The sequence below is a fragment of the Lycium ferocissimum genome, chromosome 6, assembly GCF_029784015.1.
Source record: "Lycium ferocissimum isolate CSIRO_LF1 chromosome 6, AGI_CSIRO_Lferr_CH_V1, whole genome shotgun sequence".
In the NCBI taxonomy this organism is placed as follows: domain Eukaryota; kingdom Viridiplantae; phylum Streptophyta; class Magnoliopsida; order Solanales; family Solanaceae; genus Lycium; species Lycium ferocissimum.
Window position 1 is genome coordinate 63,193,650 of NC_081347.1, and position 71,787 is coordinate 63,265,436.

The 71,787-nt window shown below is 39.2% G+C and overlaps 5 protein-coding genes and 2 non-coding genes across 7 annotated transcripts; 4 read left to right on the plus strand and 3 right to left on the minus strand.

Moving 5' to 3' along the window:
* Window positions 1–1,963: 1,963 nt before the first annotated feature.
* LOC132061515 (protein PELPK1-like) lies at window positions 1,964–4,716 on the minus strand. The gene is made up of 3 exons (XM_059454314.1): window positions 4,474–4,716; window positions 4,304–4,362; window positions 1,964–2,270 (listed from the first exon to the last, which is right to left on the minus strand). The coding sequence occupies exons 1-3, from the start codon at window positions 4,714–4,716 to the stop codon at window positions 1,964–1,966; spliced, it is 609 nt and encodes a 202-aa protein (XP_059310297.1).
* Window positions 4,717–8,541: 3,825 nt separating this feature from the next.
* On the minus strand, window positions 8,542–10,961 carry LOC132059990 (uncharacterized protein At4g22758-like). Its single transcript, XM_059452832.1, has 2 exons — window positions 10,086–10,961; window positions 8,542–8,975 (listed from the first exon to the last, which is right to left on the minus strand). The coding sequence occupies exons 1-2, from the start codon at window positions 10,315–10,317 to the stop codon at window positions 8,797–8,799; spliced, it is 411 nt and encodes a 136-aa protein (XP_059308815.1). The 5' UTR covers window positions 10,318–10,961; the 3' UTR covers window positions 8,542–8,796.
* A 25,624-nt stretch (window positions 10,962–36,585) lies between these two features.
* On the plus strand, window positions 36,586–36,691 carry LOC132061712 (small nucleolar RNA R71). Its single transcript, XR_009416132.1, has one exon. It is a non-coding gene; the product is annotated as a small nucleolar RNA R71 (small nucleolar RNA).
* An 871-nt stretch (window positions 36,692–37,562) lies between these two features.
* On the plus strand, window positions 37,563–38,291 carry LOC132061516 (uncharacterized). Its single transcript, XM_059454316.1, has 2 exons — window positions 37,563–37,631; window positions 37,743–38,291. Exons 1-2 carry the CDS (start codon window positions 37,563–37,565, stop codon window positions 38,289–38,291), a joined length of 618 nt encoding a protein of 205 aa, XP_059310299.1.
* A 10,214-nt stretch (window positions 38,292–48,505) lies between these two features.
* On the minus strand, window positions 48,506–48,611 carry LOC132061701 (small nucleolar RNA R71). The gene has a single exon (XR_009416123.1). It is a non-coding gene; the product is annotated as a small nucleolar RNA R71 (small nucleolar RNA).
* Window positions 48,612–48,741: 130 nt separating this feature from the next.
* On the plus strand, window positions 48,742–50,061 carry LOC132061517 (uncharacterized). The gene is made up of 4 exons (XM_059454317.1): window positions 48,742–48,915; window positions 49,037–49,242; window positions 49,510–49,652; window positions 49,724–50,061. The coding sequence occupies exons 1-4, from the start codon at window positions 48,742–48,744 to the stop codon at window positions 50,059–50,061; spliced, it is 861 nt and encodes a 286-aa protein (XP_059310300.1).
* A 2,334-nt stretch (window positions 50,062–52,395) lies between these two features.
* LOC132061518 (uncharacterized) lies at window positions 52,396–57,363 on the plus strand. The gene is made up of 4 exons (XM_059454318.1): window positions 52,396–52,467; window positions 56,094–56,411; window positions 56,735–56,791; window positions 57,349–57,363. Exons 1-4 carry the CDS (start codon window positions 52,396–52,398, stop codon window positions 57,361–57,363), a joined length of 462 nt encoding a protein of 153 aa, XP_059310301.1.
* The last annotated feature ends 14,424 nt before the right edge of the window (window positions 57,364–71,787 follow it).

Here is a 71,787-nt window from a genome sequence, read left to right on the forward strand (position 1 = left end):
ATATTCTATGATTTTTAATATTATTATTATCGTTAATAGTGTATGCTTTCGGTCATAGTATATCTTTCCAACAATCAAATACTAAAAAAGATTTTCCAAATATTTTGCAGAAAAAAACTTTTTCCATGAAAAATTACTTTTGTCATACCAAACATAATAAAAGTTACAGTTTTCCTTACTAATTCTCATATTCTCCACTGTGTCAGCTCTTCTTTTGAGATTTTAAAAGAAAACTCTATTCAGGAAGGGTAGACAATCCAATATTCATGAGCATTAATCAGATATTTTTTGGAGAAAATGAAAAACGAGGAAAAGAAATAAATAAGATAAAGATATTATTTTGTAAATGTTTAAATCTGTCATAAGGAATTGGGCAGTTGAACTAGGAGTAACATCTCTTGTATTTTTTTATTTTAATGATTACAAATGGACAAGAAAAGATTATAAAGTATGTAATTGAAGCAATAGTTCCTCAAAAGAAATCAATCCGTCGGAAAGTGATCGAAGGAAATCTGTTAGAGTTGTATAGTTCCTGTACTGTTGTATCATCTTGTGAACACCGGTGGATTACATGGACACTTGAGTACGAAAAGAAAACCGAAGACACACCAGAGCCCCTCATTCCCTTGGGTTTTCTCCTTGACGTGACCAAGAATCTAGATGGTGACCTTCTCAAGAAAGAAGATCTATGTGTTCTATATATATGTGTGTGTGTACGTACCCATACTGATATCTGTGTGTGTTTGTGTGACAAATAATTGGCAATATTGGCTAGTTCTTGCTGCCGTATGAAATAAATAATGTTGCGTTTGAAGAATGTATTTTTTATGCCAATGTCCTTCTATGGATGTATTTCCAAAGGCCAGTATACGTAAGATATTATGTATTTTATTACAATAATCACCCCCTTGTGTTTTATTTTAAAGCTTTAAGTTATGTTTTGAGACCTTGTATTATTCACAATAGCATTTGGGACTTATGTTAGCATGATTTGAGTTGGAAACTGAGGGCCTCGGGTGAGGTTCGTCACCATTTCCGAACTCTGTAAAATTGATGATTTTTGCTAGTGCATGTGTTCATCGCAATTGCAATCCATGTAGCGCATCGCGATGAAAGAGGCTGGAAGATCTGAGCTATTAACTCTAGTACTACCCAATCACGCAGGTTAATTTACAGTTAATCTCTTAGTGATGTGTTTCGCTTTAGAAAGTTCATTAAATATTATATCATCACTTTTAGGCCTTATTATTTATGTATGCATATCATACGTCTCTTCTGCAGCATGTGTGTCTCTTTGGTGCTTCCGGTTTGATGATTGTAAAATTTGAAAATAGAATCTTAGGCTGCATATATAGTAACACTCCAGCAATTGCTTCCTGTCAAATTTATTCCTTTTCATTTCCTTTTAACTTTTAGTACTGTAGTGAATGCGACTAACGAATGTGACTGGATTTTTGTGTGATATAGCGACTGGAACATAATCTCCGCCATAGTTTGCATGTCGCTGATCAAAGGTTCAGACATAGCACACTGTCAAATTGAATGAGTAGTGGAAGAACAATGAGGGTATTTTTGAGCTACTTGGCTAATTGGAGGGTATTTTTAAGCTAGTTGACTAACAACGAGGACATTTTTAGCCAAAAATGAAACGGAGGGTAAATTTGGCCTATTTTGAATAGTTCAGGGGTAAATTTGGCCTATTTTGAATACTTCAGGGGTAATTTTAGCCCTTTTCTGTTCTTTTTTATAAGACTTAAGTGTATATGTAATGCCACTAGAAACACAAAAATAGTGAACTGATGAGTGAACACTCACATAAATATTTCTTCCAAAAGGAAAGCTGCAAATGACTCTAGTACAACGTAATTAAAAACTTAAAATAAAAGCATGATCACATGACACAAAGAAGTAATATTCAACACTGCTGCTTCCATGAGGAAACAGGATGTCGTTCGCTTCAAACTCAAGGCTTCTGAGGCATTTGAGGGATTTTAGGCTTAGTCAAAGTTGGTAGCTCAAGCTTAGGAATGGAAGGAATCTCGAGTTTTGGCAACGTTGGTAGTACAGGCTTTGGAAATGTTGGCAACTCCGGCTTTGGTATTTCTGGAAACTCGGGCTTCGGCAGAATTGGCAGCTCGGGTTTTGGAATTTCGGGGAATTCAGGCTTAGGCAAAGTTGGGATTTCCGGAAGATGTGGCAATTCAGGCTTAGGAGGCTCGGGCATAGTTACTTCAAGAAGATGGCGTGCTTCTGCTTGAATTGTGTAGCAGCTTGTTAACGACAAAATGACAAGTAATTACAAGAAGAAAGAGGGGCTGTGGTGAGAAGCCATTGTTGAAGGTGATAAATGCTTTGAGACTGGTATCTTATGCTTTGGTTGATTTTGCTTTAGGCTTCACTTTGAACAAGTTTATATAGATATGTGGATGTGAAATTATAGGAAGGAGCATTAAGCTTTGGTTGTGGTTGGGAGGAAAAAATGTCTGTTAGTTCATCTTCTCAACAATAACCTCCTAATTAATCTAACATGTACAAACTCTCCATGAATTACAGCCATTACATATTTTATGTTGATCTTCCTACAAGCTTGTCATAACATAACAAAGGTCTTCTAGTAGGTAATCTAATGAGAATATTTGCCTTCTGGGTCGAGCTTGTCGCACCGGGCTTGCCTAGTGCGAGTTATCTCTCCTTTGTGGTTTGCAAGCTATTGCACAGGAGCTGGATTTACCCTGTGCGCACTCGAAGGGTAGCGGCTGCGGGTTCCCATGTCATTAAAAAAAAAAAAAAAAATCTAATGAGAACTCTCCAAATTTCTTTTATAAGTTTGTAACAGCGCTTCAAGATGGCAAGTTATCTGTTTCAGCTCCTAGTTTAATGACTTAATCCTAAGTGTTGTGTGTTTAATCTAGTTATAAAAACAAGAGCACCTCCATTCTACTGTTATGATTTTTGAAGAGAGATGCTAGCAACAAGGTAGAAAATATGAATAAAAAACTCTCATAAATTTTATTAATTATAAGTCTTTATATAGACACATAAATAGAATAGTAGACTCCTCCTACAATAAAAATATTACTCTTACTAAAACTAAAAAGTTGAATATCATACTAAATCAACTATTAGACTTCTCCTACAACTAAACAACTAATTATTCTAGAGAACTGTAGCAGTAACAGATGCAAAATCCAACATCTACTTGCTTATTTACATGCATAAAGTCAAATCTTCTTCACGCTCCATCTGGATTCTCAAGAGAAAAAGTTTTTCAAAGAAAATGAATCAACTTGCCTCTGTATACATGCTTGATGGTATTCTGGCCTAGTAATTGAGCTATTTTACGAAACATCCATACATATGCCCCAGCATAGTGGTAACATTGGCCATTCCCAGCACTCGGGGCTAAGAACTGCAGGCAACCTACTGTTGATGTCCTACTAGTAGTGTAAAAAGGTCCTCTTTAAACTCCAGGATTAGAATCAACATTCAATTATTTGACGATATCTGATACTGAACGTAAAATCTAGCTTTCGTTTGTTTTCTACACTATGCTTCCGAATTTAGTCCATTCCTGATATTCTTTGTGTGTGAGTGCGCGTGTATTGATGCACTCACAGCTTTTCTCCCCAAAATGAATGTTATTTTGAGTTTGAGAACAAACGCTTATAGTCTAATGGTATCAGCAGAAATCTCACATAAAATAGGTGTGGGTTCGATTCCCGTTACCCTCTTCCCCTTCCCCTTCCATAGTTGAAATTCCGTAATGTAAAAAGTTCAAGGAAAATTGTTGAGTTTGAGATAATCAGATTTTCTTTTGCAAACAATAAGACCTTGCCAGAGTGACAAAATATATAAAGTGACAAGATACTTGAAATTTTATCTTGTAATACTCTTGAAAGAAAGTGAGAAACTATGATTTAGAAACGTAACTTGTGTTCAATTCCACTTATGTAAGCAAGTCTGTAATGAAATTGATAATATTTCATTGGATAAAATCTCATCAATGTAACAGTAGATTGCTTATAACTTGTAAGTTCATTGCTGCACCTCACCCGATAAATGATACTATATTCATCAGCTCATGAAATATCGCACATTCACAGTCTTGGTAGATTATGAGAACGACAAATTTAGCTCTATCTGTCGGAATGTAAGCTAAAAGGAAGAGGTGAAAAGTATGAAAATAGGGGGGGGGGGGGGGGGGATCACCATACATAAAAATCCATCTCAATTATATTAGTAATAATTTTTAGAGTACAAAGATAACAAAAACTGTCGGCGTAATGACACTGGAAACAAATACGAGTAGTGAACTGACAACAGAACAATCACACAAATATTTCTTCTGAACTGAGGCTGCAACTGATGACAGAAAAATCACATAACTAACAAGAAATGTGTAAAATTTCAAGAATGCTGCTCCAATGAAGAAAAGAGAATTTATGTGCCTCGCGCTCAAGGCTTTTTAGGCACTTGAGGGATTTCTGGCTTTGGCAAAGTTGGCAGTTCAGGCTTAGGAATGGCAGGAATCTCGAGTTTTGGCAATGTTGGCAGTTCAGGCTTTGGCAATGTTGGCAACTCCGGCTTTGGAATTTCTGGCAATACGGGCTTTGGCAAAGTTGGCAGCTCGGGTTTTGGAATTTCAGGGAGTTCAGGTTTAGATAAAGTTGGGATTTCCGGTAGATGTGGCAATTCAGGCTTAGGAAGCTCAGGCATTTTTACTTCAAGAAGATGTCGTGCTTCTGCTTGAGTTACATAGTAGCCCGTTAACGACAAAGTAATAAGTAATAACAAGAAAAAAGAGGGGTTGTGGTGATAAGCCATTGTTGAAGTGAAAAATTCTTGACGACTAGTTAGTAAGTTTAATGCGTTGATTGATTATGCTTTAGGCTTCACTTTGAACAAGTTTATATAGATATGTGGATGTGGAAAATAGGAATTGGAAGATTAAGCTTTGGTTGTGATTGGTAGGAAAAATTGCATGTTAGGTCATCTTATCAACAATAACATCCTAATTTAATTTAACACAAACTTTTCGTGTATAACATGTATACATAGTTTATGTTAATGTTGCTACATGGTCTTTTAGTTGGCAATCTAAAGTTCTAAACAGATCTCACCTTTCTTTATATTTGTAGCAATTCAAAGTGGTAGGTAACCATTTTCAATAATATGCAAACTTCATGAACTGTAAGATTTAGTAGTTTAACCAAAAGTGTTTTCAATTTTCCATCTGAGGGCTTAATCCAATGCTTTAATAACAGGTTTGAGGTTTTAGTTTATAGGTTTAAGTGTTTAATTTTAGAATACAAGACACAAAATACATCCATAACTGAATCACAGATAGTGATGATTACGGTAATTTAATGATCTACAATTTTTTGAGGCTTAAACTGCAATCGGAGGACATAAAGTTACAAATTTGTTGTCTATTAACTAGATAGAACAAAAGAAGAAAAAGGGAACAAAACTGTAATAAGATTCTTCTTTTCTCTTGGTAGACTCTGGTTTAGCAGTATGTTAAATCAGAAAATAGGTGAAAAAGATTTGTATAACCAGTGGCATAGCTAAGCATATTGAAAGGGGTTAAATTAAATCTCCTTTGTCGGAAATTATATTGCACAAATAGGGAAAATATAAATTGTCGAACCCTTTCGCTATAAATTGATGAGTCCTATTGATACACTAAATAAGTTTTAAGTGTAGTGGTAAACGTTGATTCAACAATTTAATATATACCACTATACTGCGCAAATAGGGTCAATATAAGGGAAGTTTTAAGTGTAGTGGTAAAAGTGATTCCATTAGATTGTAGGTTCGAATTTCAAGTCTGACGTTCCTGCACTTTTTTGAATCCCCTTATTAGAATTCTTGATTCTATCAGAAATTATTAGCCTAGTTTGATAAGATAGCAGGTGCTGACAAAGCCAATACCAAGTAAATAAATAAACAAAGGCCAAACCCATCGACAGGCACATGTGGTCGTCCACTTCTTTCATTTGAGCACCTAAAGTGACCCTTGTTCCATTTAAACACTTTTCAGGGTCATTCCTATTCCACTTAGACACTTTTTGCAATGCGTTATCGGAGCGAAACTAACACCAAAGGGGGCGCCACCTCATTGCACATCCAACCAGCCCAAAAGCCCCAATTTTTAATGGTCAAAACTCCACGAATTTACAAATTAGTGAATTTACAATTAAAATGAGTTGACACAATTTAATTGACTTGACACAATTTAAATGAGCTGGCACAATTTAATTGGCCACTTAATTCACGTAGGAGACGACTGGTGTTGGTTTTGCTCCAATAACGGTGCAAAAAGTGTCTAAGTGGAATAGGAATGACCCACCTGAAGTATCTAAATGGAACAAGGGCCACTTTAGGTGCTCAAGTGAAAGAAGTGGACGACTACAGGTGTGTATCGATGGGTTTGGCCATAAACAAATGAATAAAGTTGGTAAATCAGACCAACTATTCTTCATCCAAATAGGACAAGACTTATTGACATTTTCACTAACTGAAAGGGATCTATTCCTTAGCATTACTTACCAAGAACTACCAAACTGCTTGCAGTGTTTCACGTTCCACGTGTATGCCAATCTGTTGTTACTCTCGTCAGTTATGCAACTTCGGCTGATTTTAAGGTATAAGTCACAGTATATTCTAGGTACAGACATTCTTACGAAGGGCATGTTGTCATGAGTTTGGATCCAGAGTGCAACATGTAGGTTCACATGAACCTAGTAATTTTTGCTCAAATTCTGTATATATATTAAAATATTTGTGTATCCACTAATTATTTATAAATATTTAAATGTGATCTCAATTCTCATTGTATATCAACTGTAGATCAATATAGAAAGGGATAACTACGTATATACATCTTAAGGAGAAATATTTACGAAACGTGACGATAGTTTTATATTTATAAAACATAACATTACAAACCCTATACAAAACATGCTTTTTAAAAAATAAAAAAATTAAATTTTTTTTTTATTTTAACAAAAAATTAAATATTTTTTTATTTTAAAAAAAAATTAAATATTTTTTTATTTTAAAAAAAAATTATATATTTTTTTCGCTCAAAATTTTATGTATGAAATGTGTATATCTCGCTCAAGGCTTAAAAAATTCGCTCAAAATTTAGTGTATGAAAACGGTATGAAAAATGTATGAAATGTGTATATCTCATTCAAGGCTTTAAAAATCCGCTCAAAATTGTATGTATGAAAACAGTATAAACTTTGTATCTCGCTCAAGTCTTAAAATTTCGCTCACATTTTTGTGTCTAACGTTCATGTTAGATTTCTGTAAAATTAATACAATTACAACAACATTGTATACAACTTTGATACAACATTCAAGACTTAAAATAATCGCTCAAGTTTTTGTGTATAAAATGTGTATATCTTACTCAAGGCTTAAAAAGTTCGCTCAAATTTTATATATGAAGAATGTATGAAGTGTGTATATCTCGATCAAGGCTTAAACATTACACTCAAAATTTTATGCATGAGAATGGTATAAAATGTGTATATCTCGCTCAAGACTTAGAACTTCATTCACATTTTTCGTATAAAATGTTCATATTAGGTTTCTGGAAAATTAATACAAATACAACAACATTGTAACAACTTTCATACAATATTCACGGCTTAAAGTTTTCGCTCACAATTTTGTGTATGAAAATTATATTAAAAATTTCGCTCATACATACACATTTCATACAAATTTTCATACACAAAAATTTGAGGTAATTTTTTAAGCCTTTGAGCAAAAAATAAAATAATTTTTTTTTAAAAAAAATATAAAATTATTTTTAAAAAAAATATTTTTTTAAATAATATATTTTCTGAAAAAAAAAACAAAAAATATATGAAAATCCGTCATGTTTCGTAATATATCGTTATGTTTTGTAAATAAGGAAAACTATCGTCACCTTTCGTAAATATTTCTCCTTAACATGTATATATATGTAGTTTTCCCATATAAACCATAAACTTCAAATCATGGATCCGCCTCAGTTATCATGTGACTAAGAATGTGGATTGTGAGTTAGCCCTTTTTGTGCCATTAGACTAAAACAAAATAGCAGTGCTTGGGTTTGGGTTTTGCATTGGCTCCTATCAGCATATTAACAGCCAGAAGGTAAATTACATGAGAAGGAATGAGACATAATGCCTTATCTCCTCAAAAATTATTATGTGAATAGGAGTGAGCATGCCGACCCCTTTACATCATAGTTTTCCTATTAAACTTGTGTTTGCATGTGAACAAAAGCTCTAAAATTAATCTCACAAAAACACACTCCAAAACGGTAGATTCTTCATCAAATGATAACAGATTTGCTTTGGTTTCTCTAAATCTAAAAAGATGGAATTTGTTGAAAGTCTATAGAAAGGAATATATGCTTGCTTGATTTTGACTTTGCTACAAGTAAACAAAATGAGGAAGGAACCTTTGTCAGTAAGCAAGAGAAGGAGAAGCATAAGCTCTTCAAATTCATTACTACTACGTTTTAAGGAAAGCAGGACAGTTAGTAACAATCATTCATTATAACCTGAATATAATAAGCAGACTTGAAATTGACTCAAAGGACTCTCTAACATGGTTTGCTTTGTTCAAACAACTAAATCAACAAACTAAAATCTAAATAACTGATAAAGGCTTAATTTGCAATTAGGAAAATACCCAAGGATCCACATAACAGAGTAGGAAAACATAGTCATATGGAAAAAAGAATAGAACCAAACACCAACAAGAACTATAGATTACTTTGCGTCGACTCTTTCAGTAAGAAACTATCTTGCGACTGAGTGATTTATTGAACCATGATCTCCAACTCCCAGCTCCCTTCCGAGCCAGTGCTGCTTGTTTCCCATCAAGAATTGGATCCTCAGCCTGTGGCTTCTTGACCAGCACAAAGTTACGAACACCAAGCGATCCAATTGTCTCCCATGGACTCAGAACTGCAATGACAACACAAACATGAGCAAAACACACATCAACATAAAATGAAAAGGTGTAAAAGCCTACCAAAATCCTTTTAAGATATAATACAAACAAGCAGTAACAGCCGCAAGCTCACAACCAACATAAGTCCACAATGTCACATACACATGAAGAGCATTCTAGACAACAAGCATCAATACAAAGACAGATGCTTGGCAGAGAGATACAGGTGTAAAGACAAATACTAGAGAGCTAAGATAAATTTAGGGATGGCAATGAGGCTGGACTTCGGCCGGGGGGTTGAAGCCTTAGTTGGCAGGAGGGGAACTTTTCCATTTTTCAAGTTAGAGCCAGTGGCGGATGCACAGCCAACCGAGGGTGTTCACCCGAACACCCTCGGCAAAAAATTGATGTATATATAGGGTAAATTTTCTGTATTTATGTGCATATATTAACTTTCGAACACCCTCGGCAAAAAATTACAGTGTATATTTAGCTTTCTTTTTTTTCCGAACACCCTGGATGAAAATCCTGGATCCGCCCCTGGTTAGAGCTGAGTAGGGGAAGAGAGGGTTTTTTCACCTTTTTATTTTACTTTTTTGGCTTCCAATGTCTCTGTTTATTTCCTTTCTATTCTCAGTCTTTTTATTCATATACATGATTAAATTCAAATAAATTAAACATTTAAATCGAAAATATATATAATTGATCAGTGACATCACAAAAAGAATAAGACAGATGAAAATAGAATTGAAAACGATGAAAGGTAAACAAAAAAAACAATAACATGGCAATAAAAGAAAATTTAACCTAAAGGCCAGGATGGAACGTAAAGGGACAAGATTGGATGGGAGTAAATCTGGGGAAAGAGTGAAACATTCTGACAGATAAAGCTTTAATATCATAACAAATACTATCTGCTAAGCCAAATCAAAATACATTTCCCAAAATGCAACTAATCACCGAACCAAGCAATTCAAGAAAATACCCCTTACACATATCAACATTATAAAAATCAATTACTAACACATGCAACCAAATCTAAACCACAGATAAAACTTTCAACTACAAAACAGAATTTCAAGGCAAAATGCAATATTAATTACGCGTAAATAATAATACAATACCTTCTGTTGCAACCGTCGGGCAATATAGCACGAAATTATTAAAATTTGATCCAAGAACAGGAAGCCTCCCTTCACGAGCATAATTCTTCAATGCAGTATCAATAACATTACCCACAAGTTCCTTTTCATTAACAACAAAACGAATAGGCCCGGCACTCCCAACAACCGTTATACTTATCAACAACCGGTTTCCCTTCCCGGGTTGAATCTTCTTCGTCTTGTATAGCAACATCTTATCAAAAAATTCACTTTCCAATACAAAAAAAAAAAAAAAAAAAAAAAATTACAAAAAATATATATGGGATTTAAAATTAAAGGTAACGGCCTACGCGCCAAAAAACAGTCTCAGGTAGACAGTTTCTATGGGAGGTAGGCCTATCCGGGTCGGGTCGGGTCGGGTCAAGGGGATTACGGGTCAAGGCCAAGGCAGCGATAATACCAGATTTCTTTGCAAGAACCAAAGGAAAAGGAATTAGAGGAAATTGAGATTATTATCTCCTTTAATGGAGATGATAAAGGGGTGATCATCAACAAATTCTTGAAAATTTCCACCATTAACAATTAGGATTTTCAAGAAAGATCACAAAAAATGAAATTAGGATTTTCAAGAAAGATTACAAAATATGAAATTATGTAACAAAAGAGATGAAAAAATTGGAAAATGTGGTGAAGAATGAGAGAATTTATAAGAAAGTTTGCTCTTTTAGGGTTAGGGTTTGCCAAATTTGGGGATTTTTCTATTTATGAAGAGAGAGGTGATTTTTTCGGATCTTTTACCGTATGACCCGGGTGTTTTAACCACTTGTCCTTGTTTTTCTCTTTCCAAGTAATTTTGTTGTCATTTAATTTTTTTTTTTTTAAGGGGGATAGTAGATATAAAAAGGGAAATTAAGGAAGGAAAAAATGACTGTCCCTCTAGTAAAACTGAATTTTAATAGAGTTATATAAGACAAGAATAGAAGTCAAAATTCAAAGAACATTGTATGTTTATTCCAAGTAAATTCAAAGAACATTGTATGTTTATTCCAAGTAATTTTTGTCGGTAATATTTTTTTAAGGGGGACAGTAGATATAATAAGGGGAATTATAGAACTGTCCCTCTAATAAAAATGAATTCTAATAGTTATTTAAAGACTCTTGAAAGAAAGAATAGAACTCAAAATTCAATGAAAACTGTATGTTTATTGGGAAGGAGGAATAAACGAATCACTTTGATAAATCACATGGTTAAATAAATAAAAAAACAACTATTTTGAAAAAACCCTCTATTTATAGTAGGACCAAGAAACATAAGTAGTTCTTAATTCACGATTATGAGAAATTTGAGTGGGTTAGTTTTAAACTAATAAAATAACAACCATGAAAATGAACGAAGAAATCATTGAATTTTCCTAATCATGCACCCATTTCATGTTTCCACTATTTGCGGATCGCTTTAAAATCAAGCAAACGGAGAAGTAACGTGAAATAAAATATTCCAATAAGTATACAGTAAGGGCGAAAAATAAAATTATTTTTCGACATTTATTATCTTTTTCTAAATATAACATAAATAAATGTCAAAAAACAAAATTATTTTTCGATATTTATTATCTTTTTTTAAACATAACATAAATAAAGATTGAAATAAATTTTACAAACGAGCATAAAGAGGAGTATTTATACTACAATGTTTCCTATTTTAAGTCTTTGAACTTTTATTTTGGAAATATAAAAGTTCTTTACACCAGATTTAGTGATTTACAGTTAAAATTATTTAATTGAGGGGCTATTTGTACTTTAGGAAACGGTAGAAAGGAAGTAGGACACAATATTTTATAAAAGAATTTAAAACAAATTTTAGAAAAGAAAAAGAAATTAGTGGAGAAATCAATAGCACATTGAATACTTGATGATACTCATGATATATTATACCTTTTAGGTAGAGTGATCGAAGCACCAAATTCAAAAAAAGAGGTATAGCGTACAGTATTAAGAAGTTAATTTCCATATTTTTCAGTAGCAATTGGCTTAAAGAATTTCATTTTTTATTTCCAATTCGGTATTTGTAGTGGGATTCGGATTAATTTGGATTCGCCGCACAATACTAATTAAACAAGGAAGTGCTCCTAATAAAAAAAAAAATCCTTATTCAGACTCGAATTTATAATCTTTAATTAAGAGTGGAGGAATACAATATTAACAGTAGTAATTGGGCACAAGAGTGCAGATCAACTATTATCGAAAAGTTTTCTAAGAGCAAAATTTAGCATGGAAGAGATTAAGGAAATAATTGCCACCCAATCAGGGGCGGCTCAAGCACATTAGGGGCCTAAAGCCATAATATAATGGGAGGACTTAAATTAAAAAATAATATTTAATATATATTTTGATTTAAAATATATTAATTTATTTTTTGTAGTCGATTCATTCTAATAATTATTTTTCAATTAATAATAGAGTCAATCTATTTAATCTTTCTTGAGACGTTATTCATCTTAGGTAAGATTCTATCAATTTTAATTTTTAAAAACATCTCTGTTGAAGCAACTGTTATAGAATTGTTAACATTATTATATAAGAAATATAAGTATTTGAAAAAGAATCAAGTCTTTTTATTTTGATTGACTATATCGATTAGAATATTATCTTCTACTTGTACGATTTCTCTTAACATTTTTAATTCAGAAAATACGTCTAGACCATCAAAATCAACGTGAGTGAGTGACTACTCTGTTTAATAAAACATCAAGGTTAAGGCAATATTTTAAAATTCTTGTCATCTAATGATCTCAAAATTTTACCACCAAATAGAAAATCAAAAATATTTCCATACGCTTCAATTTTTTTAATTGTAAACTTTTGCTAACTGAATTACTAAAAAATAATACATCGTACAAAATAGTCCCCAATAAAAACTCAAATTTTCAAGTTCGTATGTTGCTAAACAATTAGCTTTACTTTTAGCTTTTGGTTCCTCACTAACTTGTACTAATTTCAATAAAAGCATCTTTTATCGGTGGAGTTTAAAATGTTATTGCTATAATGCTTTCAATATGACTTTTCCTACATGCCAATGATTTAAGAGTTAGAACGAGCACGCTATTCACAATCAAAAAAATTATTGTCAACAATTACTATATTCACAGTCAAAAATTTATCTTTTGTTTTATATGAAAAAGATTACTTTCCTACTAATAGTACTTAATATTTTTTTAAAACAAAACTTATAAACCTACTATTACTAAAAATGGGGCCCCCAAAAATCGGGGGCCTAAAGCACCAGCTTCATTAGCTTCACCTAAGAGCCGGCCATGCACCCAATCCCATATGAAAGCCCATGTTAAGGTGGCTTATTTTGATCATAGGAATGTTTACTTGGACTTCACAAACCTTGTTGATTACAGCTATACTATGTTTAAGAATTTTATTTGCATTGGTGATTCCCCTATGAAGATCCTTAAATGGACAACCGACTTCAAATCTGAGATTGAGGCATCCATAGTTGATAGTCCCAATGTGGATACTTATAAATCAACTCCCTTAGTTCTTATTTAGATGGAAATATAGTGTCTAGATGTTTACCCCGATATCGGATAACCAATTGAATTTGTAAATGGACGTATGTAAGATAAAGAAAACATAGATTTGAAGGCTCACCACTAAAGCGGCCAAAGATGTAAACGTTGTGAGCAATGAATTATGTTATTAGCTATATTTCTAAGAAGAAACGGCCTTGGCCGAATAAATGAGAGGGAGAATAAATATATGAGATTCTTCTCTTGTAAGTGTTCTTGAAAGATAAAGGGAGCCAACCCCCCAAAGGAGGGGGGTGTCCCATATTTATAGTGTTGCCCCCATGGGCTTCGTACAATGTGAACTAAATAAAAATAATAATAACAAGGACGGCTACGAACGGATTTGGTGGGATTAGGCGGCGGCGGCGCCGTCGACACACGCATGGTTGGTGGTTGACCATGGCGGGGACGCTGCGACGCGTGGCTCACGTGCAACGGCTGGGACCAACGACGGACCCACACGGACCAATGGCTACACCGGACCAAATGGTATCCTTACTCAGCTCCGGTCCAAGCGCTCCCTCGGTTTAGCTCGAATGTCATCAGGCACGTTCCTCTCTTCTTTCCCTCGGTCCTCATTTCATCGGTTTACGTTATATCCGGTATTTACCGTATACAGATAGCCCCTCACTCCTCGTTATGCTGATCCATCGGGGTAACGGGGAGTGAATAACCTTAGAAACCGGTGACTCGGCCAGCTCGTTCTTATCTTCACATTTTGGCGGGAATGACTACGTAATGCCTCCGCCAACCGCCTTTTGCACGTCATGTCAAGTCGCCTCTCATTAATGATGGGGACACGCGGCGCTATTCGATTGGTCACCCTCGGTAACCGTTCCCCTTCCTCGCCTATATAAGGCCCATTACCTATTCATTTACCATTTTCACATTCTGTTTCTCTTCAGCCTCCTCTCTTCTCTACATTCCTTCACATTCCCAAAAATTGCTATTTGCTGCATCTGTCTTGCTGTTTGACTCATTAACTCGAAATCAATGCAAAAGAGTTGATTTTGCCAATCGTTTTGGTTCGGTTGCTGCTGTTCCATCATCCCTGAATTACCAGTTCCTTCACTTCCCTTTTCACTTTTAAACCCTTCTCCTTTCATATTTTCGAGATGTCCGAATCCACTTCCCACGAAGTTCCACCGATGTCACCCCCGGGATCCGGTCCCGCGTCCCCGGCTAAAATCGAGCTCGCGGTTTCGGACATTATTCCGGCCAAATTCAACTTTAACAAGGACCTTGAGGTTGATAAGCCTTCCTCGGTTTCGGACAGGGGATACGATGTGAGGCGATATCCTTCATCGATTACCGAGGAGAAACTCGATGTAGTCCGGGCCGACTGCGGATGGGACACCCGCCGGGGGTTTTGCACCGGGCTCGGATGAATCCATCACCGATCACGAGAAGGGTTCTTGTTCGTATATACCTACCCTTTTACCCTCAAAATCGATCCTCCGATTGATCCGGTCATTCTCGATATGTGCCGGACCTATGGTGTGACCTTGGCGCAGATCGGCCCGATCGTTTGGAGGGTCGTTGCGTGTCTCCGGTTGTTAGCCAACAACGCCGAGAAGGAATTCACGCTGGGCCACTTGATACGCCTGTACTCCCCGAGAGTCTTCCGGGGCGGCGTAATAAAACTTGTCAAGCGCAGCCGGAACCCGTTTTTCTCGAAGATGGATGAAGATCGGGACAGGGGCTGGTTAGAGCGATATGTCCGAGTGAAAATCGAGGATATCATCCCCGCCGGCTACATGCCCTTCCCGGAGAAATGGAATGATAAGCGTAAGTTCGAATCGTTTTTATGCGTTTAGCCATTCTTTTGCCCTTCTTCGATCTCGTTGCCTCATTGGTTTCTCTTTGCTTTTATTCAGCCAACGGATATGTTCCTCCCGTTATTCGCGATCTGAGCGAATGGGTCATCTTGCTTCTCTGCCAGCACCCCTATGAGAATCGAACATGGGCTCACCTGTCTCGTGGCCGGTGGGTGGCGCAAAACCACGGTAATACTTTTATTCCCTTTCATGTCTTGTTGTGTCTTCCACTGCCCGTGGCCTTTCGATTTCACAGCCTTCGCTACTGCTTTTGTCTTTCAGGTTTGCCCAAGGGCTCGGTGGCCTCGAGACCCGAATCGGGAGCCGCTCGTCCTGCACCGCCATCCGCGTTTGACACGGCGGGTTCTTCCGTTTACTTGACGATGCTGCGAAAAGAAAAAGGACTTCCGGCAAGTCACCGACATCAAAAAGGAAGAAAGCAAGGAGCGTTGCCCGGCCTCCGAGGGAAGAGGCCGAGCCCGACATCATCATTCGGAGAGTCGGCTCGGTCCCCTCCGTGGCCCCAATACCGGAGGAGGCGGTCTCGGCTCCGCCCCTTCCCTCCATCGGCGAAGGTTCGTTTGTTCCTGCTCCACATTCAGGTGCGGAAGAAATACTTTCACCGGCTCCTCTTCGGTCGATTGACTTTGTCGACATTTCAGGCGAAACTTCTTCGGAAGACACTCCCTTGCAAAGGAAAAGGTCGGGAAGCGATTCTTCGCGAGGCCGGTAAAAGGGCGGCTATGGGCGGATCGGAGCCTACAGGCGTTCGTCCCTCTCCCGGGTATGAGCCTACCGTGACTGCGGAGCCCCTGGCCTTCGCCGAGAATATTGAGGCTGCTCCAAGTTCATCCACTCCGGCTCTGCGTGTGGATGATTTCGACGATATGTTCTCGGGGACTCCCCCCGCCACTTGCGAAGCAGCGGGCTTCGGTCATCTTCCTATTCCTCGGGCAACGAGGCCGGCCGATCGGGCCTCCGAGTCCGGCTCCAGGGATAGTTTGGTGAACATTTTCCCGGCCCCGAGCGTGGAGCCAAGGAGAACCCGATCAGTAGTAGTCACCGTCCCCGAGGACTGTAGCTTCTTATCTCGTCCGGTGGGCGTGGCGAGCTACTTGCGTCCCCTCCTCTCAGATTCGGATAGACGCAAAATGACCGGAGTCTCTTGGCAGTGTCTTATTAACGAGGGTATGCATGCGGGCAACCGGGTAAGATTTTTAGCCACTTTTGTTCATTTTATTCTCAGAATGCCATCCTTTCTTCACCTAAGTTTTTCGATTTGTTTCGTCTGCGAGAGCGTGGTTTGGTCAATGAGGCCTTCACCCGTGCCCAACGTGAGATAGACGATCTTCGGGGCCAACTCGATGCTCGGGGCGAGAGACGAGAGAAATACCAACACCTTCTTCGGGGAGAAGGAGGGAGGTCGCCGGGCGGCCGTCGCCAACCTTCGCCCGAGCTTGATGCGGTCAAGGAGGAAAACCGTCGTTTGGCGAATGATGCGGCGCCATGACCGATTATAACCGAGCCTCGAGGCCGACAAGATCGCTCTTAGCCGGATAAAACCCAATTCTCTACGCGGTTGGATGAACTCGAGGCCACGGTTTTCGGACTTCGGGGGGAGCTGGATTCGGTGAAGGCTGACGCTACGGGTTTGTCCGAGAGGCAGAGCAACTCGAGTGCGAGGTTGCTTCCCTCAAGAGCGCGCGGGGTATTCGAGGAGAAAGCCGAGGAGCGGGCCCGGATATGTGAGGGTATTAGAGGGCGAACTCGAGGAGGTGATCAAAGCTAACGACAGCCTTAAGGCCGAGCTGGATGCGGCCAATCATACAAGAGGTGACCTCGAGAGAAACCGGGCTCATTTGGAGGTCAAACTGGCCAAGGCTGAGGGCGATCTGGAGGAAACTTGGAAAAGAGTGGAGGCGGCCGAGACTCGTACCGCTATTGTCGGCGAGTACGAGAAGTGGAAGTCTCGGCGTCTCCCTCGAGCAAGTTGAGCATGGTTTTGAGGATCTCCCGGCCCTGATACTTGAGGCCAAAGGAATGGAGGAGAAGGCTAACCGTGCTCTCGGGTCCGAATCAGACGACTCCGAGCGGACAGAGTCCGAACATTCATCTTCCTCCGGTCATGCCGGATAGTGTAGGGCCAGTATTTTGGCATCTATCTTTTTTTTTTTTTTTTTTTTTTTTTTTTTTATGGGACTTTTATTTTCCTTTCGATGTAAAGAATATCCGTTGTATAAATGAAAAGTACATCTTTTTCTTCTTCTTTGCTCGAATGTTTTGTCATTATTTTTGCTGCGATTGTTGGCCCGTTTTCGGGACAAGGTGACTCGTGGTCATTGATTCATCATGCCCGTTTGGATTTTGTCCGAATTTTCGAGGGTTCGGTTGTCTCCGAACTTCGAGGACCGTTTTATTAGAGTCGAGAGCTTCTCTTCGGCTCTATTTCAAGGCCGGTGTCTTTTCAGCCTTGGCTAACAAAGTGGCAGCCCCGTTTGGGGGTCTTATCGAGTTTTTGGTCGATTGCCTTTGCTATTTTGTAGAGTACAATTTAACAGGAAGTTGCTAACTTCGACAGCTTTTGACAACTTTGCTTTTGTAAAACGTTTGTACATATGAGAGTTTTGACTAACAAGTGTAAAAATGGGACACGATTCATTATGATCGTTTGGTCCTTACATTGGAGGCTATGGCAAGTGTACAAATTTTGGATGGGACACGATTCATTATGATCGTTTGGTCCTTACATTGGAGGCTATGGCCGGTGGCCGGGCCTTATTTTGCCGTAGCAAATTTTGGATGGGACACGATTCATTATGATCGTTTGGTCCTTACATTGGAGGCTATGGCCGGTGGCCGGGCCTTTGTTTTGCCGTAGCAAATTTTGGATGGGACACGATTCATTATGATCGTTTGGTCCTTACATTGGAGGCTATGGCCGGTGGCCGGGCCTTTGTTTTGCCGTAACAAATGTTGGATCTTCCTGTCCACTTTAATCGGTGTCGTCTTCGGTGTGGGCATGGTACTCCCCCAGCACTGATCCGAGCTTTGAGGCCGGGTGAGTGCTGTTATTTTCCTCCGGGTGAGTGCTCGTTATGCCCTTCATACTTGTTCAGTAACACGTTGTACTTGTTGCCTCGTTAAAAACCTTGTCGGAAAACCCTTTTTGGGACAAAACCGTACTAAGGAAAAGAGTGCAACACGTGTTTTCAGGCCTAGACTCTATTTTCCATCTGCTCTCGACTTCCTGCAAATGAGAAAGGTTAATGAGAGGATACGGGCCATACCTTAACAGTAGTATCTCTTTAGATGAGCCACATTCCAGTTGTTGCGCAGACGTTGCCCGTCCATTGACTCTAACTGGTACGATCCTTTGCCCGTTATACCGGTTATCTTGTATGGGCCTTCCCAGTTCGGACCTAGCTTCCCTTCGTTGGGGTTCTTGGTGTGCAAGGTAACCTTTCGAAGCACTAGGTCCCCAACTTGGAAATGCCGAAAGTTCGATCTCCGGTTGTAGTATCTTTCCATTCTGTTTTTGGGCCGCTATGCGGATTGCGCGCATTCGCGTAGCTCGTCCGCGAGGTCAAGCTTCACGACCATGGCTTCCTCGTTCGACTCCCCGGTGGTATACCTGAAACGGAGGGTCGGTTCACCGACTTCTACGGGGATAAGGGCTTCAGCCCCGTAAACCAACGAGAATGGAGTTTCGCCGGTGCTCGATTTGGATGTGGTTCTGTAAGCCCACAGCACCTCCGGCAATACGTCTTTCCAACGGTGCTTCGATGCTTCAAGCCTTTTCCTCAGATTTTGGATTATTGTTTTGTTCGTGGATTCTGCCTGTCCGTTCGCGCACGGGTGATACGGGGTTGATACGATTTTTGATCTTCAATCCTTCGAGGAAACTGTTGACCTTGCGCCGCGGGCGGGGGCCGTTATCGCAAGTTATCTCGGCGGGATGCGAAACGGCGGATGATGTGATCCCGTATGAAGTTGATGACTTCCTTTTCTACGATTTTTTCAAAGGCACTGCGCTTGACCCCTTAGCAGAAATAGTCGGTCATAAACAAAATAAAACGGGCCTTACACGGTGCACGTGGTAACGGGCCCACGATGTCCATTCCCCACTTCATGAAAGGCCGGGGTGAGACCACCGAGTGCGGTAACTCCCGGATTTTTTGGTGAATCATCGGGGCGTGTTTCTGGCACCCGTCACACTTTCGGACGAAATTCTTAGAGTCTTCATCCATCCTATTCCAATAATAACCGGCCCTGATGATTTTGCGGACCAGAGCTTCGGCACCGGAGTGGTTGCCACAGGTTCCTTCGTGGACCTCTCTCAATACATACTCCGTTTCGCCGGGGCCCAAACATTTAGCCAGTGGGCCGAGAAAAGATCGTCGATACAATTGACCATCCACCAAGCAAAATCGAGCTGCCTTTGTCCTTAACGACCGCGATTCCTTTGGGTCGTTCGGGAGCTTGCCGTTACGCAAGTAGTCGATGTACTGTTGCGCGCCAATCCCACGTTAGTCCCATTGTGTTTATCTCGGCATGTCCGTTTTCTATGGCCGTGTTTGACGGGTGCCTTTGTGGTGCCGGAGTTGATCTCCTCCCCGTCGACCGGGACCCTAAATTTGCCGGGCGTCGGCCTCGGCATCTGTTCTGTTCCCTCGGTATGTCTCTGCACGGTCCACTCTCTAAATCGGTGAAGTATCACTTGGGCTTTCTCGAGGTACCTCTGCATCCGTTCATCCTTGACCTCGAAAACACCGTTCACCTGGTTTGCGACCAAGAGCGAGTCGCATCGAGCTTCGATGCATTCGGCTCCCATGCTCGAGCCGACTCCAAACACACGCAATCATAGCCTCGTACTCGGCTTCGTTGTTAGTCAATTTAGCGGTTCTAATTGACTATCGAATGATATCCCCGCCGGACTTTTGAGGACGATTCCCGGCCCGGAACCTTTTGGGTTCGAGGTCCCGTCCGTATGTAGAGTCCAAATGCCGTGGTTTCTCCCGAGGTCGGCGGGAGTTCCTTCTCGACCTCGGGGACCATAGGCAGGGCAAAGTCGGCTACGAAGTCGGCCAAGACTTGGGATTTGATGGCCGTTCGGGGTTTATATTCGATGTCGTACCCGCTAATTTCTACAGCCCATTTTGTTAACCTACGGACGACTCCGGTTTATGCATGATATTTTTCAAAGGGTAAGTGGTCACAACACGTATAGGGTGGCATTGAAAATAAGGTTTGAGTTTTACGGAGGCGCTTACCAATGCTAACGCCAATTTTTCCAAATGAGGATACGGGTTTCGCATCCCCCAAAGTTCTACTCACGTAATAGACAGGGAATTGCGTACCTGATTCCTCTCGGACCAAAACGCCACTTACCGCTACCTCGGAGACAGCTAGGTAGAGGAAAAGCGGCTCGTCGGCCTTTGGTGTGTGCAGCAACGGGGGGCTGGTCAAATACCTTTTTAACTCCCGTAGAGCCTCTTGACACTCCGGTGTCCAAACGAAGTCGTTCTTCTTTCTGAGCAAAGAGAAGAAACGGTGGCATTTGTCGGAGGACCTCGATATGAAGCGACTCAGTGCCGCTATTCTCCCGGTGAGCCTTTGTACCCCTTTTATGCTGTTCACGACCTCGATATCCTCGATGGCTTTGATTTTGTCCGGGTTGATTTCGATCCCCCGGTTCGAGACCATGAAGCCCAAAAATTTGCCGGACCTTACCCCCGGGCGCACTTCTCCGGGTTAAGCTTCGTGTTGTATGCGGAGCACATCGAAGGTTTTCACTGCAAATGCTTTAGATGGTCCTCTGTTTCCAGGGACTTAACAACCATATCGTCAATATAAACTTCCATCGTTTTTCCTATATGTTCTTCGAACATTTCGTTAACTAGGCGTTGGTAAGTTGCACCGGCATTTTTTAATCCGAAAGGCATGACGTTATAACAGTAAGTCCCATATCGGGTTATGAAGGATGTTTTCTCTTGATCCTCCGGGTGCATCCGGATTTGGTTATACCGGAGTAGCGTCGAGAAAACTTAGCATTTCATGTCCGGCCGTAGCATCGATCATTCTATCGATGTGCGGCAATGGGAATGAATCCTTCGGGCACGCCTTGTTTAAATCTTTATAATCGACACACATCCCAAATTTATTACCTTTTTTGGGCACCACCACCACATTAGCAAGCCAATCCGGATATTTCACCTCCCGGATGGAACCCATATTTAAAAGCTTTGTTACCTCGTCTTTGATGAAGGCATGCTTTGACTCCGACATGGGCCTCCTTTTTTGCTTCACCGGGGAGAACTTACCGTCCAAGCTGAGTTTGTGTGAAGCTACTTCTGGTGATATACCTGTCATATCTATATGCGACCATGCAAAACAATCGGCGTTAGCTCGAAGAAACTCAATTAATTTGTGCCTGAGCTCCGGGGTAAGCCCCGTGCCCAGGTATACCTTTCTGTCTGGTAGGAACTCGAACAGAATGATCTGCTCCAGCTCCTCTATGGTCGACTTGGTTGCGTCCGAGTCGTGCGGCGTGACAAAAGATCGGGGCATCCCGAAGTCGTCTTCTCCGTATCCGGATCCGCCCCGATATTCTTTGATTGCTATTGGGGGCCCCTCTCCGGTTAAACCCTTTTTTCTTGAGCCGGTTCCTCGGGCGGGGCGCGATTCCTCTACGGCGAACATCTCCTTCGGCGGGCGCTCACCGCGGATGGTTTTCACTCCCTCCCGAGGTGGGGAACTTTAGCATTTGATGCAATGTTGAAGGCACCGCCCTCATGCTATGTATCCAAGGTCGGCCCAATAACGCATTGTACTTCATGTCCCCTTCGATCACGTAGAACAGGGTCTGTTGAATGGTGGCCTCAATGTTTACGGGCAGTGAGATCTCCCCTTTTGTGGTTTCGCTCGCCATGTTGAACCCGCTGAGTACCCGGGTTGCCGGTACGATTCGATCGAGCATCCCAAGCGTTCGACCACTCTCCATCGAATTATGTTGGCTGAGCTACCTGGATCAATCAAGATACGTTTAACCATAGTCTTAAAGATAAGTACAGAAATTACCAACGCGTCATTGTGCGGTTGAATGACGCCCTCTGCGTCCGCGTCGTCGAAGGAGATGGAAGCTCGGATAAATGATCTCGGGTACGCTTTTCCCGAACAACGGAGATCTTTGTCCGCTTCATTACGGACACCTAGGGACGTCAATCCCCCGACTATCATATTGATCACATCGGTGTTATTTGGTTCGACCCTTCGATGAACTTCTCTCTCTTATAATGGCTTTTGGCTCGTTCGCTCAATAGATCTCGGAGGTGGCCGTTTTTCAACAACCGGGCTACCTCTTCTCTCAGCTGGCGGCAATCCTCAGTTTTGTGACCGTGGGTTCCGTGATATTCACAAACCATGCTCGGATCCCGTTGCCCGGGATCTGTCCTTAGTGGCTTCGGCCACCGAACATCCGAAACACGACCGATGGCCGAGACAAGATCCGAGGTGCGACGTTGAAGTTGTACTCCGAAATCCTTGGAGGATCTTTATTCTTGGGCCGAACTCCGGTATCGCTTCGAACGAGGGCCCCACTGTTCGGCGGACGCGTGTCCATTCTGCTACCTCGATCGGAGAGGCGGCTCGGGCCTTCCCTTGATTTCTCCGTCTTGAAATTTGGTCGCTCCGGGTGCGAGTATGGCCGAAACCTTTCTCTAGTCGATTCGGACTTCGCTTCGTAACCCTTCCTCGATTTCTCGAAGCTTCTGTTCATTTTTGACCTTACCGGAGAGAGCTCGAGCTGGTCATCCTCTACCCGAATCTTCGACTCATACCGATTGTGGACATCGGCCCATGTTACGGCCTCGTATTCTAGCAAGTTTTCCTTCAACTTGGCCGAGGCAACCGAGCTTAGCATGTTGAGCCCCTTTGTGAAAGCTTTGTGCGGCCCATTCTTTCGGCACGGGGTAATTCCATCCGTTCCCTGCGGAACCGGGAGACGAACTCCCTTAGTAACTCATCGTCCCTTTGCGTGTCCGGAAGATGTCGGCCTTACGGGCACCGCACCTTGATGGCACCGGCATGCGCCTTTACGAAGGCGTCGGCCCGGCATTTCGAACGACGTGATCGAGTGCTCGGGTAGATGGTCATACCACGTCAGCGCTCCCTTCGACAGAGTTTCCCCAAACTTTTCAGCAGTACCGACTCAATTTCGTCTTCTTCCATATCATTGCCCTTTATGGCGCAGGTATATGAGGTCACGTGCTCGTGTGGGTCCGTGGTGCCGTCGTATTTCTGGATGTCGGGCATTTTGAACCTCTTTGGGATCAGTTTCGGGGCCGCACTTGGTGGAAAAGGCCTTTGGATGTACCTTTTCGAATTCGGCCCCTTCAGCAAAGGCGGGGCCCCCGGTATCTGGTCCACCCGAGAGTTATATGTCTCAACCTTCTTCTCGGTCGAATCCACCCGCTTTGCCAAAGTCTCAAGCATCTTTAGGACCTCGGTGGAGGAACCGGCCCCAGAATCATTGCTCGACCACCCGCGGCTCGTTCCTTCCGCTCTCCGCTGTACCCTTGGCCTTTTCCGGCCCAGCTTCCCCTTGTCCATTTTGCAACCGGGCAATCGCCATTCCTTGCTCGGCAATTGCTGCTCTTTGTTCCTGCAACATCTCGAAAATCAGACGCAAATTAATGCCGTCATTTGGTGCCTCCGGCTCCTTCCGGCTTTGGGTCCGAGACAATGTAACGGAGTTATGAGTTCTTAGAGGATCAGTGGCCGGTATGGCGGCATTCTCTTGATCCACGGTGTTTTGCCGATTGAGCCCCTCCCTCGAGTTAATGGGGTTCGGGTCATCAGGGTTTAGTAATCCCCGTGGTTCGCTCCCCTCATTTTCTGCCACAATTTCGGTGTCGTTAACGTGACCGGATTGCCCGACGTCGCCCATAGACTTGTTTTTGACGAGACGAACGAGGGGTTACGGTTTAAATGAGTTTGATAAGAATCAAGACTAAGAACTATTATCCTAGCCCCACGGTGGGCGCCAAACTGTTTACCCCGATATCGGATAACCAATTGAATTTGTAAATGGGTATAGGATATGTGCTTTGCTCTTGACGTATGTAAGATAAAGAAAATATAGATTTGAAGGCTCACCGCTAAAGCAGCCAAAGATGTAAACGTTATGAGCAATGAATTATATTATTAGCAATAATTCTAAAAGAAATGGCCTTAGCCGAATGAATGAGAGGGAGAATAAATATGTGAGATTCTTCTCTTGCAAATGTTCTTGAAAGGTAAAGGGAGCCAACCCCCACAAAGGAGGGGAATGCTCCTTATTTATAGTGTTGCCTCCATGGGCTTCGTACAATGTGAATTAATAAAATAATAACAAGGTCAGCTCTGAACGGATTTGGTGGGATTAGACAGGCGGCGCCGTCTGACACACGCATGGTTGGTGGCTGACCATGGCAGGACGCTACTGACGCGTGGCTCACGTGCAACGGCTGTACCGGACCAACGACCGCACGGACCAACGGTTACACGGACCAATGGCTACACCGGACCAAATGGTATCCGTACTCAGCTCCGGTCCAAGCGCTCCCTCGGTTTAGCTCGAATGTCTTCAGGCACGTTCCTCTCTTCTTTCCCTCGGTCCTCATTTCATCGGCTTACGTTATATCCGGTATTTACCGTATACACTAGACTGGTTCAATCAATAGGTAATGCAATAGCTCCAAACCAAGCAGCTTATTCAAAATCTAGAGGGAGTATTGCTAAGGTCAAAGTTAAATAGACTTATTGAAGCCTAAACTGGATCAAATCTGACTGGGATTCAAGAGACCTTATGAAAAAGATGATGGTAAATGATTGAACATAGAATATGAAAGGAAGGATAGGAGAGAATAGAATCTCCAACACAATTAACCAAGATGAAGTCAACCAGCAGAGTCCTTGCATCGTAGCTATTGCCAGATACGTTTTCTGTCCCCTTTTTTTCATTCCTTGCTTTTTTCTTTTTCTTGTACCCATTAATGTCTCCCTTATGTTCCCTCTGTGTCCCCATTCTTGTCTCCTTTTTTTTTTTTTTTTTTTTTTTTTCCAACTTCAGTAATTTTTGTTCAACTCTTACTCGATTCTTTTCATCTTCAGACCACTTTATTCCTACACATGACTACAAAGAAATATGTAATTTGTGGAGGTTAACAATTACAATTCGCGAAGGTTTTAACCTCTGCGAATTGCACTTTTACCCTCCGCAAATTACTCATTTTTTGTGGTCATGACATTAAAAAATATAGTACTAAGCATCTAATAATTTGTACTCAAACGATGATAAAACCACTAAAATGTGAGGCACATAATGACTAAAAATATGCATTTCAAGCCGAAGATCACTACCCCACACTAAGGCCTGATTTGTTTACACTTAATGGAGGTCATTATCTTAATAGTTCTGACCTTAGGCTATTAACTGCATTTGTTTATATTAAGATTTAAGCACTTACTTGGTCTGAACATGTCTAAATCATTAAGATATTGACAAAGTCTTTAACATCTTTAAGATGTATTTTTGTATGAATAATTTTTACCAAAAATATATCCACAACCACCAGCTCCACCCCTAACCCCACCCCTATCCCTTTTATTTGAATTATATATTTATTATGTTTAAATAAATATATTATACACATTCAGATGTTGAAAACAAACAATCTTAATCATTCAGTGTTCAGATCTAGAGATAACATCTTAATCATTCAGATGTGCATTCAGATTCAGATATCTTAATCTTAATGAAAACACACTACTAAGAAACTGTCAAAAATCGACAGACAAAACTAATGGGAAACCGACCCAACACGGTCCGTCGGTTTTCATAGTGTCGCTTTCCGAAAATCGATGGACTGCGTCGCTTACGCAGTCCGTCGATTTTTTATCCAATAATTAAAAAAAAATTAAAAAAACCGACAGACTGCGTCGGTTTTTTTAATTTTTAATTCTTTTAATTTAAAAAGAAATAATATAAATTTTATATAAAATCGATTGAGTCCGTCGATTTTTTATTTAATTTATATTGTTTTAAATTAAAAAACCGACGGATTGCTTCGATTTTCTGAAAAATTTCCTGCATGCAATTGCTGCATTTTCTGCAGCCAAACCTGCACAAAACCAGCACAAAAATTTGCTCAAAACCAGCACTAAAATGCTCCAAATCAACTCTAAAAGAGCTACAACACATAAAATCACCCTAAGTAACAATCAAACACATCAAGCACTATCTAAACACATCAAATACGATCTAAATAGACCTTCAAAGTTCAAAATATTCAAATGCCCAACCAAAAGTACCATTAACTAGTTTTACATAATTTTAACATAAGTCCATAGAGCATAAACATAAGTCCATAGAGCATAAAACATAAGTCCATTATGAAATCCAAACTACTACAATTCTAAAAATTGAAAAGTAAATCTAGTCGAATGAAGTCTACATTTTAGTTTAGAGGTTATAGAAATATTATAACTTAACAATTCTAACTTTGAAAAGCACAATCACAATCAATTCTAACTTTGAATTCTCAATAACAATTCCAACGTTAATAATTTATGAATTCTAACTTTAATATAACTTAGAAAAGCACAATCTCAACCAATTCTAAAAATTGAAAAGTAACTCTAGCCAAATAAAGTCTACATTTTAGTTTTGAGATTATAGAAATATTATAACTTAATAATTCTAACCTTGAAAAGCATAATCCCAACCAATTCTAAGCATAATCCCAACCAATTCTAACTTTGAATTCTCAATAACAATTCTAACTTTAATAACTTATGAATTCTAACTTTAATATAACTTTGAAAAGCACAATCCCAACCAATTCTAAAAATTGAAAAGTAAATCTAGTCAAATAAAATCTACATTTTAGTTTTGAGGTTATAGAAATATAATAACTTAACAATTCTACTAACTTATGGATTCTAACAAAAAGCACAATCCCCCCCCCCCCAAAAAAAAAAAAAAAAAAAAAAACTAGTCAAATAAAGTATACATTTTTGCATAAATTCAACATCAATAATATTGCAAACAATGATAACTAAGCTAACACAAATAAATTGACAATGAACGTAAAATATAGCACAATCTCAAGCAAAAAAAAAAAAAAAAAAAAAAAAAAAAAACGAAAAGTAAACTAGTCAAATAAAGTTTACATTTTTTCACAAATTCAACATTAATAACATTACAAATGATGTTCAACAAAGCTAAATAGACTAACATTAGGCCTAAAATTTACAAGTAAAACTAAAATTGAAAGAATTTTAAAAGCCCTAATTTAAAATAAACTAACCTCAATTTAGAAGTTAAAAATGAGGCTGGGGTAGGCAGGGATGGGCTGTGCAGGTGGTGTGGGGAGTCGGCGGCGGCTAGCAGGTGACGGGGGTGGTCGGCGGATTAGGGTTTGTTATTTAAGAGGGAAGTGGGTATCTTTTTTGGGGAAGATGAGAAATGAAATACCAAACCCGTTTGGTTCATATTGTTAAAAAAAAAACCGACGGACAAACCAACGCGGTCCGTCAGTTTATTTAAAAGAAATTCGTTTATTAATATTTTAAAAAATAAAATGAATTATAAATTATTTAATATATTTTTAAAACTAAAACCAATGTTATTTTTTTTTTAATAAAACCGACGTCCCTTGTAAAAAAAATTGGCATAAACATAATTTCAAAATTCCGCGTAAAAAGCCAACGTTGTCAGTCAGTTTTTTAATTAAAAAAATTAGAAATACACAAAACCGACCCACTGCATCAGTTTTCCGTCGGTTTTTCAAAGCAATGCAGTCCGTCGATTTTTTGTCCGTCGAATTTTGGCAGTTTTTTAGTAGTGACAAATGACGCCTTAGACTCTTGCTCATCCTTGATCAAGCATTAAAACAATCTCAATAAGTCAAGCTTAGGAGCGCCATCACTTTGGTTGATATCAACTATTAGGCCGTATAGCAACTCAAACCATCAAATATACTCTCCGTGATCATCATGCAAGATAAACAAGTCACACAATCAAACACCATACTTCTAACCTCCTAACCTCAGAGACGGACTTTAACTCATCACATTTAAGCTCGCTAGAAAATATATCATCTATCTATCATAAAACAAGTGCTCTCACGAGAAAATATAGTCCACGCACTCAAATCAAAGAATCAAATAGTATAATTTAAAGACATAGCATCAAAGAATAACTCTCGCACACACAAACGAATTCGTATGCATGCACAAAGAACTATAGGCTTGCCCATTATAGGTACATCTCTACTAATGTAAGTAAGCTCGACAAATAGGACTTTAACGGGTCGTAAAGTTAGCTAGAGGATGGGTAGAACAACTCTATAATAGTAACTTGCACTTTCCTAAGCACTTTCTACTTTTAGAATGCATCGCACGTTATGTTTTTCTCTTCTTTTTTTTTCCAGCACTCTCCTCAACATATATTTTGGTAAGTATTTTCCTCGTAACAAGAACGTTTCGATCATTTATTTTTGCAAGTAACTTTTATTCTTTTTTTTTTTTTTTTTTTCAATTCACATTCTTTCTAAGAGGATCTTTTCATCACTTTACAGTTATCACTGGTCACCATTAGTCTCGACCATCCCTTCGACAAATTTATCAATTACTTACAGTCTAGGCTATAGTGCTCAATGAAGCAGGGTGCAAAAATTAGGGATTCAACAAAAGGATCAAGGCAAAAGTACAGCTACCTATTGCTCCCAAACGCACACGCAAGTATACGTGGTCGTACAAGTAATATAGGGTGTTTAAGTCCAGATATCATACCCACAGAGACTTAGATTTTATACTGTTCAACTTATTCAAACTTAGTTATAACTATTCAAGAAAGTGACAATCAAAGTATTTGTTGTGACTAACTAAAAACTAAAAATAAACAATTGATATGAGTGTTTTTGTGACTGAGAAACTTGTGACGAAGATTGTAAGGTTTATCAGATGAGAGAAAGTTCCAGGGTTATGGTTTTCGACAATCTAATTGATCTTTTGACAATTCTACCTATCTTATTTCCTGGGTTACTAGTTGACGGGTTAATTTTAACTTTATAAGTATCTTCCGAGTTGCTCACAAGCCTGTAGATGCTAATATAACGCCTATATCCCTATGGTCGTCAGAGGTAACAAGAACGCATTTACTTCTCCGTATTCAACTAAGCAAGGCTAAAGGGTATATTCCTATCCTCATTAGCGAAACTATTATATCGAACAAGCCCTATTTATTCTTGTTACGCATGCAAATTCACTATCCTTAGTCCAATTCACACACCACAAATTGTGTTCAACTGTTGGCCAAATAATCAAACAATTAAGATCAAGAATAAATAAGCAACCCAAAATAAGGAAATTTAATCGATAGAAATTGTTGCCAAACCAACTATCACGACTTTCGGCACAACCCCAAAATTAAGAAGTTTAGCTACTCATGATTTTAGATGAAGAACAAGAATTCATGAATAATCTAGGGTTGAAAAGAAGAAAATAAAATAATTCTAGAGGGAGAAAATAGGACGATGGCTTGCAAGTATTAACAAAATCCCCGCAAGTTGTTTACAACTCATAACGTCTATCTATAGTCTAGGGTTAAAACTAAAATAAGTAGACCAAATCCGATCGAAACGGGAAAACATTGCACGAAATTGGCTTGGGGCGACGCCCAAGAGGAATTTCCAGGTTCCCTTTTTCGCTTCAGTGATTCTCCTTTTTGCGCTGGGGCGTCACCTAGCGCAACGCCTGGGGCGATGCCCAAGTGTCAATTCCGGCTTGGTGCGGTGCTTTTCTTCACCTCTTCACGTGCACACTTGGTTCTTGATTCCCAACCTTGACCAAACTGCCGGGTTTCTCATCATTTGTCCTCATTGTACCTAAATACACAAAACATATCAACATAAGCGCGAATACAACAATTCCATCATAGAAAATACGATTAAAGTCCTAAGAATGAGAGGTAAAGTGACACTAAATATCGATATTTGTGCCAAATATCACCACCCCCCACTTAGACTTTGCTCGCCCTAGAGCAAACCCTTACCTATACCACCCTACCATATTCACAATGATGCCATTCAAATAGGTCTACTTAGGCTTCGGCTAATACGGCTATTTCAAAAGAACCAATCACTTGAGCAAATTCTTTCGAAAGACATACCAAATATCAGAGTTTCCGATAAAAACAACCACCAACAACCCTCTCAAAAACAATTTCTTCCAAGAACAACATGGCTCAAAGACCCCACTTAAAATACAAAGCAATCATTGCTACCTAACCAAGAATCCAACATTTCACCATTTTATTGTCAACTAAGTGCCCTTACAAGAAGAGAATTGTCCATACATCTCACAAGATTCACTTCATTTCAATGAACATGAATTCAACAAATAGGCTCACTCTCCAAAAAGAATATCACGTGCTAATATGACGTACCATAGGCTTGCCCGTAGTGTAACCGCTTCGCTAATATGCTTATATCGAACCTAGGATCAAAGAGGACTTTAAGGGTTGTAATGTAGGATATGGGATGGGTAGAAATATTTGGTTAATAGTGACTAACCTCCCTAAGCACTTTAATACATATAATATTTTTTCAATTCAACTTTCTTCACCAACCACTAACAATACCAACACACACCCAAATTTACCCAAGTTATACCCATTTATTTCTTTTTATCTAAGCACCCTTTTTTTTAGAGACACGAGTTAGAAGGGAACTTTTATTCGATAAAACCAACTATCTTTTTTTTTTTTTTCAGTTCAGTTTTTCTCTTCTTTTTTTTTTCGATTCTGTACTAACAAGCTAAAATTACTTTTCTTCGGTGCACTTGTATACCTCCCTAGAATGCAACCAACAATCCCTCCCCCCCCCCCTTTTTTTTTCATATCCCAACTCCAATTACCATAATTCATCATTAAAGTGCTCAAGGAGTGTATTGGATCAAAACAAGCTGCTTAGAATGAAAGGTTAAGGCTATATTGACTGCCACCAAAGAAAAGGCTAACAGGCTCAACAGGGTTAACTAAGGTATAATTACAAGCACTGGTAGGTAGGAAAAGGTTAGATTTAGGCTAACAAAGAAATGCCTCTATCACTTCCTAAGTTACAACATACTTTATTTCGGCGAACACACGGGGCAAGTTGTTGACATCAAATACATAGCATGGATACAGATCAAATCCTTACACACACGGCACATAATCAACGCAAGAAGGATCATATTTTCCCTCGAATCAAGCAACAACATATCAACCACTGCCATGTAGGTCATGCATGAGTCAAATACAACAAGAATTTAGTATTTCGAGAGAGGCCATCTATTTTCACAGCATACTTTCAAATCAAAATGAAAAATAGCTCACATTGCCAATATTTCACCAAACCCAAGCACCTAGCATTTGAATGGTCCTCCTATGGACTAATTTTCCCTCAAACAGGTTGTCATCCACCCGTCATCAGGAAAAGCCCTTTCTACGACTAAAAAAAAATCCTAACGGGCAACTTATGCCACTACCAAGGGCCTACTAAACTACAAAACAAAATCTTTTTGCATTTTTTTGTGTATTTTCTATCTTTCTTTTTTTAAGAATACTCCTAAGCAAAAAGGAAGAATCATCTAACTCATGCAATTGCAACAACCTCTTTTCACTATCGTGCAATCTCTTAATTTGCTCCTTGTACATTTTCGCGTTCTTATATGCATGATAACGAAATTCATCTAACTCGCGCAACTGCAACAACCTCTTTTTACCAGCTTGTACCAAGTCAATGGCAGCTTCTTTATCGCCCAATAAGCTCTATGCTCAAGCTCAACTAGTAGATGACACGCCTTACCAAAGACGGGCTTATATGAAGATGTGATAATGGGAGTTTTGTAGGCTGTTCTGTATGCCCACAGAGCATCATTGAGTTTCACCGACCAATCTTTCCTACTCACGCTAACAGTCTTCTCCAAGATTCTCTTAATTTCTCGATTCGATACCTCTACTTGACCACTCGTATGGGGATGATAAGCCGTTGCTACATTGTGTTTCACCCCATACTTGAGAAATAATTTATCAAAGAGCCGGTTGCAAAAGTGCATACCTTGATCGCTGATGATGGCCCTCGGGGTTCCAAACCTCGTAAATATATTCTTCTTCATAAATCTTGCTACCACAGTAGCATCCTTGGTAGGAAGTGTAATGGTTTTCACCCACTTCGAGACATAATCTACAGCAACCAATATGTACTTATTCCTCTTGGACGGTATGAAGGGCACTATGAAGTCGATACCCACACATCAAATAGTTCAATCTCCAAGATGCCCTTCAATGGCATTTCATGATGCTTGGAGATATTTTCGGTTCTCTGGCAGCTATCGCAGGCTTTCACAAATTCATGAACATCTTTGAACAAAGTAGGCTAATATAAATCGGACTGAAGTACCTTTACAGCTGTTCTTTCACCAGCGTGATGTCCACCATTGGGTGATGAGTGACACTTCTAAAGAATCACGACGACCTCGTCCTCTGGAATATACATTCCAATTAGTAGATCTGTGCCAACCCTGTAGAGATAGGGCTCACCCCATATATAGAAATGACTATCATGCAAAATCCGCTTCTTCTTCTCATGATTAGCACTAGGGGGATAAATATCACTCACTATAAAGTTCACCATGTCTGCATACCATGGCACCTCAGCTGACTGAAGAGAAAAAAGTTGTTCATCAGGAAAAGTCTCCTTAATCACCACTGCTTCACCTATATGTTCCTGATCTTCCAATCTCGATAAGTGGTCTGCTACTTGATTTTCTATGCCCTTCCGGTCAAGAATCTCAATGTCAAACTCTTGTAGCAGCAGTACCTAATGTATAAGCCTCGGCTTCGCACCCTTCTTTGCAATAAGTAGCAAACTGCAGTATCATCAGTATAAACAATTTCCTTTCTGTCCATAAGATATAATCAAAATTTGTCAAAAGCGTAGACTACCGCCAATAACTCCTTCTCTGTAACCGTGTAGTTCATCTGGGCTGCGTCAAGTGTCTTCTTTGGCATAATATATAGGATGAAATATCTTGTCCCTCTTCTGACCAAGGACAGCTCCCACAGCAAAATCGCTTGCATCACACATCAAAATAAACGACAAAGACCAATTGGGTGCGATGATAATAGGAACAAACACTAATCTCTTCTTCAACTTATCAAAAGCTGTCAGATAGGCTTTATTGAACATAAACATCACATCTTTTTCTAATAGCTTGCACATCTCATTAGCAACTTTAGAGAAATCTTTGATGAACCATCGATAAAAGTTTATATGCCCAAGAAAATGCGCACTCCCCAAACTGAAACGGGTGGTGGCAAATTTTCAATCTCCTCAATTTTTGCCTTATCAACTTCTATTCCCTTGCTCGATACCTTGTGCCCAAGAACAATGCCCTCTCGAACCATGAAATGGTATTTTTCCCAGTGAAGTACCAAGTTTGTTTCTTCACAACAAGTTAACACGGCATTAAGATGGTTCAAACAGTCATCAAAAGAATCTCCAAAGACAGAGAAATCATCCATGAATGCCTCCTCATAATTTTTTTACCATATCGGTGAAAATAGCCATCATGCATCTCTGGATCGTACCTGGGGTGTTGCCTAAACCGAAAGGCATCCTCCGGAATACAAATGTATTATATAGACAAATGAATGTGGCCTTCTTCTGATATTCTGGTGCAATCATGATCTGATTATAGCCCGAATAGCCATCCAGAAAGCATAATAATAGTGCCCTGCCAATTTATTGAGCATCTGATCCATGAATGGCAACGGAAAGTGATCTTTTCTGGTGGCGTTTAACTTGCGATAGTCAATACATACCCTCCAACCAGTAACAGTTCATCTAGGCACCAATTCATTCTTCTCGTTCTCTACCACAGTCATGCCCCCTTTCTTCGGGACACATTATACGGGGCTCACCCATTTACCGTCAGAGATGGGATAAATAATGCAATTGTCAAGCCACTTGATTACCTCTTTCTTCACTACCTCCTTCATAATTGGGTTCAATCGTCTCTGGCATTCAACATTGGGCTTGCTGTCCTCTTCTAATAATATTTTGTGCATGCAAAACGAACTACTAATACCTCGAAATACCTCGAGGACATTCTTAGTACTAAGAACTACTAATACCTCGAACTACTGATATTCGACCTGTTAGCACTCGCAATACACGTTTAACCCTATATCAGTCAGATAAGTAGAGAGGATCACAGGTAATGTATTTTCACAACCCAAGAAAGCATGGCAAAGATAAGAAGGTAATGGCTTCAACTCAATAACTGGAGACTGTTCAATACAAGGCTTCGGCTTCTTCCAGGACTCTGGTCTGTTTAACTCCTCAAATGGTGTATTCACTCCCAAATAAGTACATGAAGTGTCAAGAATACTAAGACACTTCTCGACTTCTGCATCAACTATCAAATCTTCCCCATACACTGAACTGTCTCTAAAGGATCTCGCGAAGCTAGAAAGTAATCTAAGTCTGCATTAGTGAACTCGGGCTCCACAACTGTAAACATCTTCAACTCCTCATAATGAGCTGGAAGCTTGGTTGCTTTAAACACATCAAAAGTCTCCTTTTATCTATCAACTGTCATAGACATTTTCCCATCTCTAACTTGGATCACAGTGTCAATAGTAGCCAAGAATCCTCTTCCCATGATGAGAAGAACACTCTTATCTGCCTCATAATTAAGTATTACAAAATCAACGGAAGAATAAATGGTCCTACCTTCACAAGAACATTCTCAATAATACCATTAGGATGAGCAAAAGATTGATCAGCTAGCTGCAAATTAATAGTCGTTGGCCTAGGCTCACCCAAACCCAACGTTCAGAACACAGAAATAGGCATCAGATTAATACTAGCACCCAAGTCACACAATTCTAGCCCAACATCAATGTTGCCAATAGTAATCAAAATCGTGAAGCTACGGGGATCTTTCAACTTTGGAGGAATTTTACTCCTCACTCCAGAACTGCACTCCTCAGTAAGTGCAATAGTTTCAAACTCTATCTAACGCCTTTTGTTCGTAACCACATCTTTGATATACTTAGCATATTTTTGAACTTTTTGCAAAAGCTCCACCAGAGGAATGTTAATGTGTACCTATTTAAAGAGTTCAAGAAATTTCTTACAAGCCGAATCTACTTTCTGTTTCTGAAGTCGCAGTGAAAAAAGAGGGGGTCGTCGAACCACTTTCTCTATAAGTTGCTCTGCGACTTTCTGCTCTGGCTCAGCTTACTTAGTAGGGATAAGTTCTGCTTCGACTACGTTCTTTTTTTTTTTAGGCACTTTTTCATGTTCTGTGCCATTTCTCAAGGTGACTGTCTTGCACTCCTTTGGGTTCTTCTCAGCATCACTAGAAAGAGCACTGTGTGGTCTAACATTCTGCATAATAGCTATCTGCCCCATTTGACGCTCAAGCTCATGAATAGGTTTATGCATCTCACTCTGAACTTTCTGATTTTGCTGCTGCATTACCTGCTGTTGAGCTATGAGTTGTTTCATTATCTCTTTTAAATTGCTAGCTGGCTGGGCCTGATTTGCTGATAATTGTTTAGCTTGTGGAAGTCCTGCTTCCCGAATGGAGGATTGTAATTATTTCCATAATAGTACCCACAATTTCTGCCATCATGGTTTTTGTTGCCCCACATAATAGACGGATTCTGGATTCAATAGACAATTAGAATAATCATAAATCTTACCAAACTTACACACGCTGCTTGCTGAATATGTTGAACTAGTTGGACCTGCTGAGCTTGAGGAAAACCCCTTAATATCACATTAGTAAGTGTACTTATATTAGCCCGAATAGCTGCAACATCATCTACTTGAAGAACCCCAACGGCTTTTTGTGGTAACCGTCGGCTCATATCTTGATATTCCTGAGTGCCCTTAGACATAAGCTCGAGTAAAGCTTCAATTTCCTCATAAGTCTTGGTCAAAATCTGTCCCTGGGTGGACACTTTCAACAAAGCACTAGAATCATGCCTCAACCCTTAAATAAAATAATGCACAATAATCTTCAGGGGCTGTATATGATGAGAACAATCTCGGAAATAACCCTTGAACCTCTCCCAATCCTGTGATAGAGATTCGAAATCCTTCTGAGTGAAGTTGGCAATTTTCCCTCTGAGCTCTTTCATTTTTCGGGACGAAAAGAACTTCTCGATAAATTTGCTCAATAAAATCTCCCACAAAGTAATAGAATTTGCGGGGAGATTATTAAACCACTCTTTAGATTCACCAATTAACGAGAACGAGAATAATACAATATTCACAAAATCGTCCGTGACATCTCTGTATTGGAAATTTTCACTTAAGTCCACGAACTGCATCAAATGCTTGTGTGGGTCTTCATTTGGCTTACCCATATACTAGCACGTAGCTTGCACCAGCCGCACTGTTCTTTCTTTCAGCTCGAATTGTTCGTTGATTTTCGGCTTGACAATGGCCTTAGCAGTGTTTGCCAGACTGGGTCTAGCATAGTTTGGAATTGGAACTCTAGCCGGTTATGCCACCTGAGCAGGTCTCGCATCCTGTTCATCCCTGTTTCTATTTCTTTCCCTTTCTACCGCTTTAAGAGCAAGTCTTGCTGCTTTCTCAGCAATTCTTCTCTGTCTGCATAAAGTTCTTTTGATTTCGGGATCAAGATCAGCTAATGGTTCTCCTGAACTTCCAGTGCTTGGCATAAACAAGAGAAACATGAAGTGACATAAGTAGACCAACGAAAATAGTAAAGACTTGAATAGAGAAACAAACTCAAATAAGAAAATAGTAAATCTTTCTAAGTCCTCGACAATGGCGCCAAAAACTTGTTGCTCCCAAATGCACCCGCAAGTATACGTGATCGTACAAGTAATATAGGATGTTTAAGTCCAGATATCATACCCATAGAGACTTAAATTTTATCTTTGTTCAACTGATTCAAACTTCATTATAACTATTCAAGAAAGTGACAATCAAAATATTTTGTTGTGACTAACTAAAAACTGAAAATAAACAATTGATATGAGTTTTTTTGTGATTGAGAAACTTGATGAAGACTGTAAGGTTTATCAGATAAGAGAAAGCTCCAGGGTCATGACTTTCGATAATCTAGTTGATCTTTTGACAATTCTACCTATTTCTTGTGTTACTAGTTGACGGGTTAATTATAACTTTATGAGTATCTTTCGAGTTGCTCACAAGCCTGTAGATGCTAATATAACTTCTAGGTTGAGAGTAGGGTCTTTGAACATTGGGACTTTAACGGGAAAATCCATAGAGCTAGTTAAGATTCTTAAGAGGAGGATAGTTAATATTGCTTGCGTCCAAGAGACTAAATGGGTAGGACCTAAAGCTAAGGATGTGGACTGGTATAAGCTTTGGTTCTCGAGTAAGTCGGGAGACAGGAATAGGGTAGGCATCTTGGTTGATAGTAAGCTAAGGGATCAGGTGGTAGAGGCTAGAAGGGTCAATGACAGGATGATGACAATTAAGTTGGTCGTTGGATGTTTCACCTTGAACATTATTAGTGCTTACGCGCCACAAGCGGGCTTGGACGAGGAGGTAAAGAGGCATTTTTGGGAGGATTTGGATGAAGTGGTGGGAGGTATACCGCCTACTGAGAAGTTATTCGTAGGAGGAGATTTCAATAGACACATTGGGTCTGTTTCGAGGGGTTATGATGATGTGCATGGGGGTTTTTGGCTTCGGAGACAGGAACGGAGGAGGAGTCTTACTTCTGGATTTCGCTAAGGCTTTTGGTTTGGTGGTAGCCAACTCGAGTTTCCCTAAGAAGGAGGAGCACTTGGTAACCTTTCGTAGCTCGGTGGCTGCGACGCAGATAGACTTTTTGCTCCTTAGAAAGGATGATAAATGTCTTTGTAAAGACTGCAAGGTCATTCCGAGCGAGAATCTTACGACCCAACATAAGCTATTGGTGATGGATTTGGAGATCAAGAGGAGGAAGAAGAAGAGGGTCGCCGATGATCGGCCAAGGATCAGGTGGGGGAGTTTGACTCTGTCTAGTGCCCAAGAATTAGGGGAGAAGTTGATGGCTTTAGGGGCGTGGGAGAGAGCGGGGAGATGCGAGCAGTATGTGGGATAGGATGACCAGTTGCATTAGAGAAGCAGCTAGAGAGGTTCTGGGAGTCTCAAGAGGTCGCCATGCTGTGCACCGAGGGGATTGGTGGTGGAATGGGGAAGTCCAAGGTAAAGTGGAAGCAAAGAAGCAGGTGTATGCGAAGCTGGTAGACAGCAAGGATGATAAAGAGAAGCGAACGAATAGGGAAAAGTACAAGATGGCGAGAAAGGAGGCGAAGTTGGCAGTGTCGGTAGCGAAAACGGCGGCGTTTGAACGCCTTTATGCAGAACTAGAGGACAGAGGCTGGGATAAGAAGTTGTTCAGGCTTGCCAAGGCGAGAGAGAGGAAGGCACGCGACCTGGATGAAGTGAAGTGCATCAAAGATGAGGATGGTAAAGTGTTGGTGGAGGAAGCTCTCATTAGACGGAGATGGCAGTCATACTTTCATAAACTCTTGAACGAAGAAGGGGACAAAGACATTGTGTTGGGAGATTTGGAGTACTCTGAGAGGCATCGCGATTGTGGGTATTGTAGGAGTATAAAGGTCGACGAGGTTAAGGGTGCTGTTCGTAGGATATGCAGAGGAAGAGCGGCTGGACCTGACGAGATTCCTGGGGAATTTTGGAAGAGTGCAGGTAGGGTAGGCTTGGAGTGGCTGACTGGGTTGTTTAATGTCATTTTTAAGACGGCGAAGATGCCCGAAGAATGGAGGTGGAGTACAATGATTCCTTTGTACAAGAACAAGGGCGACATTCAAAGCTGCAACAACTATAGAGGTATCAAGCTGCTAAGCCACACTATGAAAGTGTGGGAAAGGGTGATAGAGATGAGGGTGAGGAGAGGCGTGTCTATTTCAGAGAACCAGTTCGGATTTATGCCGGGGCGCTCTACTACTGAAGCCATTCATATTGTTAGGAGATTGGTGGAGCAGTATAGGGAGCGAAAAAGGGACTTGCACATGGTATTCATCGACCTAGAGAAAGCTTACGATAAAGTGCCAAGAGAGGTTCTGTGGAGATGCTTGGAGGCTAAAGGTGTACCTGTGGCGTACATTAGAGTGATCAAGGACATTTATCATGAAGCCAAGACTAGGGTAAGGACTATAGGAGGAGACTCGGAGCACTTCCCAGTTCTGATGGGTTTGCATCAGGGATCAGCCCTTAGCCCATTTTTATTTGCCTTGGTGATGGATGGATTGACGCGACGAATTCAAGGTGAGGTGCCATGGTGTATGTTGTTCGCAGATGACATAGTCTTGCTTGATGAGACTCGTAGCAGAGTTAACTCTAAGCTAGAGGATTGGAGACAGACGTTAGAGTCTAAAGGATTCAAGTTGAGTAGGACTAAGACAGAGTACTTGGAGTGCAGGTTCAGTGGCGTACCTCAGGAGGCTGACGTGGAAATAAAGCTTGGTACCCAAGTCATTCAAAAGAAAGGAAGTTTCAAGTATCTTGGGTCTATTTTACAAGGAAATGGGGATATTGACGATGATGTCACACATCGTATTGGTGCAGGATGGTTGAAATGGAGGCTCGCTTCCGGAGTGCTGTGTGACAAGAAAGTGCCACCAGAACTTAAGGGCAAGTTCTACAAAGTGGTGGTTAAACCGACTCTGTTGTACGGGACAGAGTATTGGCCAGTCAAGAACTCTCACGTGCAGAAGATGAAAGTCGCAGAAATAAAAATGCTGCGGTAGATGTGTGGGCATACTAGGAGAGATAAGATCAGGAATGAGGACATCCGGGACAAGGTGGGAGTGGCATCGGTGGAGGACAAGATGCGGGAAGCGAGACTGAGATGGTTTGGGCATGTGAAGAGGAGAGACATTGATGCCCCAATGCGGAGATGTGAGAGGTTGGCTATGGACGGTTTTAGAAGAGGTAGAGGAAGGCCAAAGAAATATTGGGGAGAGGTGATTAGGTAGGACATGGCACAGTTTCAGATTACCGAGGACATGACCTTAGATAGGAGGTAGTCGAGAGCTCAGATTAGGATAGAAGGCTAGTAGGTAGTCTCGCTTTTCTATCGCACTAGTAGGCGTAGTTTTGCTCTACTTTTTATTGCCCTTTGATCCCTGCTTTTATGTGTTGGGTCTTGTCTTTTCATGTTGTTATCATGACTTCTTTACTCTTGTTATTTCTCATTTTCGCATTGCTTTGATTTGCTTGTCGGTACCTGACTTTTTTCCCTTGCTTTTTTTTTTTTTTAGCCGAGGTCTTTCGGAGCTTGACCTCCTACCTTCCAAGGTGGGGGTAAGGTCTGCGTACACTTAACCCTCTCCAGACCCCACACTGTGGGATTCATCTAGGTATGTTGTTGCTGTTGTTGTTGTTGTATCCCTATGGTCGTCAGAGGTAACAAGAACGCATTTACTTTTCCGTATTCAACTAATCAAGGATAAGCGTTATATTCCTATCCTCATTAGCGAAACGATTATATCGAACAAGCCCTATTTATTCTTATTACGCGTGAAAATTCCCTATCCCTAGTCCAATTCACACACCACAAATAGTGTTCAACTATTGGCCAAATAATCAAACAATTAATATCAAGAATAAATAAGCAACCCAATATAAGGAAATTTAATCGATACAATTTGTCACCAAACCAACTGTCATGTCTTTCGGCACAACCCCGAAATTAAGAGGTTTAGCTACACATGATTCTAGATGAAGAACAAGAATTCATGAATAATCTAGGGTTGAAAAGAAGAAAATAAAATAATTCTAGAGGGAGAAAGTAGGACGACAGCTTACAAGTCTTGACAAAATCCCTGCACGTCGTTTACAACTCATAAAATGTCTATTTATAGTCTAGGGTTAAAACTAAAATAAGTAGACCAAATTCCGATCGAAATGGGAAAACGTTGCACGAAATTGGCTTGGGGCGTCGCCCAACAGGTATTTCCAGGTTCTCTTTTTTGCTTTAGTAATTTCTCCCTTTTGTGCTGGGGCGTAGCCCAGCGCAATGCCTGGTGCGAGGCCCGACGCCCAAGTGTCAATTCCTTCTGTTTGCAGTGCTTTTCTTCACCTCTTCACGTGCACATTTGGTTCTTGATTCTCAACGTCGACCAAACTGCTTGGTTTCTCATAATTTATCCTCATTGATACACAAAACATAACAACATAAGCGCTAATACATCGATTCCATCATAGAAAATGCGATTGAAGTCCTAATAATGAGAGGTAAAGTGACGCTAAATATCGATATTTGTGCCAAATATCACTACCAAACGAAATACTACAGGCTCAAGGGGCTAACAAGTGGTAACACTATTTGAAAAGACTAAAATTTCACAAGACATATCAATAAAAGCCTACTACCATCTTTTATACTGAGCAACACTTATTATTTCACTTCAATAACATGCACGACAAGTTCTAGACTAAGATGCAAAATATGAAATATATGCAAGAAATTTTCACCTCTCATAGCACAAGTCTCAATCAAGATGGTTCAATATACTCTATGACAGAAGGGGTCATCGCGAACTACAGAAATTAAAAAAAAAAAGCTATAAACATAGTCACTACCATAAGCCTAGGTGTAAGTAAGTTTGCTATTTTATATTAACACTCAAACACCGAAAAGAAAGTGCTACTCAAACTTAGTCCTAAATATGTCGGCATCAAACAAGTCAAATGGCTTTTCTTCTCTCTCCTTCACTATTCCTGAATAAAAAGCCAATTCTATTTTTTAAAATCACCCGGCTCAAGCTACATCTCTCGAAAAGAACGAATGCACAAAGTAAAATCGAGAGGATTATTAACTACAATGAATTGAATACTAAACACGGATTATCTCCTCACCCCGCAGTTAAAAATGTGCATTGCCCCCAATGCTCGCCATACATAACAAAATGGCAAAAGAAACTCCTTGAAAGGATAAATGCCGAAGCATTATGAGCTCATGGGGTACTCAGTCTCTCCTAGCACGACATGATTCTTTATGTGGGCATCCCATGCTTAGTCCCAATTGTCTGGCTTGTTTTTGCATACTTCCAATAATTTTCTTCCATACTCATACTCCTACAAAAACAACACTACAAAAAATAACACAATGAAAAAATAAACAGACAACAATTTTTTTTTTCTTAAAAAAAAAAAAAAAACAATAAAGTTGGGTTGCCTCCCAACAAGCACCTGATTTATCATCGCGGCACGAAACACTATCCTCTTACACATTTTTAATTTACTGTAAAGTCCTAAATATTAGGGATTCAATCAAATTTTAGTTGATTTAATGTCCTAAATATTACAAAAATAAGTGAATTACCATTTTGTCTCTTTGTAAGGTTCATTTATAGAGCAAAAGGCAAGCTACATTTCGCTAAGAGATTTCTTGATTTCAATATAATATTAGATTAAGTTATTTTCTGTAAAATATTAACTCGATATTAATGCTTTTTAGTTTTTACCTTGTCACTTATCAACTTTTTTCTAGGAGCTAGACAGCCATCCTCTTTGTTCCAATTTTCCAAAAGACGAAATGATTAAATTTTTCAATGTGTTGTTTGAAAAATCTTTGAATTATTCTGATTAAAGTATTTTTGTGTTATATTATCTGATGACTTCAGTGCAGAATTTCTTCATCCAAATCCACTCCTCAGGGAGAAAGTGTACGCAATGGTATATAATATAATTTACCCAATTATGATGGGATCGAATCCCATAGGAAACAATATACTAGTCAATGAAGCAAGTAAGGAATTTTCACTTTCTACACTAAGCCAAACACTTGATAATATTTTGATTTTGAGATAGATTATAACTAATGAGGAAATATAAACTTCGCTAGAAAGCAAGTAAAATAATCAATGGCGACAAGCATGGATACAAGGAACTCTCAAGTAACGATCCAATATATTTTACAATTTTAAAACTAAAAGCGAGTCTATGTTAATAGATAATCATGTCTAAAATCTCATTGAAAGTCTTCCAACCAAATCAAAGAATTGCACTATAAGCTTTTTCAAGCCTTAGAGTGTGATATTAAGCACAAACAATTGAATATCAAATTTATTTTCCTATTCTTAGCTCAAGTTATCAGATGAGGTTTGAAGCCTCAAACTCTTGTAAATTAATCTTTCTCAAGCTCAATTTTCCTCTTCCGAGCTCAAATAAAAGTAAATAGGAGAGTCCTAGAGTTAGGTAATCCCTTAATAAATATTAAAGAACAAGATTAATTAAAGAAACAAAGACTCACTTCAATGGAAATAAAACTCATTCAATAGATAAGCATAACAAGAGATTTAATCCAACTTTGCAAATGAATATTCCCATAAATAAGATTAAAGTGATGGAATAAAATGCTACACACTTAGATATACAATAAAAACAAGAGTTGAAGAAATGGATAAAGAATTTCTCATTGAGTGCCTCCGAATCTTCAACCCCTCGGTGTAGTTTCTTCCTCCTAAACTTGAAAGAATGACCAAAGATGAAAAATAATTTCTCCAAGTCTTGCTTTTATAGTTCCACAATCTTCCCAATCAAAATAAGACCAAAAAACCCCTTAGTCTGTAGATTTACGAATCTGGCCGTTTTTTGCAATTTTAACCACTTTTCTCATTTCTTCGAGTTGACCTCATTTTTTTTTTCACTTAATTTCTTCCTGATCACTTCTCAACCATATAAAACCTGTAAAAAACCAAGAAAACATAAGTGCATTATTTTCTCGATCAAACATAACAAAAATGTGACCAACATTCATCATTTTCAGGAACTTATAATTTTTTCTTTAATTTTATTTTATTTTATAATTCAAATACATAGTTTAATATATTTATAAGATTTCTTAATCTTATAAACTCAGTGATATAGGGTACATGGGCAGGGCGCATACCATGAGAATAGTATATTTAAAAGTACGAAAAGCAAAAGAAAAACAAATCTTTGAAATTTCTGAAATTTTTGGCATTCTCTCTTAGTGGCCGTTTGATAGGAGGCATTAGAGAAAATAATATCAGTATTAGCTTTGGTATTATTTAATCCCCTTGTTTGGTAGTGTTTTCAATTTATGTATAATTGATAGTCTATTTGGCTAAGCTTCTAAAATCAGCTTATTTTGAAAAGTATTTTTTTTTTCAAAAGTATTTTCGGCGAAAAGTAGTTTGTGTTTGACCAATTAATTTAAAAGGCACTTTTAAGTACAAATTAGTGTTTGGCCAAGCTTTTAAAAAGTGCTTCTAAGTGTATTTTTCTCAAAAGTGCTTTTCGATAGAAGCTATTTTTTTTAGCTTCTGAAAAACAGCTTCTGCTACTCTCAAAAGCTTGGCCAAACACCTCACTCTTTTAAAATAAGTACTTTTGGGGAGAAAAAGCCTGGTCAAACAGGCTATAATATATTTATTGGTTGTACACCCTATTCAGTATTATTCTTATACATATATAGTAAATCAAGATATTAATAGCACTAGTATATACCATATTCCTATTTTAATGCACCGTATTCAGTACTATTATTAATTATGCAATACATTTTATTTAATACATGTAACACCTCGTACCTTTAAACTAAGCCGCGTCTATGACTCAGGGATCCCGGAAGCCAAAAAGGGAGAGTTTAAGTCGAAAAAATAGACTCAGTTCTACAGGTGGCATTCGACGGACTTTCTCAGACTACTGATAGTACGATCGAATCGAAGGACCGTCAATATTACACCGTCCCTAGGAATCTCGTTTTGCAAACTCTCTGGACTTTCTCAGATTACTGACAGTACAGTCGAATCAATGGACCGTCAATGATGCACCGTCAAAATCAAACTCGGACAGTCTAAGAAACTCGACGAACGTCGACACGTCGACGAACCATCAAGTGCACTTTCAATCCTTCCCGATAGCAAATAGTATAAATATAACACTTCATTCTAGAAAATCAATTTTCACAATTCCCAGGCCCTAGCACCAAAGTTTTCTTCTCCCGTCAATCCAAAACATCAAGGTAAGCTATTCCAAGCCCTTCCAAGTTAATTCTAGCATGTATTCATGTAACCTAACAAGGGTTCATTATTCCTAACCTAGGGTTTTCAAGAAAACCCATCTCACGGTTCAAAGTTCAAGCTTTTGGAATCCTATTACAAGTTTTGGAGCATTTACAGGTATGTAGAGTTTCTATCTACGTGTGGGAATATCATTGTTCTTCCCCATGCCACGTTCCTCCATGATTATATGAATGTTTACCAAAATTGGGGTTTGAGCCGTGTTCACCATAATCCTAAAATCATGTACCATGATATACCATGTTTGTATGATTACTTCATTATTGTGTTCTTAACATTCCTTTTTGGTTATTGAGAATCTGTTCTTAATCCATGAAAATCCATACTTTGCCTTCCATGGGTTCTTAAATGGAAGATATGAACTTTTATGTTTATTTTCATGAACTTCTACATGTTTTCCATGTTTTCATACAAGTTACATTCTATATTATCTTCATGTTGTAATACAAGCAAGAATCATGCTTACAAACAAGTTATATAATTCATGAGCTACTAAGCCAACTATATCCATGTTCATGTTTTGGGAGTTACACAGATTACCGAGAAGGCTCAGATAGCTTGAAACTACATATACCAGTGTAAGATAAGGATCGCTCCGCCCAGTTAGGACGATACCTTCATGTTTACCCATTATGGTTATTGGATCCATTCATGTTCATATTCATGTCTTGTACCCTGGCAAGGTACAAGATGGCTTAGATCAGATGTCACGTTCTTACGTGGTGGTTACAGAGACTTAAAATATTTTACTCATGTTATGCATACATTACGTGGTGGTTACATGTCGGTTGTGGATATCTTTACAAACTTAAAATATTTTACTCATGTTATTCATACATATTTTTTACGATTTTGGTTATAAGTTTTACTTGTTTTTAAGCAAGTATGTGTCACCTTTATTTTTTGATGTGTTTTTTTGATCATTTTCGGATTTTAATCGTATCAATTATTGATAAGCCCCATTATGGAATGGAAAGGCCTTTTTACGAGAAGTTTTACTTGTTTTTAAGCAAGTTTGTGTCTATTTAATTTGAGTGTTTTTCTATGGACATCTTTGGTATAAAAGTGCGAAGTGGTCGTAAATTATATACGGACCGTATTCTTAAATACGGGCCGTATTCCATGGGCATATTTAAGAATAAGAAGAACCAAAAAGGCAGGCTATGGAAATGGTGATTTACGAACAACTTTTACGGACCGTATTTCAGTTTACGGTCCGTCTTTCAAAGCGTATTTAACCATTCGAGCATCTGGCAGAAAGTCGAAGTTTTGGAAGTTGAAGATGACTATGCAGTTTACGGACCGTAAATCAATTTACGGCCCGTATTTCAAGAGATTACAGTTGTTCAAAACTGGAAGGAAGACCTGATCGTAAACTGTTTTACGGTCCGTATTTCTACGGACCGTATTTCGTATCGATGGGGACCAAAGTGCAAATCTGCAACTTTTATGTTTTCAGAACCTATAAATAGTCATTGTAGGGTTTTAATAGTCATCAGTTATTATATTTTTGTCTCTTGACTTAGAATATCAAATACTCTCTAGTTTTTGAAGGTTCAAACATCAATTCAAGTATTATCAATTCCTCCTTTCTTCCAAAGTAAGCAATCATGAATCCTTCAATTTCTTATTTCTTGTTCTTTGTCGTGAGTAGCTAAATTTCCTTACTAGGGTTGTGAACCCAATGATGGATGTTTTGTGATTGGGTTTTGTGAATGATATACACATAATGGATTGTTAGGGTTTATTTATTCTTCATTCTTCATTCATAATTAATGATTGCAAACATTGATTAAAGCCATAAACCTTGATTTATTTGGGAAAATAATTAGGGTTGGTAAGAATAAATAACAAGGACTCAAAGCTTTAAACTTTGTTTAATAGATTCACTTAGGAATAAGACGAATTTACTTGGCATAATTAACCGTTCTTCATAGTTACTTTCTTATATTTGGGAAAATCATAGAAAGAGATAATCTTTATTTATTGGAAAATAGTAGAGATTCATATAGAGGTTAAGTGCATTCATATAATGATCCATTAGAAGTATATCAAGATCAATATCCATGATCATACACCTCATCTAAAGGGGACACAACCTTAGTTTCTTTTACCATAAATTTCCACCAAAGCAAGTAGGTAGCAATTAGTCATAGAAAAACCAACTTTTACCTAAATCATCGGATTAAGACATTAGACCTAAATTTAGCATCCTACGACTTTAGTAACCTTTTCACACCATATTCCCTATGGGATTAGACCCCAACCTTATTGGGTTACTATATTTGACAACGTCCGCGTTATACCATTAATAGGTGTAATTTGAGCGTATCACCGTTGTCAAGAAATACGGTTTTGAAATTACTAAATAGTGTTTGCTTTTATTGAAGTGTTTTACTTATTTCATCACACCTTGTTTGCTACTCTGTGTAAACCAGGTAAACATGAATCAGAATCAGCAAAATCAACGTGCTGGTAACCAGGGGAATCGGTTGAATAATCAGGCGAATGAATTCGATGATGAGAATGTTTTCGCTGATCTTGTTCCAAAGGAGGACTATGCATCTGCTATTGTTCAGCCTTGAGTTAGAGCTGCTACCGTGAAAATTGACTCCTCTCTATACCAGTTGTTGAAGCTTGAGGGATACTTTCGAAACTCGACCGAGAATGACCCTCAACGTCATTTGCAGAATTTTATGGATGTGTGTGCTAATCACATCTAGAAAAACATTCCACAAGATGCTATTTGGCTGAGGTTATTCAAATATTCCTTGGCGGGAGATGCAAGAACATGGTTTGAGAAGCTGCCCCGAAATTCGATTACTACATGGGCAGAGATGGTGACTGCTTTTCTCACGAGATGGTACCCTCCTAGCAGAAAGGCTGAAATTCGTGACAAGATCTATGAATTTAAGCAGCGACCGGGGGAACAACTATATGAAGCTTGGGAGAGATTCAAGGAGTATTTGCAGAGGAGTCTGAATCATGATTTTTCGGAGCACATATTAATGGAGAAGTTCTATCGAGGGCTAGATCCAGTAACGCAGTCAGTTGCTAATAATGCAGCTGATGGTTGTTTCATGAACAAATCTTATCGATGAGTGACCAACATACTTAACAAGATGACTACTCATAATCAGGCTTGGCACTCAAACAATGCTGATGTGGTACCGTATGTTAGTGCTATGATCCAGAATATAGTAAAGGAGAATCAAGATACCCAGCAAACATTGACAGAACTTGCAACAAATATTTCCTTGCTAACAAAGAAGTTTGATGAATCCCAGATTAAGAAGGTAAATGTTTGTGAGGATGAAACAGTTTTGCCAAAAGGGATGTACCATACTCAAGATGGTCTGTTCCATGATGGGCCCCTTATGTAGGTTGAAGATGTTAATTATGTGAATAACTCTCAAGGGGGTTACCAAAGACAGAACTACCAAGGTGGTTACCAGAATCAGAATCAATGGAGACTTCAGCAAGGTCAAGGTGCTTATAACAACTCAAGGAACTACAACAATAATTATGGTGGTGCGAACTAAGGGAGCTACAACAACAACAGCAATTTTGAGAACAAGAGTTCCAATCTTATATACCACTGAAAGGGCAGTGAACAGAGCAAGGTAGTTCAAAGGTTGAAGCAATACTTGAGAAGATTCTAAAAAATCGATCTAAGTACGAGAGGACTTTATTTCGGGGTGACAGAGAGAGTGGGTTCCCATACGGTGGCTATTCGAAGCTTGAGTCACGGATGAGAGATATTTCTAGAGAGCAAAGACACCCCTCAAAAGGAGGACTTCGAGTGACACTATCCGAATCTCGAAGAATGGGGGAGGCGGTGTAGACCGTGTGTTTGCCATCACTACTAGGAGTGATAAAATACTCTAAAGGGCTGAGAAAAAGGTGGTTGATCTTGAGCCGATAGATGAAGAGGATGAGGTGCAGTCTGAAGCACCCATTATTGTTGATGAGAATCCTGCTGACAAGAAGGTTGCTGATATTCCAAAGATAGTGAAGGATGCTGATAACACAAGTAAGCAGACTGTGAAAGGGGCTCTCCGCCCTTTGACTCAGCTTTTCAAGTCTAAACCTCCTTTTCCCCAGAGGTTGGTAAGAAGAAGGAGGATGCTAAGTTCAAGAACTTTTATGATCAGTTGAAGCAGTTATCTCTAAATTTTCCCTTCTTGGAAGCTATCAAGGAGATGCCCGGTTTTGCTAAATATTTGAAGGACCTGCTGACCAAGAAGAAAATGGTTCAACATGAAACCGTAAGTTTGACTCACACTGTGAGTTCTATCATCTCAACTACTACTATTCAGAAAAAGGGAGATCCTGAGGCGTTCACCATTCCTTGTTCTGTTGGGCACCATGATTTTGCTCGTGCATTGTGTGATAATAGGGCGAGTATCAATTTGATGCCTCTTGCTATATACAAACAATAAGGTTTAGGGATGCTAAGGCCGACTACTATGAGGTTACAAATGGCTGATAGGTCTATCAAAAGACCTGTTGGGTTGGTTGATGATGTACTTGTGCGGGTTGGTGATTTTATGTTGCCGTGATTTTGTGATTCTTGACTGTGATGTTGATCGGGACATTCCTATTATTCGGGAGACCTTTCCTTGCTACAGGGAGAGCTCTGATGGATTCGGAGAAAAATGAAATCAAGTTCCGAGTCAACGATGAAGAAGTTAGTTTTCAGGCTAGTGAGGGGATGAAGTTACCAAGTGCGTATGAGAGTATTTCGGTAATTGATTCGTTTGATGTTATTGATGAAGCAGTGGAGTTCAAGATGGAAGAAGAAAGTTTGGGTGAAGCTCTAGATGGTATTCTTGTGAACTTTGATGTTGAGGACATGGAAGGTTATGTGAAGACAGTTAATTCACTTGTTGGGATGGGTTCATATTCTTACCACCCAAAGAAGCTAAATCTTGATCTGGAAAATAAAACAACTCCTCTAGCAAAGCCTTCGATTATTGAGCCACCTAAGTTGGAGCTTAAGCAGCTTCCATCACATCTGAAGTATGAGTTCCTTGGTCCGGACAATACATTATCGGTGATTGTTTTAGCCCTACTGACTGAGGAGCATATTCTACAACTTTTGGAGGTGTTGCGGGAGTATAGGCGTGCCATTGGTTGGACCGTAACAGACATTCGGGGTATCCCATTTGAGATCTGTGAGCATAAAATTCAGTTGGAGGAGGATATCAAACAGAGTGTAGAGCATCAGAGGAGACTGAACGAGAATATGCAAGAGTTCGTCAAGAAAGAGATCATCAAATGGTTAGATGCGGAGTGGTTTACCCAATTCGATAGTAAATGGGTGAGCCCGATCCCAATGTGTTTTAAGAAGGGTGGCATCTTTGTTGTGCCGAATGCAAAGAATGTGTTGATCCCAACTAGGACTGTCACCGGATGGAGAGTTTGCATGGACTATCGCAAGCTCAACTCAGCCACATGCAAGGACCATTTCCCTATGCCTTTTATTGATCAAATGCTTGGCAGGCTAGCGGGGTGTTCCTACTATTTCTTCCTTGATGGTTATTCGGGCTACAATCAAATCAACATTGCTTTAAAAGATCAAGAGAAGACTATTTTTACTTGTCCTTATGGGACGTTTGCATTTAGGCGGATGTCTTTTGGTCTGTGTAATGCACCAGCCACTTTTCAGAGGTGCATAATGTCAATCTTCTCTGACATGTAGAGGATTTTTTAGAAGTGTTTATGGATGACTTCTCTGTTGTGGGTGATTCATTTGAAGATTGTCTTGGCCATCTGGATCAAGTCTTTGAAAAGATGTGAGGAGACAAATCTTGTGCTAAATTGGGAGAAGTGTCATTTTATGGTGAAGGAAGGGATCGTCTTCGGTCACAAAATCTCTGAAAAGGGAATTGAGGTCGATCAAGCAAAAATTAATGTAATTGCAAAACTTCCTCCACCTATCGCAGTCAAGGGTGTTTGAAGTTTCTTAGGACATGCTGGTTCTACAGGCGCTTCATCAAAGATTTCTCCAAGATTGCTAACTCGATGTGCAAGCTTCTTGAAAAAGAGGCTAAGTTTGTGTTTGATGATAAGTGTCGGAAGGCGTTTGAGGAGTTAAAAGAACGTCTCACTACTGCTCCTATTATTGTTGCTCCTGATTGGTCCTTACCCTTTGAACTGATGTGTGATGCTAGTGGTTTCGCAATAGGTGCTGTGCTTGGCCAGAGGCAATATAAAATTATGCACCCGATCTATTATGCAAGCAGAACACTGAATGCTGCCCAGATGAATTACACAGTGATGGAGCAAGAGCTGCTTGCCATTGTGTTTGCTTTCGAGAAGTTTTGGGCCTACTTATTGGGGTCCAAAGTCGTGGTATACACTGATCATGCAGCATTGAGATACCTTATGGCAAAGAAGGAAGCAAAGCCGTGACTGATTCGATGGGTACTACTGCTGCAAGAGTTTGATTTTGAGGTAAAGGATCGCAAGGGCACCGAGAATCAGGTCGCTGACCATCTATCTCAGCTTGAAGAGGCTGGGAGACCTGCTGATGAGCTAGACATAGATTATGCTTTTCCAGATGAAAGGGTGTTGGCTGTGTCAATGGAGGTAGCACCGTGGTATGCTGACATTGCCAATTATTTGTAACAGGCGTAGTTCCAGAAGATATCAAAGCTTACCAAAAGAAGAGGTTCTTGCGGGATGCTCGGCAGTACTATTGGGACGAGCCCTATTTGTTCCGAACATGCGCTGACAACATCATTCGGCGTTGTATTCCGGAAAGTGAAGTGATGGCGATTCTAAAGGCGTGTCATGACTCTCCTGTTGGGGGTCATCATAGTGGTAATCGGACTGCGGCTAAGGTACTTGAATGCAGTTATTACTGGCCGACCATCTTTCATGATGCTAATCTTTTGGTGCGTCCTTGTGATCAATGTCAGAGGCAAGGGAATATAGGCAGAAGGCAAGAGATGCCTATGAATTTTGTTATGGAGGTGGAAGTTGTCACGACCCAACTCCGTAGGCCGCGACACGTGCCCTAGTTGGACACTCATACGTACCTTAACCTAAATTAGCAAAATATTACAAATAAGCAGAAATAATAATTTAACAAGGACAAGTGGGCATGCCGCACGAAGGCCGATAAGGCCGTCACAAAATACATAAACCCAGAACGTACGCAACCCTCACGAAACATATACAGAACCCACACCACATGTCTACAGACCTCTACAGAACAAAAACATAATCATATGACGGGACAGGGCCCCGTCGTACCCAGAATAAATACGTACATACGAAATGGGAAAAGTCTACACCAAATTATGGGCTCCGGACAAAGGAGCACTCCAAACCGCTGAGCAGATAACCTAGGCGAGCGGATCAGCAAATCAAACGTACGGCCACTGCGCGGCACGAAACGCAGCCCCCGAAGAAAGGGGGTCAGTACGGAAAATGTACTGAATATGTAAAGCAGAGAACGTAATAAATCAGGCTAACATCAGAACAGAATATGCGAAAAACGAACGAGATGCATAAATAATCAAAAATGCATATCAGAAATCATAAGTAATGCATGCAGAAAACATATGCCAAAGCCGGCCCCGCTATGGGACTCGGTGAACAGAACATAGGCGCCCCCTTCTCCGGCGCCAAAACACATCATACTTCAGAGTAGGGAATATCTCCGAAACAAATCATAACATACCAAGTGGCCACATCACATCACATAATCAGATATCAAAATATATGTACATGGCACATCATACTTCGGACCCATGTACATGTCATACCTGCCCCCTCACACCGAGGCACGGCGAACAATGCAGAGGAAAACGCTTGATAACATATCCTGGCCCGGGCTCAGTGGGGGAAACATTGAGGCATCCACGAGTGGAGTAGTGAGAAACTAATGCAATAAAAATAACATATATATATCCAGAGACTCGATGAGGCAGATCAAATGACAAACCAAATCAATGAAATCGGACGGAGTCGTAGTACGTACCTTTCGGACATCACGGAGGGTTATGTCGGAACAGAACGTTCGGATTCGTGATACAGATCAGAACACATCTCAGAACTTAACGGAATATTCAAAATAGTTTTTAAGTAATAAATAGAGGAGTAGTTAAAACGTTTTCTTTTAAAGCCGCTCGAAGACACGTCATAGACACAAAAGGGTAAAATCAGAAATAGTGGGCCCACCTCGGTCAATTGAGGTGGCGGACGCGAATTACATATGTTCAACTTCATAATATCATTTACGGGGGTTTTAAGGTATTCGGGTTTTATTTACAAAAGTTGGGGAGGTTTAGATCACTTTCTAGTCTTTCACAACTTAACTAATTCAATTCTACTGAAAGAGAAGGGAAAATTTTTGAATGCGCATTCCAAAGAGTGGAGTTGTCCCCGAGGTCCGAATTCAAGCCTAGTACATCTAGGGCGTGCCAAAGAAAGAATAGGGGTAGCTTTACATACCTTTCTCGCTTGTTAAGCTCGTCGAAACTCCGATCTTGTTTCGTCAAAAATCTGCAAATGGTCATTCTTACCAGTTACTATTCATGAGACTTAGAAATTCCATTCTTAACCATTACTTGTCTACAAAAATTTGGACAGCATCTCCCCTATGCATATAGCATCCCCTAGATTCAACTCGGCTCAAAACAACCAACAACAACCCAACAACAACACCAAGAACATCAACAATCACTACAAACCATAACATGACATAACTAGTTTACTTTCCGACATAATGCGACAGTTTCCATTCCGATTCCACAAATTCAAATCAATATCGATATGTCCATATACACATATCAATTTGAGATCATTCAAACACAAGCCAAGAATATTTCAAACCTTACCTCCGATATTCGGCAATTCCATATTCTATTCAAAATTCTTATTTATGCAACAAAATCATCTCTACACATCCTCTACTCACCAATTCATCACCAATAACCATAATCTATACTTGAACAACTTCATTATCTTAATATCATAAAATCACATTAATGCGATATAATTCTCTACATTCCATTTTCATACCAACCCAACCCGTATACGCTTTGTTTACATTGTAATGATCACAACAACACAACTAACATGTTAAACAAAATAAATTCGTCCCCATTTCACCTACATATAGGTCACGGCCACACCCTACATTTCCCTATTCCATCAAATTCATCCATCTTTCATTTCCAATATAAATTCCATCACAAGCACAACTAAAATACAACATAAAATTCAATCCATCTCGACCATACAACATAGCTTCATACACGGCCATGCATACATATCTAAATACCATGCAAACTTCCATATTTCTATGCATTCAACTCATTTACATGTTCTACAACACAAATAAACCTTCATAACATACTTAAAAAAAATGAATTCTTACCTTCCTTCTCAAGTTTCTTCACTTCACCAATTCATCCAAACGACGAAACCAATGGGTTATCTTCCGAAATAATTGCACCACGTTGTAGAGGGACCTTGAATTGGTATAAATACCACAAGAAAATAATTTTAGAGGCAAGATTTTGATGGGGTAAAAGTGGAGGGGGCTGGCCGAATGCCCCTCCTCTTGTTCTTGAAGTTTTTTCTTGTTTTCTCCTTCTTTCCTTGTCTTGAATTCTCTAGAAAATTAATGAACCTTGGTCCCTTATATAATTAGGTTGTCACATGACCATGCACATGGCTTGGATTTAATCTTATTGTCCAAGCCATGGCCGGCCACCCTTCTTGGGTTGGGCCAAAATTTTTCAAATTTTTGTCTTGCAAATTTTCCAAGCCCAATTATTAGTCCATATTTTGGTGATTCATGAAACCATTTCCCGACATTCCAATTTTGCCCTTAGTCTTTTCCGATATTTCCACATCTACATTTTCCATAGCCAACTTATGAACCAAACAAAATCAATACATTACAATGTCCTTAACCTTCCTTAATATTTCCGCGTCAATATTTCCTTACACACCCCATGCACACTAAGTAGAATCCAATTGGAACCTCAATTCCTACCATTCCGACTTGTTTCAAATTTTTCCGAATACGCATAAAAATGCGAGGTGTAACAGAAGTATTCTATGTCTGGGGGATTGATTTTATGGGACCCTTTGTGAGTTCGGGTGGCATGAAATATATCTTGGTTGCTATGGATTATGTATCAAAATGGGTAAAAGCGGTGGCTTTACCTAATAACGAGGCCAAGAGTGTCATGGGGTTCCTCAAGAAGAACATATTTACTCGCTTTGGTACTCAAGAGCTATAATCAGCGATGGTGGATCCCACTTTTGTAATAGAGCTTTCGCGGGATTGATGGAGAAATATGGTGTAAAACATAGGGTGGCAACACCCTATCATCCTCAAACAAGTGAGCAGGTTGAAGTATCTAATAGGGAGATCAAGAGTATTCTGGCAAAAACAGTAAAGGCAAATAGAATTGATTGGGCCCGCAAGCTCGATGATGCTCTATAGGCATACCGGACTGCTTTCAAGACTCTGATTGTGACTTCACCCTTCAATCTTATGTTTGGAAAAGCTTTTCACTTGCCGGTTGAACTTGAGCACAAGGCCATGTGGGCTTTGAAGAAATTGAATATGGATTGGGAAGAAGCGACCAAGCTCAGGTTGTTTCAATTAAATGAGATGGATGAGTTTCGGTACCAGGCATATGAGAGTGCAGCACTGTATAAAGAAAGGATGAAGCAATACCATGACAAGAAAATCCTGAAGCGAGAGTTCTACAAGGGTGATCCTGTCTTGCTGTTCAACTCTCGGTTGAAGTTGCTACCGGTAAGCTAAAATCACGATGGTCTGGTCTGTTTGAGGTGGTAGGTGTTTCACCTCATGGAGCGATTGAGTTGAAGTCTGGAGATGGAACTCGAACATTTAAGGTGAATGGACAGAGGTTGAAGCACTATCACGGGATGGTTTCGGAAGATAGAATTGTTGATCGATACCGGTTGAAGCACCTCGGAACGAACAATGATCTGGTGTACGCATATAAGGAGTGAACGGGTACCGCCGTCATGCCGCGACGTTAAATCAAGCGCTTCTTGGGAGGCAACTCAAGTGTAATGTTTATTTTTTCTCTTCTTGTTTCTGTATGAATATAGGGTAACGTTTATTTTGGTGCAGGAAATATATTGCAGAAAATAGTCTTTGAAAAGCAGGTAAGTTAAGTAATAAGAGAGACTGTTTCGCAACATTACAAAATACGTCTGCAGTTTATGGACCGTATTTCACAATACGGCCCGTAAAACAGGGCGTATTTAACAATGTCACAAAACAATAGCATCGTACTGCAACATGAAAGTTTACGACCATAGAATACGGACCATATTTCACAATACGGCCCGTAAAACGGATAGTAATCTTTCATGAGACAATACAGTGTACTGCCCACTAGTTATCTCTAAATACGGGCCGTAAATCACTTTACGGACCGTATCTATCTAAAAAAAAAAATTATATAAGGGGAGCACCATCTCATTCGGGGTTTTATCTTATTTATGTTATTTCAGTTATGCAGTAAAGTTATGCCGGGGGCCTTGTCCCAGTAAACAGTTTAGTAGTCAGACTCATGTCAGAGGTTTCATAGACTAATCAGTCATGTTATATTAGATATTCAGAGTCGCATAGCTATCCTTGGTTCAGTATTTATGACAATCTGTATTCACGTTTAAATCAAGTATTTCATTTACTACTATGACACCTCATGTTTACTCAGGCTCATCATGTTTAAGTTATATCGCGCTCATGTTTATGCCTCGTGTTGATTCAACAAGTCATGTGGTTCTCTCGGTGTGCAGTCAGGCATCGAGTGTCATGTTACGCCTAGGCCATAATTCAGGGCTTGATAATAAAACAAACCAGTCGATAAAAAAATAATGTCATTATAACTACTTTCAGCATTACTAAATACTAATACACCTTATTGATACGTCCAAATTACACCTCTTAAAAGATGCAAAGCAATCGTTGTATTAAATATAGAACCCAACTAGCTTGGGGTCGAATCCCACAGGGAATACGATGAGAAAAGTACTAATTAAATGTAAGTCTCGACGTTTAGTCTTAATTTCTAAGAGAGGGAAATAATATTGATTGTTGTTGTAGTTATCAAACTACTTTGCAATGCATAAATGACTGGTTTTAATTAATCAAAGGGAGGACAAGGGTTATGGTAACTTAGGACAAAGTCATGTGAATGGGGTTTTTCTTAGTTTATAGGGGAGCCTTCATGTCTTAATTAATGGGCTAATTAGTTTATCACAAGTTTTCCAACCTATATGATAAATTTCATCACAATCTTTTTCAAGCCTTATGATATGAAATTGAGTACGCCCATTTTCAATTCAAGTTAACTATTTTATTCCTAGCTCTAGCTATTAGATGGGGTTTAAAGCCCCAAATCCTTGCTAATAACTCTTTTCCTATTCCTTGCCTTCTTTTCCAAACAAGGCAAGAGTTTTAGGCACTATTAATGTTGTCCACCTTTAATTAACAATACAATATGAAAAGTTATTGGAAAACATTCAAGGCAATTCATTAAACTAAGGTTATAATCCTCAATCACATACTAAACCCATTAGGCCCTACAACCTTAGCTAATAAATTAGCACTCATAATAAAGGTAAGAACAACAATAATAAATAAAGCATTCATTTCTTACAATTGATTGGAGTAGAAAACAAAAGTATCCCTTGAAAGCTTAAGATACTTCTTCAATGCTAAAGACTACAAGTCTTTTTCAAAGAATAGAACATTTAATGATAAGCTCAAAAACCTAGACAAGTCTATTTAGAGGTAAAGGACAAAATGTACAAAAATAGCATAAATGACGGTATGCGGTGACCCGAATACGGTCGCATCAAGAGTGTGTGGCCACATTCTGGCCGCATTCTCAAGCCCTAGCCTCTTCAATTTTCAATCCCGTGATTTATGCGGCCTAGTTGTTGTGCCGCATTTGTGGGATGCGATCACATTCTTCCAGAATCGCTACATACCTTTCATCCTGTAGGGCTTCAGTGATTTGATTGCACTTCAAGTATGCGACCGCATAAGCAATATGGGTGTCGTATTCACCTCGCACTTCAGTGCATTTTGTCAAGCTGACTGGTTGCTCGAGTGGAGAGTATGCGGCCGCATTCGGCTTTTGAGGTTCCGCATCTCTAGTAAGCGGTGCAGCATTCTCCTCGCATCAGGTGATTTTGGCCTTTTTTTGCTACTTTATTCCCTTTTTGTTCCTTGACACTCAATATCCTAAAAACAAGAGAAAACCTAACAAATATAGAGAAAGAAAACTCAAAAGACTCCTAAAAAGTATAAGGAGTGGATGCAAAAAGTCTCAAAATCACGAGTTATCACTTACTCAATATTATTGTTATACACCCATCCAGACGACCCCTTACGGATTTAAAAAAGGGAAGGGAAAATCAATTTTCTACTACAAAGTACAAATTATGTGAATGGAATACCCCGAGCACACACAGCACGAACCCAATTGTTTGCATTCTTTGTTAGTTTTGACCTTTTCTATTTTTGAAAAGATAAAATAATTATTATGTGTTGTAAATATTTAATGTGCATTAACTTGGAAACCAAGTTTAACTTGGAGACCAAGTTCACTCAGAAACCAAGTTTGATACACAGAATTAGTTTAGTAGCTTGGTGACCAAGTTACTTCTCGTCTATAAATAGAACGTTCATATATACATTTGTATATCAGTTCAAAGTTGAATAATGTATCAATCTCTCTCTATATATACTTGTTTTGGTGTATTTACTTTATAGCTTTTATTTTATAACATGTTATCAGCACGGGACTCTACCATCTCGAGCAAATACTTTGAAAGCCTCGAAGGTATTGACTTTCTTTTTCTTAATTGATGGCAAATCTTTCTAAAAGCAAATTTGTTGCCTTAGATATATCTGGCAAAAGCTGCCTATCTTGGGTTCTTGATGCCGAAATTCATCTTGATGCGATGGGTCAGGCAGGACCATCAAAGATAAAAATTAATGTAACGACCCGTCCGGTCGTTATTTAATATTTCGCGAAACCATGCCCAATTTAAGTCTAGGGTTGTAGTTAATAAGCTTCATAATATGTTTTAAGAGTTAGGAGTGGAAAAAATCAAGTTTGGAGGGGTTTGGAAAATTTCGGGCCAGAAATTAAGGCGGACCGCTATAGGGGTCAGTGGACCGCCGAAGCAGTACCGCTATAGCGGCCTTAGGACCGCCGCAACAGTGGCTGAAATTGTGTACTTAGTCTATTTTCTCTCCTTTTTCAAACATAAGACTCTCAAGGGCTGCTCCTAGGGTTCCTCATGAAAGAAAAACCATGGCCCCCAAGAAAAAGAAAACCATTTTAATCCCTTTTTCCACCCTTTCCTACGGGTAATATTCGCTCATGGATTCGGATGGAGGTCAAAAGACGAGCAAACTATAGAGAATCAAATATCTATTCGCCAAAGATGTAGGTTACGGTTTACTTTAGTTAGACTTTGATTAGCTAATCGTATATACACTTAGAGTTGACGGGAGACTGCATGCTTATGTCTTCGGACACGGAGTTTCGTTGGACGGACTTATAATGTGATTTAAATAGGGTATAATTAGGGCGATAATAATAAGGATTTAGTGCAGTAGAGAGTGATGTTGTCACTACGGAGATACCTCATATTTACTTGTTGCAACCCTAGAGGGGGTGAATTCCGTGTGTATATCTTATTGTTTAACATTTGTGTGGTTGTTTCCTTGGAATCAAGAGGTTGTATAAATTGAATTATATGGAGCTGGGTTTACATTACGACCATCAAGGGCTAGAATTATGATCAATTTGTCATGTAGTCTCGTGCATTGCATCTGCATTTGTTCATGCGAAAACACAAGTAACAGGCAAGGCTGAGTATGGCACTGTGTATCCAGCCTTGTGGCCGTGGGATTGAGTACTGGAATTACATATATGTATACGAATTAAAATCTGTGATCGAGGTTCGTTCCGGGTGAAGGTTTGTGCTCGGGTCCGAGGAGTATTCCGGAATGAGTGGTACATGGACACCATGGGTCCCCTGCGCAGTCATGGCTACTGAGCAAGGACATCAGCTAGCATGTATGTACAGCGAGTGAGGTTATTGTGGTAAATTTATACGGTTGTGGCATATGTGTTTGTGATGTTTGACATCTTAGTGATTTGATTGTGATTGTCCTTGGCTGACTCGTTGTGATTATTGATATTCATGTCTGTTGACTAGCTTGTTTCTTTCTATTGATTTTATGAAATATGCATGATACTAATCTTAGTCGACCTATGATGCTTACCAGTACGTGTGGTGTACTGATACTACTCTTGCTACGCCCTTTTGTGGTGTAGATGTGTTGCAGGTTTTAGCTGAAGTTTCGCCGCATGGTCTATCGAATATTCCCCTATTGCTTCGCCCATCTCACTTCCGGCGGAGGCTGTGTCAATTATTTTATCTTCTTGTATTTTAGGAGCTCTTGTACCTGTCTAGACTAGATCCCGGGGTTGTTGCGAATTTACTTATGTTGAAACGGGTCTATAATAAATGTCTATTTTAATTTTTATTATTTTTAATGATGATTGTCACATGCTCCTTAAGTGTCGGATTCTTTTAGGTAAGGGGTCGCCTACTAGTTCTCGTCGTATGGTAGGTGCCCGCATGACCTGTGGGTTGGGTCGTGACAATCAAGCATCAACTCAAGACTGTGCCAAGGCAACGTATTCCGCCATCATCTTGAGAGCTTGAAAATGAAATATCTCACTGTTAAAGATCCTATTATGCTGTGGAATAATTTGAAAGATAGATATGACCACGTGAAGATGGTTGTGCTTCCGCAAGCACATTTTGATTGGATCCATTTGAGGCTATAAGATTTTAAATCTATATGTGCGTATAATTCCGCCATGTTTAAATTTATTTTTCAGTTGAAATTATGTGGTAAAAATGTCACTGATCATGATATGCTGGAGAAAACATTCTCCAATTTTCCTACTTCGAGTATGTCCTGCAGCAGCAATACTGAGAGATGAGGTTCAACAAAATATTCTGAACTAATTTCACATATTCTAGTGGCTAAACTACATTTCTCGGGTCATAAGAGAATTAGGTCGATGTAGTTCGAACAAGGAAATGGTAAAATTTTGAGAGGTCCTCAAAATTTTGCCCCATTGTCTGGATTATGATAATACTGGCCTTACTTGTTATGGAGAAGAAATGATTTTAGCATGAATGGAATGAGTATGGTTGTGCTCGGAACTGAGCTATCCCTGAAAGAAATGGAAGTCAAGTTGGTGGGAAAAGAATAGGTTGTTGGAGTTTTGGGAAGGCTTGAGTTGTAGCAATTTTTGAGTGATCCTCAAAAATTTTGCCCCAGTGTTGTAGTTATGGTCACACGGGGTTTGGGATATAGAAAGGGTAGTAGTTTCAACATGAACGAAAATAGCTAGAATGGAATACGACTGGCTTAACTCTGAGTCCCCTACGTATTGAAGAGGATAGGAATTAATTCAGATGGGTTTTAAAGAAAACAAGAAGACAGAACATTTTGAGGGATCCTCAAAATTTGTCCCAGTGTCGAATTATGGTGACACTAGATGTTGTTAGAAGATGTGGTAAGTTTGGGGGGAGAAGATTGCTGATGAAAAAGATCTTGAAGATTGTTGATGAAAAAGATTTTGAAGAAGACGGGATGTACTTTTGCAGCCTCCTGATTATAAATGTGGCGGCCGCAACACACCCATAATCGAGACTCTACACAAATGCATCTATGTGTTGTCATAAGATCATATCAGCCCGTCGTAGAGGATTGACCCTCGAAATTGTCCCAGTATTGCATTATGATGACCTTGATGTGGGAAGAATTTGACTAAGTCTCCAGAATGTAGATTCTTAGAGAAAGTAACTATCTTCTTAAAAATTGAAAGAAAAACTGATTGGCGAGCTAAAGCGGAGAGCGGATTCATTGACTCTAGCTTGTGAGTTTGATGCCCTCATTAAGCGGGGTGCCTCAGTTCGTTGTGTCAAAGATAATTCCACGTTGTATTGTGTTAACCTGCAAAATATGTAAAGATACATGTGCAGTTCAAAGTTGTAATGTAATAATAATATAAAAAATAAAGGAAGAGATTGTAGACAAACTAGAATTGAAGTCCCCGATTCGCTGAGCTACTTCCGATTAGCGAAAACTTGACATAATTGAAATCTCCGATTTGCGAAGCAACCGTGTTGAAAACTATGATTTGCGGAGCAACTCATATTGTTTAATCTCTGATTTCCTGAGCGACTGAAATGTAAAGCTTCCAGCTGGCGGAGCAACTGTAATGTAAAGGCTCTCTGCTGGCGGAGCAACTGTAATGTAAAGGCTCTCGGCTGGCGGAGCAACTGTAATGTAAAGGCCCTCGGCTGGCATAGCAACTATAAAGTAAAGGCATCCGGCTGGCGGAGCAACTGTAATATAAAGGCTTTCGGCTGGTGGAGCAACTGTAATGTAAAGCTTCCGGCTGGCGGAACAACTGTAATGTAAAGGCTTCCCGCTGGCGGAGCAATTGTAATGTAAAGCTTCCACCTGGCGGAGCAATTGTAATGTAAAGACTTCCGACTGGCGGAGCAACTGTAATGTCAAGTACAACCTCCGATTGGCGGAGTTGTTGGTGAAGTTAGACTGAGGTCCCCGATTGGCGAGGTCATTAACGTTGTTAGACGGTATCCTCGATTAGCGAAGTTAGTTGACGCAATTAGATGGTATCTCTGATCGGCGAAGTTAGTCGCAGTTAGATTGTATCTTCGATTGGTGCAGTAAGTCGTAGTTAGATCGTATCTCCGATTGGCGGAGTTATTCGACGTAGTTAGAAGGTAGATCTCCGATTGGCGGGGTTAGTCGCAGTTAGATCGTATCTTCGATTGGCGGAGTTATTTAACGCAGTTAGAAGGTAGATCTCCGATTGACGAAGTTTTATTGAGGAACATGGCTGCTACGGGAGCCCCCATCTTCGAATAATCGACCTTTACTCTGCTCCTGGAGATATCTGCAAATATAAATGAAACGTTCAGAGGTGTATAAGCTAAGATAACAAAATAAAATAGGAGAAGGTTATTTTGGCTCATGATGCAGTGATAGATCTTGTGACGCCTTCGCTGGAAGCTCATTTCAATGTCCTCTCGTCCTAATTCTTGTCAATCCTGTGCTCAAAGGAAAATTCTTAGTTTGGGAGGAGGTGTTGATTTGTGTCGATCGTGGCCCTAGCCTTGTCACTTGAATCCTTTGAGCTTCTTCGGTTGCTGAGACCTCTGTCCAGAGACTTGGTAGGTGGAAAAGTACATAAATGCACTTGAAAAAAAATGGTTTTTAGAAATCAGATATGTATGTGTATATACTACGTATAAATGCAACAAAAATCTATCATTTGTTCCGAAACGCATTGAGCTTCTCCATTGTGACGCTTGCATCCAAACGGTGTCTTTGCATAGTCTGTTCTTCTGAGGACGCTTCTTCGTATTCAATCCAAGTGTCGTGATGTCTTCGATGATGAGACCGATCCTAATCTATGGTTACGTTACAAACAAAAGGGTTCCTAAGGGTATGACCGAACCTTTTGTGTTGCCTACGTATCCCAAATAGGAATCTGGTTTGTACGTAGTTTGGGGGCACAAATGAAAAGAAATGATATGTAATGTGATATGACAGAGCCTGACTCAGGCTGCCTACGTATCCAAATGGAATCAGGTCGTAACGTAGTTCAATTATAAAAGACGTACAGATATCGATAGCAAAAGGGCGGGCGGGGGGAGAATGGAAAAGCTGCCAACTAATTGTATGATAAATCTTGAGAGCTCGCTCCGATCATTCTCTGAGATAGTGTTTCTTCTGTAAAGATTTGTCAATGGTTGGTCGCCTTTCCTCGCCCCTGGTAGTGGGGAAAGGGACGCCTTTCTTCGTGTATTGATATCCCGGTAGCTTGTTGGCATCTATCTGTTGGACATTAGGTGGAGCTTCGATACGCAAGGGTAGGTACCGTATTGGATAGTATTTGCAGACATATCGTTAGCAAGAGTAAGGTGAGATAGATTAGTAGAAGAGACATTCGTGATCGGATTAGAAGCGTAGCTTGGATTTGGGCAATCGAAGAGATTCTCCGTGTTAGGCCATGGACCTTTTCGCGCTATTTTTTCCTTGATGTTGTTGTCTCATGTTTGCAAGGTCTTCAAACTATCACCGGTTGTGGGAAAATGCTTTGGCATTGTTACTTCGTTCTTGAAGTAGATTCCCGACGAATTTAGGCATTCGGTACAAGTCAACCTCAAAGTGGAATAATGCTTCTAGAGAAAAAAAATGCAATTTTTGTTGTTAATTATCGTGTTTAAATGCATGCCTAAGATGAATTTTAGTATGGAAATTCCACTTAGACTGAAGAAGATAGAGAATGCTATGAATTTGGTGAGTGAGAAAAGCTTGCATACAGAAGAGAAGGATGGGGAGTTAAACATCTCGGTCTTGGTTCGTATCAGATCCTGATTATAGCTGAATCTCGGAGCGTCCTCCGAGAATCTGCCCCCGCTTTTGGGAAGGCTTTCTTGATGTTTCCTTAGCGTGTTTCGAGATACTTTGACCAAATATCCTAGTCCTTTAGACCAACGCTTGTTCTTCAAGAATTTCACTCGCAACGTCTTATCATGGTTAGAAAAAGAGGGGAAATAAAATTTCCTATTCTAAGGGGACCGAGCCTTATGTAGGCTGCCTACGTATCCCGCCGAGGGAAATCAGGTCGCACGTAGTTCCAAGATCGTGCTCTCTTTAATGAGAGCGCGTTGCGTAGGGCGGATCTTGTCACTTGAGTCTTTCTTCATGCTTTTTCCCGTCTTTTCTCAATCAATTTTTTTTTAATACGGCGTATAACCCAAGAAAGTCTTGGACATTGAATTTCATATCCTATCGAAATATCTAAAGCGGTTAGCATATTTATGTCGAAAGGAGTAACGGAAGAAACTTTTGAGGCTACGTCCAATGGCCTCACGGGGTCGATCAACATTTCTGTGATATCAGTGATTTCTCATTCTATTCGGGTCACTCTGGGCTGAAGTCAGTCGATTCTGTCTTGTTGCGTTCTCGATTAGCTGCACGCGAATTCATCCTCTACTAGTTTAATCACTAGGATCTGACATGTTCCTGATGTTCAACTCAAATCTATTTTTCGAAGAAGAATAGCATATCGCCGATAAGAAGAAAGTCGTTGTGATATGATTGACGTTGCTAGAATAGTTGCGGTAGAATAGACTAATCATGTGTCGTTCGAAAGAATGTGAATGACTTAAAGAGATTGAGGGGATGCATGTAAGATTTGGATTTCATTGTGGAGCAAATGTGTTTCTAGGTTAGAAAACCAGTGAATTCTGAGGACCCATGATGGGTGGGTGGTGGGCTAAGAGAGTAAGTAGTCTTAGCGGATACTCTAGCACAATATGATGATTAGTTAAATCGTAATATGTCTAAGATATGTAAGTAACTATAAATTTAAACTAAACGATCCATCTTCCTGCAAAAGGAAGACAACGTTAGTACACTTGGTAGCAAAAGTTACGCAACAAAATAGATCACTCAGCAAGCAGTCTAAGCTAACAAACAAGTTACACAAAATATTACGCGTCCTAAATTTTTGCGGGACCTCTTTTTGCTGGAGGTAGGCTTATGTTGCACACAAACTGATGGTAAATGATCCATTTGACACATTTCGGATTCGAAACAAACTGTAAGCTCTTCATTAATAAGAGTGTGGCTTGAAAAGAGGTAAGGCCGAAGAAGTCTCAATGATTCTTATGAAAATACCAAGAGATGCCATGAGGGCGTTCGTTTGGTAATGAATAAGAGAAGCGCAAAGGTTTATAAGGAATGTAAGAGAGAGGAGAAACCTTATAAGGAATGTAAGAGAGAGGAGAAACCTTAAATCCACATTGCCGAAAGAGTGACACAACAAAGGATGTCAAATGAAGGCGGAGCTTTTAATAACTCCTCGTCTGTTGATGACTAGGAAAAAGGGGCGTCAAATGTAGATGAAGTTTTGAGAATTCTCCATGTTTGTTGACTCAAACAGGATGTTGGACGTAGGTGGAGTCCTTGAGAATACTCCACGTCCGTCGATTAAAAGGGATGTCAAACATAGGTGAAGTTTGAGAATACTTCACATCTGTTGACTAGAAAAGGACATCAAATGTAGGCGGAGTCTTGATAATACTCTATGCATGTTGACTCAACAGGATGTCGAACGTAGGCGGAGCTTTTAGACACTCTACATCCACAACATGGATGAAACTTTAAAGAAAGCCAACATGTTTGATTTGAATCCGTAGTGTCTAAATTTTGTGGATCGTTCTCATTGTTTTACACAAAAATATATGTTGTTAGGTCTCGAACCTTTTGACACAAGGGCGGTTTCCTATTTGCAGCGACAATACCTTGGATTGTCCTGCCTTAGGTGTATGCAGCATGACCTAAAACTTTCTAAGAGTAGATTATTTTTTCTAGATTTTGAGAGTGGGACCGGACAACTGCGAGGTGGCTCGGAGTTAGACTCGTAAACCGACCTCTGAAACTAAAGAATTTGAAAGAAATTCGGAGAAGCACAACTCGCGTGTACATTGTGTGTATGTGTACGACCAAGACTCGATAGGAAGTGTGATGACAGTGTAAGGAAAGCAGTAACATGTAGTGTTTTTCAACCAAATAAGGAATGCAAGTTTGGCTTTGGCTTGCGTCCTTTCAAATATAGCAGTGAAGCAATTAATAATATGTAAATAACAGGTAATAACAAATACATATAAATAAACAAGAATCTCTCAAGTATCTACTTCTTAAACTAAGTCTGCTAAAGTCAAAACCTAAGTTATCCCCAGCGGAGTCTCCATGCCGTTATGCCCTATTTTTAACGGATTAAAACTAGTTCACAACTTATGACTATGTTTCCTCTGGTTTTGAAAATTTTCAGAGTCGCCACCTAATTTTAGGAAATATTAGGAAACCATTTGTAAAAAATGTAAAATCCATTTTTTAGTCTTTGAAATCGGTGAGATTCTAGATAAGGGTTTTATTTACCCCGAGGGGAAGGTGTTAAGCATCCCTCAGAGCCTATTCGAAGACAGTCTTTAAACTTAGCTTAATTAACACTAGAGGGGGATTATTTAATTATTTATTATTTATTATTACCTATTTAAAGAATTGCGGAAAGAAACTAATTTCTCAAAACTATTCTAAGATATAAAATAGAAATTTTAAAGTCATTATAATCATGTAAATAAAATGTATTTATGTGTAGAAATGATTAGTGAGGAAATATATGCACATTTATCTTAAATAAGTATGTGTATGTTAATTTGAAAAGAAGGTATATTTTTATAAGAAAATAATGTATATATGCAAAATTTATATTCTGTGAAAAAAGGGTATATAATGGTTTAAAAATAGCTATTTGTGATATGGAAATAATATATATGTATACACGTGATGAAAAGATGATTAAAGGAATTACTGAAAATAAGATAGTATATGTATGTATGCGTGTATATAAAAATAGTATATACGTATACTCATGGTAAAGGAAAATAATTAATACGAGATGTATATGTGCATGTGATGAGAAAAATCATTAAAGGAATACATGTAAAATAATATCTTTGTATATAAAATAGAGTATATACCTTGTAGTTCTTGAAAATATTTAGGCCACTATACTTGGGCCCTGATAGGAATCCTTGTATTACATTTAGCCTGCTCAAAGTGTTAGTACAAATTGAATTCTAAAAAGTAGAGATTTGTTTGGACTTTTATCTTTAAACATTTGGGCCAGATCCATTAAAGTGCAAAAACTCACTTTTTAACTACTGTTTTACCGAAATTTAGAGCCACTAAAATTCTTATTTTTAATCCTCTAAAACTAGCATTTTTTCTCACTTCTAAAAAATCCATATGTGAGCCTTTGCATATTCTATACCTAACTCTTACTTGAAACACTTGGAAAACATTGTCAACAAATTCTTTATTTGAAAAGAAATCTCCAGTTTCATCTTTTAAAAATCCCGATTTCCTTGCACCCTGAAAAGGTTGATATTATTTATGAGATTACTCTAATATGCCTTAAACCAAATAATCATGGTAGGATCAATATCCAAAAGGTAGGGCAAATGATGACTAAAATTACTGTCGTTACTTAGTCATTTCTCACGGGTTACGCTTGTAAGCAAGAATAGAAAGGCTACAAACACAAGCTTATAAATACAAACCACAAAAATGTTAGTCAAAAGTTGTAAACAAACATGTGCGTATGATAATATATAGACACAATAATTTTGAAGAAAGGAGAAGGGATATGGACTCGAGACACGAATGAGATGGGATTGCTAGCTCGAACAAAATCGCAGCTACTGTTTACTCCTAATTCCAGGCTGAACTTGGACTTGCCACAACTCCAATATTCTCCCAAGTGTGTTCATGCAAAAGAAAGAAGGAAAAGGAATTAGAAGCAGTCTTAACAAAAGAAATATAGTATGTTAGAGATGCAATACATACAGCTAGTTAATTCCACAACATGTCTTCAATACATAAAACTTTTCAAATGCAGGCTGCAACTTCTAATTCAAAAGAATAGGATAACAGTTAGCCAAAGATAAAAAGTAGTAAGACAAACTAACAACATTTAACCGAGACAATAGAAATGAATTCAGACACTTCCAGGTAACCAAAACACTTAGAGCCGACTATATCGGCTTATATATTTTAAAAGCTGTAACTGCGGCTTAGCAAAGTCAAAAAAAATAAGTCCCAAAGTGAGAGTCCAACTTATTTTTTTTGGCAACCACGTTTTCTCCTTATATGTGCTTTAGATAAACTAAGTTAAATGGGTCCAATTATTTTTTTGAGCTTATTTTAACCAAAAAATGACTTTTAAGATAAAAATACCAAAAACACTCAAAAAAGTTATGGAAACAAACACTTTATAAGCCAACTTATAAGCCAATCCAAACGGGCTCTTAGCAAGTAAAGGGAAGCCTACGTTGAAAGCATGCTTTTCCTAGTTTCAATAAGCTAAAATGATCCCAAAATACATGATTATATCATAACAAACTAACAATCATCCTATCTTGTGTTCAAATCCTTCTTTCTCACAGAACCTAATAACCAAATGACATAAAAGACGTCGCTATCCCAGGTTTGTAGAAAGGATTGTTGATTTTCTTATATTTTTTTTTTTTTTAGGATTTGTTAGCCATGACTTTCCAGAACATCAAAGCCCAAAATTTATAACAAGCTTTAACAAGAATGGAAACCTTTCGTCAAGTAAAACACATTTTTTAACAATGTACTATAACAAATTCTATCTTAAAGTAATCCCTGTTAAAAGTAATTCTAAACAAAAGCATAGCGGGACTATTGCAAGCATAACCTCAAATCTGTCCAACCAAATTATTCTAAAGCGCCAGAGCTCACATGAATATCCCCTTCGTCAAAATAAATAGAGATGAAGAAAACGAGACCAAAAAGTCACACTAAGTTCACACCTACAAAACTCGAAGCTAGCAATGGACTCACACAAAACTCTATATGTGTACAACTGGTTCCAGACACAACAGGTCTTAACAGCATGTAATTACATAACAATCCCAAAAACAAAGGGATTGCCTACTACCTTATAATTTCAATTCTGTTTCATGTGATAAAATCTCAAACTTGACCATTTGAACATTATAGGAAGCAAAGTTTAAAGATGTAAAGCTCAAAAGTACCGCACAAGCAATCATAGAATGTAAATCCACAACGCGCCTTCACTACTTGGGGGGATTTAGCTAAAGAGATATGCTACTAAGTTAAAAACCTTTCCAAAATCTTATAGTAGTGATTTTAAAACGAGAAGACTAAATTCACAACAAACCTACTCAAAATTTCAACATGAACCAATTAACACATACCTAAAACAAGGAAGATTTTAAAACCAATCTTGGCATTCTTACTGCCTCGTGACCTTATTTATATTTCAATATGCAGCATTTCAGAATTCATACTAACACTGGTTTAGACGCAGGTTTACATCCTAAAGGGTCGGCAAGTTGGCTTTTGAAACTCACAACTTACGCCAAAATCTTTATGTAATGTTTTCAGCTAGAATTATGATAAAAATAGTCCCTCTAGATTAATGGGTGGAGTTTTTTTTTTTTTAAAAAAAAAAAAAAAAGACAACAGGATGCTAGTATGTCTGAGAAGTTAGGCTGCCATTTTTTGCCAAGTGATGTTAGCTCATCTCAACCATTCTTGTAACAAACAGAAGACAAGCAGGTTCAAACAAACATAACTGAATAAATAATAAGAAAAATCACTACGTTTTCTTTTTAGTTTGATAACCTGAAAAATGAAATGTAAGCCGGGGACGAAGATGATTACTATCTTAGTTAGCCATATAATGAGAGCAACTTGAAAGACAGAGAAATTAGCCCAGCGACGAAGTTAAACACAGATTTGACGAATTTAATTTTCGCGAATCGGTAACTTTTTGGTTCAACCAAAAATGGTAACTTTTAAAAATGGTAACTTTTCTTTTTTCTCTAATCAAAACAGTAACTTTCCTAAACCTACAAGGCCATTCAAAACTGATTTATTTTAGTGACATTATAGCAAAGCGGTAGCATCCGAAACAGCTCTTATGTCTTATGAAGTTCTCATTAACCTTCCCCAAAAATAAATACAACAAAAGATCATAAATTCATGTGGAGAAACTGTGGGGATAGCGTGTGAACGAGCAGAAATAACAAACAAAGAACACAGCCCCCTTTTTTACCTGATAAGGATTCTCTGAAACACCTCATCAGACACAAAAAAAAAAAAAAAAAAAAAACGGGGGGTAGTTACGGCAGGTATGTTCCACTTTTAAAATTCATAATCTACCATTTTTTCTTGTCGCATATTGATTCCCCAAAACACAAAAAACAAAAAAAAAAAAAAAAAAAAATCTCATGAGTAATGTAAAACAACATTTTTTAGATGAAGTGAACACTATCGCACATAGTCGATTAGGTAGTTAACAATTCCTAACTGTAGTTCATATTCCTTAACCATTTTTATGCGACAAATTAGAGCAAATAAGGAAGTAACCGGGTTCAAGTCCACAGAA

Bases quoted from the DNA above. Each gene is read 5' to 3' on its own strand.
- LOC132061515 (XM_059454314.1), bottom strand. From the start codon at position 4,716: ATGCCTGAGCTTCCTAAGCCTGAATTGCCACATCTACCGGAAATCCCA. The intron at 4,363-4,473 runs GTGCCTAAAAAG...TTCTGTCATCAG, and splicing joins CAAAGCCAGAAATCCCTCAA to TTGCAGCCTCAGTTCAGAAG. The intron at 2,271-4,303 runs GTATTTGTTTCC...GTCGTTAACAAG, and splicing joins CTGTTGTCAGTTCACTACTC to CTGCTACACAATTCAAGCAG.
- LOC132059990 (XM_059452832.1), bottom strand. From the start codon at position 10,317: ATGTTGCTATACAAGACGAAGAAGATTCAACCCGGGAAGGGAAACCGG. The intron at 8,976-10,085 runs GTATTGTATTAT...TTGTCATTGCAG, and splicing joins CCCGACGGTTGCAACAGAAG to TTCTGAGTCCATGGGAGACA.
- LOC132061516 (XM_059454316.1), top strand. From the start codon at position 37,563: ATGAGTTTTTTTGTGATTGAGAAACTTGATGAAGACTGTAAGGTTTAT. The intron at 37,632-37,742 runs GTCATGACTTTC...GTTGCTCACAAG, and splicing joins AGATAAGAGAAAGCTCCAGG to CCTGTAGATGCTAATATAAC.
- LOC132061517 (XM_059454317.1), top strand. From the start codon at position 48,742: ATGACTACTCATAATCAGGCTTGGCACTCAAACAATGCTGATGTGGTA. The intron at 49,243-49,509 runs GTAGTTCAAAGG...AATACTCTAAAG, and splicing joins AGGGCAGTGAACAGAGCAAG to GGCTGAGAAAAAGGTGGTTG. The intron at 49,653-49,723 runs GTAAGCAGACTG...CCTTTTCCCCAG, and splicing joins GAAGGATGCTGATAACACAA to AGGTTGGTAAGAAGAAGGAG.
- LOC132061518 (XM_059454318.1), top strand. From the start codon at position 52,396: ATGGCGATTCTAAAGGCGTGTCATGACTCTCCTGTTGGGGGTCATCAT. The intron at 52,468-56,093 runs GTACTTGAATGC...GATGCTCTATAG, and splicing joins GTAATCGGACTGCGGCTAAG to GCATACCGGACTGCTTTCAA. The intron at 56,412-56,734 runs GTAAGCTAAAAT...GTATGAATATAG, and splicing joins CTCGGTTGAAGTTGCTACCG to GGTAACGTTTATTTTGGTGC.